The sequence below is a fragment of the Bidens hawaiensis genome, unplaced genomic scaffold (genome assembly GCF_021521415.1).
Source record: "Bidens hawaiensis isolate Kalapana, Puna unplaced genomic scaffold, B.hawaiensis_p1.1 tig00025659_1, whole genome shotgun sequence".
Classification (NCBI taxonomy): domain Eukaryota; kingdom Viridiplantae; phylum Streptophyta; class Magnoliopsida; order Asterales; family Asteraceae; genus Bidens; species Bidens hawaiensis.
In genome coordinates this window covers 233777-305865 of record NW_027494108.1, presented here as the reverse complement: position 1 = coordinate 305865, position 72089 = coordinate 233777, and the positions used below count along the sequence as shown (strand labels likewise).

General features: G+C 35.2%; 6 protein-coding genes and 2 pseudogenes across 7 annotated transcripts in view; 3 read left to right on the top strand and 5 right to left on the bottom strand.

Annotated features, from left to right (window-relative positions):
• LOC143572005 (homeobox-leucine zipper protein HDG1-like) overlaps nucleotides 1-251 on the top strand; it is a 1934-nt gene extending 1683 nt beyond the window's left edge. Inside the window, exon 5 of the mRNA XM_077057279.1 lies at nucleotides 1-251. This exon is cut by the window's left edge and continues 91 nt beyond it. Coding sequence (XP_076913394.1) covers nucleotides 1-251 — 251 coding nt within the window.
• A 20871-nt stretch (nucleotides 252-21122) lies between these two features.
• On the top strand, nucleotides 21123-23375 carry LOC143572004 (homeobox-leucine zipper protein ROC5-like). Its single transcript, XM_077057278.1, has 6 exons — nucleotides 21123-21420; nucleotides 21500-21858; nucleotides 21950-22051; nucleotides 22138-22332; nucleotides 22411-22938; nucleotides 23028-23375. The coding sequence occupies exons 1-6, from the start codon at nucleotides 21123-21125 to the stop codon at nucleotides 23373-23375; spliced, it is 1830 nt and encodes a 609-aa protein (XP_076913393.1).
• A 5811-nt stretch (nucleotides 23376-29186) lies between these two features.
• On the bottom strand, nucleotides 29187-30258 carry LOC143571986 (CEN-like protein 1). The gene is made up of 4 exons (XM_077057267.1): nucleotides 30068-30258; nucleotides 29926-29987; nucleotides 29791-29831; nucleotides 29187-29700 (listed from the first exon to the last, which is right to left on the bottom strand). The coding sequence occupies exons 1-4, from the start codon at nucleotides 30251-30253 to the stop codon at nucleotides 29483-29485; spliced, it is 507 nt and encodes a 168-aa protein (XP_076913382.1). The 5' UTR covers nucleotides 30254-30258; the 3' UTR covers nucleotides 29187-29482.
• A 5839-nt stretch (nucleotides 30259-36097) lies between these two features.
• Nucleotides 36098-39990, top strand: LOC143572003 (uncharacterized; annotated as a pseudogene).
• A 1045-nt stretch (nucleotides 39991-41035) lies between these two features.
• Nucleotides 41036-42613, bottom strand: LOC143571985 (heat stress transcription factor B-2a-like). Its single transcript, XM_077057266.1, has 2 exons — nucleotides 42388-42613; nucleotides 41036-41821 (listed from the first exon to the last, which is right to left on the bottom strand). Exons 1-2 carry the CDS (start codon nucleotides 42601-42603, stop codon nucleotides 41036-41038), a joined length of 1002 nt encoding a protein of 333 aa, XP_076913381.1. The 5' UTR covers nucleotides 42604-42613.
• Nucleotides 42614-50891: 8278 nt separating this feature from the next.
• LOC143571984 (uncharacterized) lies at nucleotides 50892-53228 on the bottom strand. The gene is made up of 2 exons (XM_077057265.1): nucleotides 52849-53228; nucleotides 50892-51137 (listed from the first exon to the last, which is right to left on the bottom strand). The coding sequence occupies exons 1-2, from the start codon at nucleotides 53219-53221 to the stop codon at nucleotides 50917-50919; spliced, it is 594 nt and encodes a 197-aa protein (XP_076913380.1). The 5' UTR covers nucleotides 53222-53228; the 3' UTR covers nucleotides 50892-50916.
• Nucleotides 53229-55103: 1875 nt separating this feature from the next.
• On the bottom strand, nucleotides 55104-57096 carry LOC143572002 (protein NETWORKED 3A-like). Its single transcript, XM_077057276.1, has 2 exons — nucleotides 57024-57096; nucleotides 55104-55648 (listed from the first exon to the last, which is right to left on the bottom strand). The coding sequence occupies exons 1-2, from the start codon at nucleotides 57094-57096 to the stop codon at nucleotides 55104-55106; spliced, it is 618 nt and encodes a 205-aa protein (XP_076913391.1).
• A 1818-nt stretch (nucleotides 57097-58914) lies between these two features.
• Nucleotides 58915-62897, bottom strand: LOC143571983 (sodium/hydrogen exchanger 3-like; annotated as a pseudogene). The gene is made up of 14 exons (XR_013142191.1): nucleotides 62736-62897; nucleotides 62529-62647; nucleotides 62342-62439; nucleotides 62172-62231; nucleotides 61188-61234; nucleotides 60919-61113; nucleotides 60780-60826; nucleotides 60649-60715; nucleotides 60466-60566; nucleotides 60275-60376; nucleotides 60045-60189; nucleotides 59900-59962; nucleotides 59747-59830; nucleotides 58915-59225 (listed from the first exon to the last, which is right to left on the bottom strand). The product of XR_013142191.1 is annotated as a sodium/hydrogen exchanger 3-like (transcript).
• Nucleotides 62898-72089: the final 9192 nt, after the last annotated feature.

Genomic DNA, 72089 nt, shown 5'->3' with positions numbered 1-72089 from the left:
CGGCGATGAACGAGGCGGCAAATACTTCTCATGTGACGCTCTTCCCGGCAGGGTTAGGTATTGTCCCCGTCTATAGTGAAAATGGTGGAGATGGTTGTGAAGATGGATCAATGGTAACTGTGGGGTTCAATATACCACACCCACGTCAAGATGTGTGGAGTATCAACATCCACACCGTCAATGTGATGAACCAATTGATGGACCGTATAGTTGGGGGGATTAATACACTAATTGCTCAACATGGTCAATAGAGAAGCGAGTAGATGAGTGGTTGAGTCGTTTTATAGCGTCTAGGGTTAGTGAACCCCCGTTGCTTAGTGTCGATTTTGGTTCGGGCATCGACTATTGTCCCATTTTCCCTTTGGTTATGTAGGTTTTTGTTTGCCAACTTTAACTTTGGCTTGTTGTTTTATGTTGTATGAGTTTGATTGTTTTTCATTTGAATAGATTGACTTTTACATTATGTGTATGAGTTTTGCTATTAATCGTAAATGAAGTTAGTTTTGAAAACAAGAATGATAATAAACTTATTAAAGTTTAAAGTCTATATTAGAATGAATGCACTAGTTAGCTTTTGTATGAAGATGGAAATCTATATCACAACCTTATTCTCTTTAAATTATAATCTTATTAAATGGCACATAAGTTACTTGTAAAGTTGTAAGTAGAGGTGCACAAACCGGTTTTTTTAAAAAATCCGGTTCGGTTATTAACCGGACCGGTTTTTTTTTGGCCCGGAAAAAAACCGGTTCGGTTAATAACCGGACCGGTTAATAACCGGTTTTTTGCTGTCAAAACCCTAACCGGTCTAACCGGTTAGGACCGGTTTAGAAACCGGTTAGAACCGGTTAATAAACCGGTTTTTTTATTAACCGTTTTTTTTTTTTTTTTTTTTAAATTTCGCGGTTTCAAATACGAATATTTGTTTTTTATATTTTGTACTTAATGAAGACCATTATTTTTTCACAGTATAAACAAACCGGTAACTACAAGGCAAAACGGTAACTACAAGGCAAAACGGACTGACCGAAGCCATTCTTTGCTTTCGTTGTTAGGGTTCTTTGCTTGGAAGATGAGTATGAGTGTGTGTTGGTGAATGTGTTTTCAACAAACCAAAGATTAAAAACACATAACTTTCATTTATAGTTTTTACATTAAAAATACAAACATTAAATCCTTATCGCATATTCGTAACTCAAAAATACAAACATTAAATCATTAACACTGAAGAAATCTCTGCCAAGAACTGTTGTTCATGATTTAACTCAAAAATACAAACATTAAATCGTGAACTAGCAGATGCTCCTGTTGTTCCCAATCGCAGTTTGTTCATGATTTGCCTCCATGTTTGCTGTTTCTTTAACTAAATTAGAAAAATCCAAATCAACAAGTAAATAAGAGCACATATTAGGAAAAAGAATGCTTAGACACGATTACATGAACAACTTGCTGTTTCTTACTCATGATTTGCCTCCATGTTTGCTGTTTCTTTAACTAATTTTCTTCGCTACCCGATCCCGAGCTATTTCTTAGGTAATCGTCGTACGCGGCTTCTTCATCGGTCATTGGTTGAGTGTGTCCTTCATTGACCTCGTCTTCATACAAGCCCGCTTCATACTCCATTTCCCCCTCGAGTGAGCGTTGATGTTGTGCCCTATCTAAAGAGTCCAAGTAATCCTTGTAGCAAATCGACATCTCTATAGCTGGTGCAGTGAGTCTAGTCCTCCTAATCGATATAACCCTGCCAGAAACAGAAAAAGCAGACTCCGAAGCTACCGTGGAAGCTTGGACCGTTAGTAAATCTTTGGCCATGGCGGCGAGGATCGGAAACTCATCCTCCTTACCTCTCCACCAAGCCAGCAAATCAAGACTTCTAAATTCATCCGGAGTCATGTGTTTCACAAAGTTGGTACCACCATACATTCCAAGTTCACTGCTTGGGGTGTTTACCTTTTGACGTTTACCGGCGTCTTCCCAAATCATGTAGTACATCCCCATTTCAAGGTCGGTTTGGGATTGGGATTGGGCAACAGCTCTTAACGAGTCATGATTGGGCAATTAATGATTCTTTTTGTTGGATGGCTTTCTCAAACATATTACAAGTCGAGTTCCATCTTGTTGGACAATCCCAATTTGGCCCCAACCATTGACAATTAGCTTCTACACAAAATTTTTTGTATCTTGAAAATGTTTTATTGTTGCTAAAAACATCTCGTAACATTCTTTTAAAATTGTTTCTTTGCGTTTCGATCACGTTTAACCCATCTTGCACGGCCAAGTTGATAATATGTGCAATGCATCGGCTATGAAAAAACGCTCCATCACAAATAGGTTTATACTTTAATTTTAAACGGCCAACCGCGGCCGTATTGTTGGACGCGTTATCAAACGAAATTGAAAAGATTTTATGTTCAATCTTGTATTGTCGAATGACTTTATCCAAGATTTGAAAAATATTTCTACCCGTGTGCGGGTAATCAAACAATTGAAACGCAACGGTTCGTTTCATCATTTGCCACGACTCGGGGTCAACCCAATGAGCCGTCACACAAATGTATGAGTCGGGCGAACCATGAGGTACCGACCACACATCCGTTGTTAAGTTTACACCAGTTTGTAAGTTTGAAAAGTATGAAATTAGTTCGGATTTAGCGTTTTTCCATGCTTTAAGACAATCTCTTCTAAGGGTCGAACGACTTACGTGTTGGTAGCGTGGTTGAACATAGTTTTGCATCATCTCCGTGAATTGAGGGTTGTCGAAGTGGTTGAAAGGAAGTGTTTGTTGAATCACAAAGTTTGAAAACTGTTGACGTACCGCTTCAACGTCGTACGTAAACACCGCTCCTTGATTCGTCATCTCCGGCTGCGAACTACTTCCCGATTCGTCCTTCAAGGCCTTGCAAAAGGGCCTTTGTACATGCGCTTTTAAAGTGGAGTTTGCATCTTTGCCATAAAACTTCAAACAATGTTTGCATCGAGCTTTTTGGCTACCGTTAGACATTTCGCATAGGTCGAAATGTTGCCAAACATCATGGTTTCGTTTCGTGGGGATGACCCGAACGACCGTTTCTCCCGTGTTCGAGGCACCCATGTTGACGGATGAAGCAGCACTTTGGGAGGCCATGATAATCGACTACGAAATAAGAGTGATATACTCGAGTATGAAATAAACGACTACGAAATAAGAGCGTATGGAGTGGTAATGTGGTATAATTGAGCGTGAGATAACAAAATAATCGCGTATGAAATAAACGTTTAGAGCGTTTGGAGTTGTATAATCGAGTGTGATCTAACCAATACCCAACCTAAACTATATATAGATGTTTGTGGGGGTAAAATGGTAAAAAAAAAAAACGGTCCAAAAACAAAAAAAACGGGCATATAGCCGTTAAAAACCGGTTTTTTTATAAACCGGTTAACCGGTTTTTCCATAACCGGTTAATAAAAAAAACCGGTTTTTCCATTAACCGGTTTTTCCATAACCGGTTAATAAAAAAACCGGTTTTTCCATTAACCGGTTCGTTAACCGGTTTTGGATCTAGAACTTGTAACCGAAAGACGAACCGGCGGTTTCTAAACCGGTCAAACCGGTTTTTAAAAAACCGGTTTTCGTAAAAACCGGTTTTCGTAAAAACCGGTTTTTAAAAAACCGGTTTTCGTAAAAACCGGTAAACCGGTTCCCCAACCGGTTTTTTTGGCCATCTCTAGTTGTAAGGTGATCAAATATAAAAAGTTATATACGAAGTTGTTTGTTGGGATTAAGACAAATGTCTAACTCCACCAACTTTAAATCATAACAGAATCATTCACAATTAAACGTAACTTTAATTATACGTTCCATACCCACTCCAAACTCATCGATCTATTTTATTTTTACTTTAATCCTTTTAATTAATTTATCACAACCTCCAACTTTGTTTCACATAATAGTAAATTATTTTTAATCACAAAAAGATCCGGATACCCGAAATCACCTTAACAAATAGATCGCTCTCCCACCTGAAGAACAAAACGTGGTGACCCGGCTCACCAAGAGAAAACCCACAGCGGAAAAACCCTTACTCAATCAAGAGAAAATTGCTTCAAACGAGACTCATATACTTAATACCCGCTTACTATGTTAGATAAAAGCTTTTAATTTTTTTTTCTAATTTTTTATTATCTTTTAATTTTGTGTTATAACTATCTGGAATAATATTATTATCTTTGATTATAGCTTGTATTTTTATTATTCATTACTTTCTTATACGTTTCAGCTTCACTATGACTTTCTTTGTAAATTTGAACCAATTCAAAAGCTAACTTTTTTAGACCTACTCAACTGTCTCCATCTTCGTTCAAAATCTAACTAATGCATTCATTCTAATATAGATTTTAAACTTTAATAAGTGTTTCATTCTTGTTTTCAAAACTAATTCATTTACGATTAATAGCAAAACTCATATATATGATGTAAAAGTCATCAATCCTTTAAAATGAAAAGCACTCAAACTTATACAACATAAAACAACAAGCCAAAGTTAAAGTTGGCAAACAAAAACCTATAGAGCCAAAGGGAAAATGAGACAATAGTCGATGCCCGAACCAAAACCGACACTAAGCAGCGGGTGTTCACTAACCCTAGACGCTAAAACACGACTCAACCACTCATCTACTCTCTTCTTTGTTGACCATGTTGAGCAACTAATATATTAATCCCCCGAACTACACAGTCCTTTAGTTGGTTCATCGCATTGACGGCGTGGATGTCGATACTCCATACATCTTGACCCGGGTGTGATACATTAAACCCAACAGTCACCAGTGATCCATCTTCACTACCATCTCCACCATTTTCACTATAGATGGGGACAATACTTAACCCTGCTGGGAAGAGTGTCATATGAGAAGTACTTGCTACCTCATTCATCACCAACGAGTACCAGTGGGCTATCATGTCCCACAAGTGCCTTAAGTCTTTATTCATCAACAGACTAAACAAGTGTCGATGTTTTGCTACAGTCCGGAATGAATAGGTGACACACAAGACTGCTCTGACTGGTTCGCGGACATCAATGCTGTTGTGAGCCATGATCTTTGTTCCTAGTGCAACCGCAACCAATCTCCAATGTTGACCGTCAGTCAAACAAATAGCATCACAAAATCTACGTGTCATGCGTTGTGCTAGCCCTTTTAAGCATCTTCTAGAAGATACAAACACATTGTTGTTTTCTAACGTGAGTCTCATATCTAAGCTCGAGCTCTTAAGCACTCACAATGACACAAAAGTGCATTGATCCATCTTTGTGCACCAAAGGCTACACCAGATCTGATTAACTGAACATATTTATCGTGGATCGACCGATCCGGGTATTCTGTATGTTTGATCCAGGTAACCTACATATTTGTTACAAATAAATTCATTATTAGAACTTAGACATTATGCGTTAGAAAAACATATGTACAAATGAATATACGTATATGTAATTATGTATACACATTGTATCTTTGTGAAACCATTTGGCATATCTTCTAGGATACAACTAGACAGGCACCTTCTTGTTAAGTGCACTTTTGTTCCATTATCAACAAGCAAATCAACGAGAACCCATGGCCCCCTTCCCGCTTTAGAGTGAACCGAGTAAACTTTATGGATCGTACCGGTACGATATTCGAAATCAACTAGATTTCGGCTTTCATCTGCATAAAATTAAGTTTTGAGCTTTTAGCATTTTCTTTTTTATTTCAAGAACACTAATTTAAATACAGGAGGGCTTACAATTTGAAGAGCACCGTCTCTTGAACCTCCTATACCACCTGAAAACACTTCCATGATAGTACACCTTCCGATCACGCTTGTAAAATACACGCATCATATAAGTTAATATAATCTTCAGTATTCTATCAAACTAACAAGAACAGAAAGATAAGTTACCGCATCTAGAAATATCCCACGAGTGTAGTTAATTAATGAAGGAGCTTCTTCTTGAATCCTTTTAACCAAGAAGATGAATTGTGTAAGTGATGCGAAGGGAGAAAGAGGTATATATACACACACCAAGAAAAACGAGGGGTGGGGTGGGGGGGGGGGGGGGGTTGGTGGGAAAGAAGAAAAAGAACTTGTATCCTTACGTGTGTACATAGAAATATGCTAAAATTATAATTATAATTGTATTCTTTTAACTTTGAATTTGAGATTCCTTCTCACTATGAAAATAAATCTCATTTCATAGATCATAGCATTTGACCCAACCTAATTTTTAAATGTAAAATAAATCTATTTATCTTAAATCTTCTAGAGAAATAAAATTAATTCCAACTTTACTGTTGTGTTATATTAATTTAATATTTCTTAAATGAGTTATATCTAATTATTCATCTACGAAATTATTTTTGTGTGTGTATATATATATATGACCGATTAGATTAAGTCGATTATTGTCATCACCACTTTGGTAGGGGTAATCAGAGAGGTTTTCTCAAAGTTTGAGTTCTCGAAAGGAAAAATGTGCCAAAAGTACATTCTATGACAAAGGTGTATTAGTTGTGAAAAAAAATTAAGTCAAATGCTGTAAGTTTCTGAAACGATATGCATTTAAGTGATTACATAGCTAAGATAAACAATGAAACAAAACAATTAGTTATTTAAAAAAATAAAGTATATCGTGTTGTATAATATTATAGTTATCGTACTAACGATTGAATTCATATATGTGGTCACATTTTCTTTACTTTGGTCACTTTTTTGTTTATTAAATTATTTTATATGTACAAAGCATTCAATTTTTTGTATTCCTATAAATAAATGAAAATCTGAAATAGTAAATGTTAAATGGTGATTAAAATTTATTATCCTGTAATTAGCTGTAATCCTTTGAATTAAAATTTTCTTTTGATTTTTTTTATATTTATTTTTTTAATTTTCTTTTGATTTATTTATTTTTTTAATCTTTATCATCTTATCGAAAATAAAATTTGTTACATGAAGTTATTACACCATAGTATTTTTATTTGCTACTTTTCTAATGAATATAAGATAAATATAATATATTTTGAAGAAAAATATAGTTTGTTTTATTATTTTTTTTTTGGAAAAGTTTTTTGTTTTACAAAAATGATGTTATGCAGGTGATTGAGTGTGTTCCTCAATTCTTCACTTTTTTAGAGTTGTATTTTGTAAAACAATTTTTTTATAAAACAAGTTAAGACACGTTAGGGCTGTCATAACATGTCGGACACGACACGATAAGACACGACACGGTAAGACACGATGACCTGTTGTGCTAAATACGAACACGACACGATAACTAATCGTGTCATTTTTTCCAAACACGAACCTGTTTAGTAGCAGGTTAACCTGTTAAGACCTGTTAAGGGACATGTTTAAAGACACAATGTATAATACATGTGTAACAAAATTTTTAAAAACGAGCATAAAAGTCTTAATTAGTAGATAATTCATAACATATATGAAACAAAAAAACCACAAATCCATTACATACTAGAAACAAAAGATGCACATACATAACATACTTGAAATAAAAAACCATAGATGCAAATCATATCCATAAAAAGTATATTATCGGGTTCTGATGGGCATTGGATAAATATCGTTTGTAAGTATTTTAGATTTAAGACTTTAAGAGTGTATATATATTTATTTTTTTAAAATAAAAATCTACGCAAGGCTGACAAAAATGAGAAGGGTGAGAAGGATTTGTAGGCATAAAAAAACCCCCTAAAAAAAGCGTAACTCAAATTTTAATACAAAAACAAAAAATGTGAAAACATAAAACTGTTTCCACCGTCTTCCTCATTCTAAAAAAACTCCAAAAGGACACAATGTTCAGACCCTTGGATTCGGGGCATTTCATGAAACTAACAATTTTTTTCTGCTGACGAATTTCCATTGGTAAATGTCTTCATTGATGAATCGCTGATGGAATTAACTGTCGGTGTTACTGATGTATATAAATTTATACATCTTTTCTGCACTAAATATCTTCAAATATGCATAATCAGGGCCGGCTCAACGTCTTTGGAGGCCTAAAACTAACTAACACTTTGAGGCCTTTTTCTCTTATTTTCTTTATGCGTATAAGGCTAGAGAGTATACAAGAATTATAGAATTTTGATGATATGCAGTGATAATGGATATGAAGCAATCCTCTTTAGCTTGTGGCACATCAATGAGTTATTAATTCTAAAAGAACTCTACTTCAAAATCTCATAATATATAGCTCCTATTTAAAATGGAGGCCCTATAAAAGTGGAGGCCTGAAGCCATGGCCTCATTTAGCTTACCAAAGAGACGGCCCTATGCATAATATCGTCAATAATTTTCGAATAAATAACCACTAATGTTTATTATTTCTATTTCTAGGTAATTATAGCCTTAAAGAATAAAACGAGCTAATATACGAAGAAAAATGAAGAAAACTGTGAAAACCGACTCAGCACACCCCATGTTGAAGGAAGGCATGGCCCATATTACAAGCATACAAGGAAAAGACAAAATTCAAAAGTCCCAACATAGCTCATGTTGATACCACCACACCCTATGATGAAAGTACAAGAGACAAAAACTGATGAAAACACGGGCCATGTTGATACCAACACGCCCCATGGTGATAGTACAAGAGAAAAGACAAATAGAAGCTTCTAAAGCTCACCACGGATCGTGCCCGGACCCAATACGGACCATGCTCCCTCACCTAATGTACTTTCTGACAACAGGCAATTAAAGCTATCTGACAAAACCCTCAACACAGGCCGTGTTGAGATGCTCTGACCAGCCTATAAATACCTTGTCTTGCTTCATCGAATGAAGGGCGCTTGATCACCATAAATACTCCATCAAACCACTTCACTCACCTCCTTCCACCACCATTAAAAATGGAATTATCTCATCCATCTTTTGAATATCAGGGAGATTAAGCTCTTGAAAGAAGTCATTAGCATCAAAGATTAGTCATCCAAATTGGTTAGATTGTTTCAATTTGATCATGTTCGTATCTATTACTTTGATGTATAACACTATGTATATTGTTGGCTAAACTTTCATGGTACCATCTTGGTTTATAATAATTCTTAACTAAGGTTTAATAATAAACATGTGATTGGTTTATTAAAGTAAAGATTATGCTATAATTATCACTTGATGAAGAATGTTATATCACCTTTAAAAGAGACACCAAATGCCGATCTTGATGATAAGCCGAGGAACTGCCATTCTTGTGAGACCTTGGTTGATAAAACATAAATCCTAATATGAACATGGACTAAACGAAGTATTGGTAGTAATTAATCATCTTTAAAATGGCAACGTTGACAATGATGTGAAAACGGGTTAAGGTTAATCCACTAAAATTGGTTGGTTACTTGTCAAGTGAGTGTACAACATAATCTATTCTAAACAACTCTTGGGTGGTTATTACAAAGTTCTATAACTGTCCAAGAGTTGTGCGAGTTAATACTTGGTAATTCAATGTTAATCATTTACAGCTTAACTAATCTAATTGTATTTTAAGCATAATACAAAGGTTATTTTTACTAAAATATCAAGAACAATTTACTTAGTAATTTAAGAGATTGTCTCATCTTTAAAGTAAGTTACCTCATGAATACTTAATATAAACCAACTTGCTTACATAAAATGATGTTTTTGTGGTGGTCATGAGGTTATGCATATCTCTTTCTTTAACTATCATGGAAAAGCATGATTTAGGAATAAGGTGTTACTCCCACATTTAATTACCAAAGCAAGTTTATATCATATGTTTACTAATTAATTGTTAAACCAAGATAAGAGGAGTTTTAACCAAGATGGTACACTTTTATCCTTGATCATCTCTATAAAAATATAAAAATCCAAAAATATTGTCTTTAGTTTTTGCTTTTAAATTCCTTTGAAATTTACTTGTTAAACTAAAACCACTATGATGTTTACTTCCGGTTAAACTAAATACAACTATTTAGTAGTAAAAATCAAACAAGTGTGTCCGTGTATTGATACTTGATTCTTATCCATACTATACTACATATACAATAGGTACACTTGCCTGTTTGTGTGTAGTCTAGTTAAGATAAAACCATTTTATAAATTTAAAACTCGACTTTACGTAAACAACACACTTTTGAAAAACTAACACTTTTTCTACCACTCAACTACACACGCATCAGCTAATCATTTATTTAATGGAGATGTAAATTATAATAATACAATAAAAGTAGACTCGTCAAATATGTAACTTCTTTATTTAATTACTTCTAACAACTAAACTAGTATTATTTTCCTAGCGTTTCAATACGCTACGGTATGCTGCGTACACAGCAAATTATAACCTCTATGAAAAAACGCTCTGTATATTTACGTTAGTACTCAAACGAAAAAAATATTCAATTGTGAGTCTCGTTACCCTAAAACAAAGTTTCTTTCTTCACTGGTTTTTCTATAACATTCCACCATTTGTAATACAATCAAGTTCTTGTTACTTCTTAAAACGCGATCAAAGCCCTTTATCAGTTTATCGTCTGATTAAATACTCCAACAAAGGCCTCTTTATATCGATATGGTTTTCCGCTATGAAATAATCGAATCCGTCTCTCATTCAGGTTATCACATGTCATTCATTTTATTCTATTTATATGCATACGAAAAATCTATTGCGTGTTTTTTTCTTTACATATATATATTGATCCAAAAGACAATTATATGGCAATCATAATCTAGGTTAACATTTTAGTTTTCATTTACTGTTAAAAACAAATCAGGGTTATGATTACTTTTCTAGATTAACGTGTTGATATCATATCAAAGTTATCTGGGAGTTGATCTTTAGAAAATGCAATAGTATTTCACTTGTTATACGTAGAGATGCATAAACCGATTCAAATCCCTTAACCGGTTCGGGTTGAACCTTGTTCACTAGGCCAAGAAATGCTAAAACCAGTTTATTATCGGTATCGATTCAGGTTAAACCAGTTTTTTGAACGGTTTGCAATCGGTTTTTGACCGATTCTCGGCCAATTTTGGACCGGTTGGAACCGGTTTGGATAGAGAGAATTACAAACCGGGTCCAAATTTACGATTCCAGTCAGTTTCAAACCGGTTTCTACATAATATGTCCCAAACCTACAGTCATGATGAACTTAAACCACATATAAAAATAATAATAAACAAACCAAAAATGTCTTTATTTATAATAATAACTAAATAAACAAATTCTAGGATTATTAATCATGTAACATGGTGTATATTTTATTGATAATTTAAATGTTATATATTTATTATTTTATATTAAATAGTGTAAAAGTATAATATGTGATATTCTCTTTATCCAAGCATTAATTAATATAATTGGGTTGACATTAATATATTGTTTTTATTGTTATTAATATATTGTATTAGTTGTCATTACCTCATATTTCAATGGAACATGCTCACATCTTATTCTTATTGAAATATTTTCAAGTTTCTAAAAATTTGGTAAGGTGATTAAAATTACAACCAAAACTAATATGCTATAAATTAGAAAATGTATTAATATATGCATGATAGATTTTAATTTATACTTCAATGTATAAAGAAGTTTAATGTTTCTTTTTTTTTTACTAATTAAACGTCAATAGTTTATGGTAATTAATTTAACCATAAGATTGCCATTTATTATTGTACATAGTTAATGGACAAATGATAATACAATGAAAATAATAATTAACTATAATTGTTTCAAAAATTTTATTATGGTCTCCGGTTTGTGAGATGGAAATTTATTTATATCGTTACAATTTTTTGTTTCATTTTATTTGTTGATTTTTTATTTTATCTTTAGTAATTTGCACCTTAAAAACTCTATTTTTCTTCAAAAGTATATTATATTTATCTTACATTTCCATAAAAAAAATTATCTTTAGTAGTTCGCACCTTAAAAACTCTATTTTTTTCAAAAATATATTATATTTATCTTACATTTTTTTATAAAAAAAAGTAGTAGATGCAAATGTTATGGTGTAATAACTTCAAAGAAAAAAATTATTTTTGATAAGATGATAAAGACAAAAAAATAAAAATAATAAAAAATCAACGATATTTTAATTCGAAGGATTACAGCTAATTACTGGATAAAAAATTTTAATCATCATTTAATATTTACTATTTCAGATTTTCATTTATTTATAGGAATACAAAAAATTGAGTGCTTTGTACATTTAAGATAATTTAACAAACAAAAAAGTGTCCAGTGTAAAGAAAATTTGACCATATATGAATTCAAGTATTTGTACGATAGCTATAATATGATACAACACGATAAACTTCAACTTTTTTTTAAATCGTTGTTTTGTTTCATTGTTTATATTAACCACGTAATCACTTAAATATTTATTGTTTCTGAAGACTTACAGCATTTAATTTAATCTTTTGTTTTAACAACTAATGCATCTTTGTCCTTGAAAGACAAATTTTCCCTGGCCATAACTCAAACCCCAGACCACCCGCAGGAAGTGAACCTTCGGGAAAACCTCTCTGATCACCCCACCAAAGTGATGTGGCAACATTTGACTTAACCTAATCGGTCAAATATACATTAATGTACTAATGAATTCATAAATAAATAATTACTCCCTAATTCGTTTAAGAGGTATTAAATTCTTCTCTATAATATTACATAATCAAGTTAGACTTTTGTTTCTCATAAAAGATTTAAGCAGCTAATTTATTAGATTTGTATTATATTCAAAAGTTAGGTTGGGTTAAATGCAATGATTATGTGAATGGGATATTGAAGAGGTAGGTCCCAGCAGAGCCCAGTTGGACCCGCAAGACTCACCTTGAAGAGGGACGTCTGCGCAGAAACCAACTGGATCCGCAGGACCAACCATGCTCAGAGACGTGACGTCCTTACGCGCAGTACGCAAGCTGTTCCCGCAGGAAATGCCTCCCAATGGTGAAGGACTCTGCCTGTTCCCGCAGCTGCGGATACAAGCCATCAGGGAAGGCCACCCGCGCAGCAAGGCTACACGCACAAGGCACTTAGCTCTCAATCACTCAGTGTCACCTGAAGGAATGAGCGAAGCCGGGAACAATCCCGCACAAGGGCGGGAGGGGGAATACTCCCGCCCAAATAAGCCAGTCCGTACGATACGGGAAGATCTTCTGTACTGTACCTGACGAGGTATGGGCAAAAGATCTGACTAAAGATACGACAGCTTATTGACAACAGTATGGCGAGCAGCATGCTCCTGTACTGTATGTCACTATTAGCCGCTGCCTACTCACCAACTACTGCCATACCACGTGCATAGCCGGCAGTTGGTGGAAAAGGAATAGTACACAGCAGGCCTGGTCACTATCAGCCGCTGCCTACCCACCAACTACCAGCAGGGCACGTGCGTAGGCCACTGTTGGTAGAACAGGAATACTATTCAGCAGGCCACACCTCCTTGGAAACCTACCTTCGGCTATAAATACCACAAATGGTATGACCATCTCATCTTATCATATCTTATCACATTATCATCATATTATACCTGATATCTGCTCTAGCAATCTCTTGATATACATTTATATTTAAAGAGCAATCTAGTCTGATTCTCACGTCGGAGGGTGGTCACAAGGAGGAACCCCCCCCCCCCTTCTCAGTGACAAGCTCACGGTGTCTGTTTTGCAGGTTATCAGAAGAACCATCTTTTCTGGGTCTAACCCCTCGTGGGAAACATCTATCTAACCCCCAGGTTACTCGTAATCTGCCCGGGGTCTGGTTAGTGTTTCTTCATTGGCGCCATCCGTGCATAAAGCTAGAACTTTATTTTTCTCCAGTTTTTTCAAACTTCTGGAAAGATGGTTAAAGAAACTCCGGTAACCACAACCCCAGCTACTGGGGGGAATACCGGCTACACAATTTTTACAAACACTACCCCGGTTACCCAAGCCGGGGCAAGTGAAGTAAATTTTACGAACACTACCCCAGTTACCCAAGCTGGGGCAAGTGCAGTAAATAATCGCTCACTGGGAATCACCGATACCCAGTTAGAGAAACGAACAAGACTCCCCCGCCAAACACTCGATGAAGTTAAGGCATGGGCGGAGGCACGTCAAAAGGAATTCCAAGCTGAGTTGGACGAACGCTTGCGTTCCGTCCAACAGGCTGACGAATTCGAAGAATACTCGGACGATGACTCGGAGGAATCCGACACCGACGCGAACCCTCGCCATAGGGCAAAAGGGAAGCGTAAGGAAATGGACTCCCAACCGAGAAGGCATTTTGGACAAGCCTTCAAACCAAAAAACACAGGTGGAAGTCCACGTGACTTCTCCAAAACATTCAGACCAAACGTTGCAAATGCGGGAACGTCCAAATTTGCAAAGGACATTGCGGAAGCAATCGCCCCAAAAAGTGCCAAACAAATGTCCAGCATAGGCACATATGATGGTATATCTGACCCAGATGATCATTTGAACAGATTCATAGCGGGGGCAACCGTCAGTAGTTGGACGGAACCTACGTGGTGTTACATGTTCCAAATGACGCTTGTCGGGGCTGCTAGAGCGTGGTTCGATCGTCTACCGGTCAACCACATCTACGACTGGGCAGACTTCCAACAGAAGTTTAGCCAACACTTCAGCCAGCAAAGAAAGTATACCGAGGAGCAATGGACAATCCTCAAATGCATTCGAGAGTAAGATGAATCTTTGCTAGACTTCATCACTCGCTTCAACTCGAAGAAGCTAAGTCTGGGTAACATTAGCGAAGATCTTGTTCGCGCTGCTTTTATTCAGGGCGCGAACGACCCAGAGCTCATCCGCACCTTAACGGGTAAAGATGGCATGCCATCCACATGGGATGCCATCATGACAGCAGCTAAACGCTTTTCGGAAACGGAGAAGCAACTGGGTAGAGATCTCCCACAGAGCACAAACCTCTACACCCAGAAAACAAGAGAAGACAACGTCCTTACCGCCCGATTAAACAAAAAGCGGAAGCTAGGCATTTGGCAGTCAAGGGTAAACTTTGACACCTCATCCGGCTTGCAACATCGGTTAGGCGGAAGGGGTAACGTACAGTCGAACCAGAACTCCAGATGGACGCCGCTCACCAAAAGCGTCACCGAGATATTCGCCACTGAGGAGCTCCCATGGCCAAAGCCTCCAATAATCCGACATCGTCCCAATGCCGATCGGAGCAAATACTGTGACTTTCACAGGACAAAAGGCCACAACACTGAAGAATGCACAGACGTAAAGGACATGGTCGAAGCATTTGTCAGAGATGGGACGCTCGCGCACCTCGTGGCGCAATGAACGCTGAGCAGGCTGGTGCGTGTAGAACCCCAGCTGGGGAAAACACGAATAAAATTTCCAACTTCAATGTGGAGACTACATGCTGCGTAAAGAACGAGATCCCGAACCAGGTGCGTATCGGCTCGATGGCACTCCCATCCCAACAACATGGAAGGGAGCTCAATTACACAGTTTGCATGTAGATCAATTCCAAATTTGTAAAGAAAAGGCCAAGAGCCACTTCTAATGGAAATGATTCTCCTTAAAACATCGACGCTGATGATTTTACATTAATACTTTATGAACTATCAACACTGATGCCGGTTTTCACCGCATACATAAGTGTGAGTCGTTTCATGGGGAAGGCGGCAAAACCCGCATAAACCCAAAAAACGGCAAACCTTCACGCAGGTCAGTTGAAGGGGAAAAGTTCAGTCATCCCACTAAATGAAAGTGCCGGTCTACCCGCATGAATCATGATAGAGGAAACTGAACACTAACCTATTAACAACCGCGCGTCGAACGGTTAATTTATTCAACACGGATATGCCGGTTTTCACCGCATAATTACGTGGAAAGTCGTTGCGTGGGGAAGGCGGCAAAACCCGCATAAACCCAAAAAACGGCAAACCTTCACGCAGGTCAGTTGAAGGGGAAAAGTTCAGTCATCCCACTAAATGAAAGTGCCGGTCTATCCGCATGAATCATGATAGAGGAAACTGAACACTTACCTATTGGCAACCGCGCGTCGAAAGGTAAACTTATTCAAAACAAAATTTCTAACAAAAGGATGAGGAAAACCTACACGCAGGTCAGATGTACGTAAAGTTGAGCCATCCTACTAAGTGCAAGTGACGGTCCTACCCGCACAATCACGAAAGAAGAAGCAAAACTTCAAGCTATTATCTACCACGTTCAAAGGTTAACTTATCCTAAACACTTAGAAATTTCAAAAAAGACGAGGAAAACCTACACGCAGGTCAGATGTACGTAAAGTTTAGCCATCCTACTAAGTGCAAGTGACGGTCCTACCCGCACAATCACGAAAGAGGAAGCAAAACTTCAACCTATTATCTACCACGTTCAAAGGTTAACTTATCCTAAACACTTAGAAATTTCAAAAAAGATGAGGAAAACCTACACGCAGGTCAGATGTACGTAAAGTTTAGCCATCCTACTAAGTGCAAGTGACGGTCCTACCCGCACAATCACGAAAGAGGAAGCAAAACTTCAACCTATTATCTACCACGTTCAAAGGTTAACTTACCCTAAATACTTAGAAATTTCAAAAAGATGAGGAAAACCTCCACGCAGGTCAGACGTAGGTAAAGTTTAGCCATCCTACTAAGTGCAAGTGACGGTCCTACCCGCACAATCACGAAAGAGGAAGCAAAACTTCAACTTATTATCTACCACGTTCAAAGGTTAACTTATTCTAAACACTTGGAAAATTGCTAATTTAAACTAAAGTATGCAAGTCATATAACGTTTATAAAGCAAGGAATACAAAGAAAGTAGCGGTCTTACCCGCACAAAGATTTATATTTCACAATGATTCATTACAAGAATGGCCGGGTAACTACCCGCCTACAAGAAAATAAATCTATACAAGCTAAATCTATCCTAGCAGTGGGAAGAGATCTTCAGGATCAGGCTTCAGGGCCACTTCCACTTGGACCAGCACCATCAGTAGAGCGTGGCAGTTCAATGAAAGCTTTAAGGATAGCTAGCCCATCATCAGCAGCAGCAACTTGGTTCACCTTCTCCACCACCGGATGCGGGAAGGCGGCATACTGACTCACTGCTTGGTCATAAACAGCTTCAGTATCAACATTATACAAAGGGAAGTTGGAAGGCGGGATGCCTTTCTCAACGAACCCTAGACCAAGCAGGAAGCCGACCTTTTCCCCATCCTCGTGAGAAGCGTTGAGGGCTGCGCTCATAGCATCGTCATAAGACGTCTCAGCAAAGACCCGATGCACAACCTACAAAAAAGAAAATACAAGTATCAGAACCTTTTCTATTTACAAAGAAAAGCGTAAAGACATGAAAAGCTTATAGCATACCGTAAGGAACAGAGTTCGAACCGTATTCAAAGACGATCGGGATCTTTCGCGCATCCGCATCCTTCCACACCCGGCTCATCCCCAGCATCACCATCCCGGACTCCGCAAACCGGTAAACCGGAGATTGGACTCGGGATATCTTCGAAAACCATTCCGCCTCCTGGTAGTTGGAGGCGTGAAGGCTGGGAAGTGCTTGCCCATTCTTGAATTTCATGGCAAGGGGGATGGCGCGAGCGGAGATGTAGAAGAACTCCCGCTTCCACGAGCGAAGACTGCGCTCGGTTGCGCAAATCTTCAAACCCTTAATCCGGGTTATCAGAGTATACCACCCCTGGATGCACCTCCAAGAGTAGAAGGTCATCAGGCGGTCAACATAGGGCTCAATGCCCAGAATCCGGCACACCCACTCGAAGTGGCGAACCTTGGCAATCGCCATCGAATGCACCTCGGTCAGGTGCACACCATGCCTCTAAAGGACACGGTAAACAAACTTTGTCAATGGGAACCTAAGATTCCCATAAACAAAGGATGCAGCATATACCCCGATCTTGCCTCTGGGGGCATCGTACACCGTCTGATGGGGTTCAGGAAACTCAGGCTCGAGAGACTCGAGCATGAACTTCCTGACGACGTATTAATACAGATCGACAGGCAGAGCACACTGGCACTCGCCAGCAGTACTCTTGTCATCGGCTGTAGATTCGAGATCACGAGACGACATCTTGCAAAAGAAAGAAGAAAACGATTTCAAGAGAATGCTCGACTGAAAGATGAGTATTCGCCGGAAATCGTTCTGAAGATGAAGAGAAGAGTGAAAGTGTGGATTACAAAGAACCCTCTCCCCCTTTATATACTAATCGCAATTAATGCGATGCATTTATTGCGGAAGAGAGAGAAATCGAAGGTGCAATGAAACTATGACACGTGGCAAAAAGCAAGCTGGCAACAGCTGTTGACAGGACGCGTACCATTAATTTCGCGCCCCACGCACCTGAAAAAGCGTCTGGAATGACCATGTACTGTCACGTCACCATAACTTCCTGCACGTCCTGACACAGTCAGAAGAAACCGTCGCACGACGTTTCAGAGGTTTGGACTGTTCTTATCCTTTCACCAACTCTTCGAATTTCAAAATTCAAAAAGATTCAAAAGTAAGCGGGAAAATACCCCTTACCTTGGCAACCAAGTAACCGTAAGACGGATGCGGGTACAGTGTTAACGCAAAACCCTTCACATACCTAGCACCCGCAGGGAATTGAAGCCAAGAATAACTTGGCAACCAAGTAACCGTAAGACGGATGCGGGTACAGTGTTAAGGCAAAACCCTTCACATACCTAGCACCCGCAGGGAATTGAAGCCAAGAATAACTTGGCAACCAAGTAACCGTAAGACGGATGCGGGTACAGTGTTAAGGCAAAACCCTTCACATACCTAGCACCCGCAGGGAATTGAAGCCAAGAATACCTCGGCAACCAAGTAACTATAAGACGAGTGCGGGTACAGTGTTAAGGCAAAACCCATTTCATATTTCTATTTACACATACTCATTTTCATAATGAAATAGGAATCTTAAATTTGAAGTTAATAGAAAAAAATTAAAATAAAAATTCCAAACATATTTCTATTTACACATACCCATTTCTTGGTGTGTGTGTATCTCTGCATTGTTACATCACTTGCATTATTACCTGGTTGGTTAAAAAAATTTAAGAAGAAAGCTGATCCTTTGTTCGATAAGTATTACTTGCATTATTACTTGGTTGGTTAAAAAAATTTAAGAAGAAAGCTGATCCTTTGTTCGATAAGTATTCGCAAGTGATATATCTTCTTCTATTTTTCTTTTGTACTTGTTACATATTATTTTTTCTTTTATCTTTTAGCCGTGCTCATGTTTTTGTGAGTCATTAGCAATGGGTCATATTTTTATCGGATTTTGTCTCGTCTTCTCTAGTTTCTTACCGGTGGAGATTTTCTAATATGATCCTCGCTGTTCAAAAAGAATATATTTAGGAAAAACACTACATTTTTTTTTGTTACGAAACACATACCTTAATTTATATGTATGTGTTTTTTTGGTTTATACCTTAATTTATACATTTTTTTTGGTTTCTCATTTTGGCAGATAGATAAATCAAAATTCACATTTGCTATACAAATTGAATTTTGAAATGTTGAGTTTTGAACTAAAGCCTGCTAGAACCGAATCTGAATTGCTATAAATATTAATATATATCTTATTTTTCATATATAATACACCGTTTTTCTTTTTTGTTTATATGACGCATGAAAAATCAAGTCTTAAATGAAATGTACATATTAGAAAACTCTAAACCTTTTGATTTAACACCCAACCTTGTTACATTTTTTTGTTGGCTAGATTTTTGGTGATGAAATTATACAAACAATGACTTATTGCTTATTGTTCTTTTTAATTGCATGAAAATAAAAGTTTTTGTTTTTTTGTCATTTCATAACAAAAAATAAAATATTATCACGACTGAGGTGTTTGTTACAAAAGCTTAAAAAAATCAAGATTAGTATATATGATTTGATTTATAGTAATATTTTTCACAAAAACTAGAAACACACATCTTATTATGGTCTTCTCATAGAGTGTTTTGTTTTAAGAATCCACTAGTCTTTATTAGTAGCGGATTTTAATTAAAGTGCATTTTGCGGTATGATTTTGTAGACGAAAGTCAAAAATGGAAGGATATAATTATGGGAAAGAAGTAGTGCTTACAACCGCATCGGGTGGAAACGAGAATTCAGAATTCGCATCTAGTAACGAACAGGAAATCCATCATTCTTCGAGTTCACAAAGGGTACAATACACTCGTCATTCGCCATATCAAATTGAAGAACTCGAAAAGTAATACTCATTTTTCCTTTCTAGTATTTACTAAATTAAATTTGAGTCTTATATAGTCATTTTATTTTGTTTGTTTTGTTTTATGTTACTAGGTTATTTAAAAAGAACGATCACCCTGGTGAGAAAGAAAGGATAGACATTGGAAGGAAACTCAACATCGAAGAAAAAAAGGTCAAATTTTAGTTTCAAAATAAAAGAACTCAAATAAAGGTAATGTTTTATAATATATTTACTTTTGGAACAGTGAGATATGTAAAATTTCTATGGCAAAAATTTCAAATTTAAGAAATATACAAATATATGACATTTTAATGCATAAACTTCAAATAATTTTCTTATATTAAAATATATGGATTTGGAAAAGAAATCCTACATTAATTTTTTTAACAAATATTACGTCTACTACTCACTCCTAGTGCAAACGAGCCGAGCCTGAGCTCGACTATGCTCGAGCTCGGCTTGTGAGTAGATTTTTAAGCTCGAGCTCGGCTTGTTTACTATTATTAATTATTTTTTTATATAGATCGAAGTATTTTTTTTATATTTTTTTCAATTATAATTTTATGTTTAAAATAATATATATTATTTAGTTATTTTTATTTATTTTTTCATAATATTATATATACTAATTAGTAATTAATAAATTTATATTTTATAAAAAATATATAAATGGCAGGCTCGTGAGCCGGCTCGAGCTCGATAAGTGAAGCTCGGGATCGGGATCGTTTTGTTAAACGAGCTTACTTTTAGGCTCGAGCTCGATTAAGCTCGGCTCGATCGAGCTTTTTCACGAGCCGATCTCAAGTAGCTTGCGAGCGGCTTGGCCCGTTTGCACCCCTATTCCTAGACCTAGACCCACTATCATTTGGATGACATATAACTAACTGGTATTAAAATTCATTAACTACATTTGTGTAGGCTCAAATGGAGCGTGATGACATTAGTTCTCTAAAGAAAGAGAATGAGAAACTTAAGCTTGAGATTTTAGCATTGCAAGAAGTAGTAAAGAACCCGATTTGCAGCAAATCTGGTGCACAAGCAACAATTTCGGACAGTTTCATTGAACAACAAAAGCTCAAGATCGAGAATGAGCGATTAAAAGAGAGGTTGAGTAGAGTGACGAGTGTCTTGAATAAAACTCTTGGCATGCCTTGGACACTTTCTAGTCCATTGCCTAACAAAATGACAATTTCTAATGACACAAACATGGAAGAGTCAACAGGTATACATAAATGTTTACAAATTGAATACATCTCATAAACTATAAATGTTTCACTTTATAAACTTTCTACTGTTTCTAGCTTTGTTACTAACAAATAATAATGTCGAATTCGCAGAAGGAAGCTCCAACAATAATAGTACAAACCCCCCAATGGAGTCACAATCACAAATGCGCAACGAAATAGATATTCAAAGGAATGGGTATCTTGAGCAAGCATCAAGGGCCATAGAAGAGATCTTGAGGCTTGGTCTGGTTAATGCTCCGCTATGGAAACAAAACAAGGAAGGTGGAGGAGAAACCCTTGAGTTCGCCGAATATGTAAAGGCTTTTACTCCTTGCCTTGGCGCAAAACCATTTGGATTCGTATCTGAGGCTACTAGGGCTAGCAGCATGGTACCAATAAGTGGTTCAGCCCTTGTAGAAGCATTACTCAACGCAGTAATTTTTCTTTTTTGTCTTTGTTAGTTTAATAGAAAACCAAGGGTTTTATTAAGTTATACGAAAATTTGATTAATTTTGTATGTCACAGGATCAATGGAGAGATATGTTTACGGGTTTGATCGGAAGTTGTACTACAACGGAAGTGATTTCTCAAGGCATAGGAGGTTCAAGAAGCGGTGCTCTCCAACTTGTAAGCCTTCTTGGATTTATTTGCTTTTAATCTCCTCTATTAAAGTTATTGTTTAGTTAATGCTAAAAGATCAAAACTATATGAAGATGAAAGCCAAAATCCAAGGCATCTCACCTATAGTACCGGTTCGAGTCCTGAAGTTTATAAGATTCGCCAAACAACAAGCAGAGGGGCTATGGATTGTGGCTGATTTATCCATTAATTATGGAATGGAAGGCCACGTAACCAGAAGGTGTCCATCTGGTTGTATCATACATGATATGCCAAATGGTTTATCAAAGGTACATATATATATAATCATTTGTGTGTGTTTGTGTATTCTTGCATAATCTCTAACTAAGATATAATTATATTTGTAGATAACATGGATCGAACACGTTGAATACAACGAGCAATCGGTCCCCCATCAGTGTCGCAAGTTAATTAGCTTTGGTCTTGCCTTTGGGGCAAAAAGATGGATTAGCGCACTTTTGCGGCATTGTGAAGGCTTAAGAGCCACCACGTCACCCACTCTTAACACCCATTTGCTTAAAGATACAAAGAGAAGCTTGAAATGCCTGGCACAACGCATGACGAGCATCTTTTGCGCTAGGATCTGTTTGACTGATGGTCAAGGATGGGATTTGATTTCGGAAGCACCGAGAAGACCAAGGATCATGGCACGCAAGTGCATAGTTGGTTCTAGTGAACCATTACTAATCACTAGTGCAACCTATTCGGTGTGGATACCAACAAACCATCAACACTTGTTTGGTTTGTTGCTAAAACAAGACTGGAGGTGTATGTGGGATTTGATATGCCATAGGATTGCTACAAATGGTATGATCTATTTCCCATTAGGCCAAGACAAAACTGACTCCAACTGCATCTTGATTTTGAATTCCACTGTAAGTTTAAAAAGCTACTTTCTACTTATACTTACTAGTCTTAATAATCAAATGCTTATTTTCTAACGTTATATTTTTTTCTCATGTAGACACTCGCGCAAGATGATCCAATTATGGTTTTCCAAGAGAATTCGAGTGACATGACAGGATCACTCATTGTCTATGTAACCGTGGATTTCCCGACAGTGTCCTTGCTGCTGTACGGCAAAGACACTTCTTCGGTGGCTCTCTTGCCATCAGGGTTATCTATTGTCCCCGGTTATGGTGAAGATGGCACGGGTGCAACGGATGGTGAACGTGGATCCATGGTGACTGTGGGATACCAAATATTACAAGCTACCCCAAACCTCACGACAGAAACCATCAGCACCATAAACGATATGCTGTCACAAACAGTTCTAGGAATTAAAGAAATTGTTCGATCTAGTCGACAATAAGAGTAGACTAGTGGTTGAACCATGTATTCGAGTCTAGTGTTGGTTTCAAGGGTTGTACCTTATTCAGTTATTTGTTATTTTTAGTGGATCTATTTAATATCATTATACATTCTTTTAGTTTTATAAATTTTTTTTGACATCATGCAAATGTGTATATGAGTTGTCTTTTCCTTAATTTTTTTAAACAATAAATACTTTTTCGATAAAATTTAATTTGGCCTTAGACATGACCGTGCATCTGAGTAATATATTATATTTCTTTTTATTCTTAAAGTGTTTGTTTTGTATTCTATCTATTTATCAAGCTACCAATAAAGTGGTGGTCCATTGGCAAAGACAAAACATTTAAACACCTAGATTTCAGTGAAGATGTTTTGGGTTCAAGTCCACAAACGAAAATGATTAAAAGAAATCCGTCATTCAAAAAAAATCAATTCATAGCTATTCTTAAAAAATTTGTATTGAGATTGGTAATGTAAATATAGAAATAAATTTAATTCTCATTAATACTTTGGCATCAATATAGGAGAGTGAATGAAGGTGCTTTTTTTAAAAAAAGTTAATGGTTAAATGTTCAATAAAAACATTTTTAGACATAAAATGAAGATGATATATCTTTAAGGATTTTAGTTATTGCTATAGTTTATGATATCTCGATGAATGTTTACATCCCATATATATATATATATGAAGAGGATCAAGAGAAAACTCACCTTTAGAGAGAAAACTAAAAAAACTTCTAAAAACTTCTAAAGAATTATTTGTAATTAAAAATAAAAAAATATTTTCAAAATTCTGCTTTAGCCATTATTCTTATATTTTCTTATATTTCACTTGAAAAATATAAAAAAAATAAAAAAAACCCGCTGTAATGCACATACGTATTACTGTGCGATACCGTTGTATTACACATGTGTATTACTATGTATTTTTGAGTTTAATAGTGTTTTATTGCATATAGTCAATATTTGTGTATTTTGTATGGAAAAAAAATAATAATAAAATAAAAGTCGATGTGGTGCACATGTGCGTTAATGTTGTATTACACATACGTACTAATGTGTATTCGATGTGTGTATTAGTCTTATATTGCATATATACAATAGTGTGTATCAAATATGTGCAATAGTGTTGTATTCTATGCAATACAAACACTTTTGCATATATGCAATACGTATTACACATGCGCACTATACCGACGAGGTTAACGACAAGTTTTTTTTTTTGAACCAATAACAACATATAAGAATAATGGAAAAAAAAAAAGAAACTTCAAAAAAAAAGTTAAAAATAGTTTTTTAGAAGTTTTTAGGAGTTTTTAAGTTTTCTCTTTAAAAGGAGTTTTCACTAGAACACACCCCTATATATATATATAGGGGAGTGATATTTTGAGAACCATGGTGAGTTTTAAGAACTCCATTCTATGCCACACATTTAATTAAATTGATTGGAATATGTGGTTGAGATTAAATCTGACAAAAAAATCAAAGTAGGAGAGAGAATAAAGATGTAAGTGGTTACACTAACTTTTACGTCCGTTACACATGTGTAAAAAGTCGACTCGGTGCGTAAAAAATTCTGTAATTTTTTTACGTGTATGTAACCTACATATATTACGCATGTGTAAAAAAAATTCAAAAAAAAAATCGTTACACTGAGTTCTTTCGAGTTCTTAAAACTCAAAGGGGTTCTCATTTGAAATCTTTCCTATATATATATATATATGAAAATATATTGCAAGTAGATTAGTTAACATAAAAGTTATATTACAATAAAGAAAGGAAAAGTATCACTTTTGGAAAAATGATGATGAAAAATCAAAACCATAATGTAATTAATTAATTAATAGTATTAACTGATAGTGATATTCCTGACTATTAATGCAGCAATATATGTAATAATAAGATTTCCATAAATTAAACTGATCAACAAATCAATTGTTTAAATTGAAGCAATTATAAAGACAAGCATGCATGCATGTATTTAATTTAGTAATTTGGATGTAACTACTGTTAGAATTTTTATGAAAGTGACCACTGACCGGATATCGTAACGGTTTATTAAAAGTTATTTTACACGCATTTGGTATCTAACTATATGTTTGTAAGAAACTTCGACTAGGATTAAATTCATTATAGTAGTTGATCGGTGAATCAAGTTTTAACTTGTAGTCGGATTGTGGGACTCAAAACACAAGTTATTTGATCGTATATTGAACGGAGAAATGTGACGATGGCATTTTAGCCAAAGGTGACTCTAGAGGGGTTATGAAAAACTCACTAGAGTACTGTTAGTAGATTTTGCTGACATGGAAGAGGTGTTAGAGGGTCGGCATTAGGTGAAGTCATTGATTTGACTGTAACATCCGTGTCTATTAAGGGTTGTCAATCGTGACGGGTTGGTAAGATGATAACTTAAACTCAAATATACATGTTCGTGTTTGTTTGTGTTGTTTCGTGCCGAACCCACTGTCAAAAAGAATATTTTGTCGGACTAACTACTCGGATGAATCCAATTGAATACAAACCTAAATATAAGAACAAGTTGATATTAGAATCTTATATATATATAAAAACAAAACATTTAAAATCTCTTTGGTTGTTTTCTTCATTCTCTCAAGCCACCATATTGTTTTGTTTGTAAATGGAGACTTTTCATGCATTTGACCCGAATTCACGGGTATGTGTCTCACCTAACCTAGTTAACCATTAAATGAATCATAACATCTCATTGTATTAAAAATTAATCTCACCAAATATTCGATATGAAAATCTTATAAAATAGGGATATACTAAAAATAAATATCAATTTTTTTAGTAATATATATACATATATATATTATTTATAATTAAGAAACAATTTTATAGTAAAAAAAATAAGCAGGTCATGGGTCTCAACTCTCATCAAACTCAGATAGCTTTTAAACGGGTTATAACATATCATTTATTTATGAAACTCTTTTATCATCAAACCCTAAGTATATTATTAACTCTCTTACAATAAAATAAATTAAAATAAAAATATATATAAATATTATAAACAAAAAATGGAAACAACCCGTAATATGGGAGGGTAAACCTAGTTATGTATATTTTGGTGTTGTCACAATCAATCATGAGCGGTATATCATTAAATATTGGCCGATGGAGGCTTGGGCTGCTGACGAGGAGTAGAAGAAGGCAACTTCAAGATTGGTGGTGTAAGGACGGAGCCCACATTTAATTAGATCAATAAGAGAAACCCACTTGCCAAGCCCAATGTAGGAAGCCCATATGCAAAATAAAAATACGAGTAGAGGTGTACAAAAAATCCGGTTTGGGACCGGTTTTAGGCAAACCGAACCGAACCGGTTTGGGTTTAAAACCGGTTTCATCCAAACCGGTTCCTAAACCGTTCCCCTTAAAATCTATCAAACCGGTTTGAAAAAAACCGGTTTAAAACCGGTTTATAAACCGAACCGAACCAACGTGACCAGGTCGGCCTATCTTGTGTCTAGACCGGTTTATAAACCGAACCGATTTGAGTCAAACCGGTTTTGACCAGCTATTGACCAAACCGGTTCGGTTTGGGTTTAAAACCAGTTTTGTACACCTCTAAATACGAGATGTAGAACAAAATATGTAAATACATGATGAACTATAAATGAACTATAAGATTTTGAGGTTTTTTTTTTTACCTATTTAAAATAGTGTCGCGTCACGTCTAAAGGTGCAAAAAAAAAACTCGAATATTAGCGAGCCCTAAAAAACCTGGAACCGGATTTTTTATACCTAGGTTTTTACTACCCAACCCTACCCGTAGGGTAGAGATATGGTATGCATTTCAGTACCAAAATCCATACATAGACCAGGACCCGATTTGTACCCGGTAATACCCAAAAACCAGAACCGGTTCCATACCTGAAACCGGATTTTTCCAATACCCAAAACCGGTTTTTCAAATACTCAATCTATACTCTAAATTACCAAAAAAAAATTTGAAAAATACCCCAAAAAAGCGCAGCCCATTAGAAAAGCCAATCTATACCCGAAAAATACTTGGAAAAAAAGCCCGAAAATAGGGATTTTTCAATTCCCGGAAATAGGGTATTCAAATATTCGTTCTTAGAATACCGGTTCTATACCCAACCAGGGCATTGCCAATACCCGATTTTCTAACACCCGGTCATACCTGAACCCAGTTCCATACCCGAAGCCGGGTAAAAGAAAAACTCGATTTGTGCACCTCAATTCACGTCATCATGTTTTTAAGCTCAAACATGAATATAACAGTGTTAAACTTAGTGGTGCATACGAGCCAAGCAGCTCACAAGCTAGTAAACTCGGATAGATAAAATGCTTGGAACGAGCCGAGCTTTTCGTGCTAAATAAAGCTCGTTTAGCTATCATGCTCAAACTCAACCCTTGTATAGAAAGGTCATTTAGGTTCGTCGAGCCTTAACGAGCCTTGTATAACTTTAAGTTTTACTTCTTTTAAACTTCTAAGTATTAGTTTTACATTACTCGGTCAAGCTCAAGCCCTCGTAAGTCAAAATAAGCCCAACTCGAACCTAATCGAACTCAAGCTTAAGCTCTGCTCGTTTACACTCTGCATCCTCGTCTCTATAAGGGACCAAATTTGTAACTGAGAGAGAAGTCTCAATCACTGGAGACAAAAGAAGCCGATGTTGCAGTACGAATTAGTGTTATCAGGTAATTTAATTAACGTGTTTTTATCTCAATTTCAGCTCGTATTACTCAATTTGCTCTTATTACATTGCAATTGAAGTAATTAGGGTTATTAATTGGACAATATGTCATTTAAACTGATTATCTTCATATATATATATATATATATAGTTTGATTATTAACTGAATTGCAGTAATTAGGTGAGCCTAAAGCCCCTTTTCAGAAACCCTATCTGTGTGCTTAGTTGTAATTCTGTAATAGTTGAGGGACTGAATGTGTAGCTTTTGTAATTGGTTAGTTAGTTAGTTAGTTAGTTTGGTTGTTAGTGATAACTGTACTTATCGTCTTGAGCCGTTAGCCCGTTAATGAGACTATCGATCAGTTGAGCCAAGGGTGTAGCTTATGATAGGGCGGGGGTGTCCCCGGTCACCCCTGTTTTTTCGCTCCTTTGTAAATTTTCGCTATTTTGTCCGGAAACTTTTGTAAGTATTGAGCCAGTTGCCTGTTTAGGGAGGAGCGTTTTCGGTATTGGTACCAAACCGGTCACCCCTGTTTTTTTTTGCTCCGTTGTGTAAATTTCACGATTTTGTCCTAAAATTTTTGTAAGTATTGAGCCGGTCACCCTAGGGATGAGCATTTTTGGTACCGGTACCGTCGGTACCGAATCGGTACCAAGTTTTGAGTTTTCGGTACCGATGCGGTACCGGTCTTTCCCGAATTTTGCACGAAATACCAGTACCGTACCGGTAGAAGTACCAAATATTTCTGAATTTCGGGGTCAACACCATTACCATCCCGAGCTCATCCCTGGGTCACCCCTCAGTGACTTCGGTCACCTCTATGACTTAGCCCAAGCTTCGCTGCTGGTGTTGAGCTAATTCTTCTTTTACGTTTCTCTCTTGATTTTTATTTTCTTAATTCTGCTCGTATCGTATCAGTGTTGTTGTAGAACTCGCTAGGGGCTAGTTGGGCGATGAGGTACCAACTAGTGATTAATAGGGATCAATTGGTTTGGAATAATATATATAACTTTCAAATTAAGTATAATTTTTCAAAGACTTCAATGATTTTGACTGATTTTAATTTTAACCAATTCTGACCGAAATTTGACCAATTTTGAACAAAATTTGAGCAGTTTTAGAGGCACCGATTAGGTGAAATCGAACTGTTGCCCTCCGATTTCCGTTTAATTGCCAATTAATTGGCGCTTAGTCGCGATTTTGACAACACCGAACCCTATCTAGAACAAATCAACAACATCACTGCATTACATACCAAACTTATATAAATACAATACAAATCAACTTAAAACATGGAAGCAAATTACATATCATAAACACATCAAAATAAGAAAAATGCATAATAAAAAACTATTGGTTATAAGGTTTTATTGTTTTATTTGCTCAAAATGCATAGTATACTTATGTTATGAAATTGAGTTATCTTCTACGTGCGGCATTTTCACGTTGAGCGTTAAAGTAGACAGCAGCAACTGGTAACCCTAAGTCATTTTCTTGACAGAAGACCCGTGTATTGAAATGGTCTCGGGAAACAGGTGGTCTAACTGATTTCCTTGCTCTCTGTTTGAACAATAAGAACACGTATCGGTGGATTCCGATAACTGGATTAGGTTTTTCATAGCTCACAATCTCCCTTCCTGTTACATTTCATAATTTAAAATTTTTCAGCTCATGTTAACTTTTAACGAACGGCTTATTAAAAAAAGTATAGCCCATGCACGACGTACCAAAAGTTGTATCGGTTGTACCAGGAATGTCTGTGACAATCCTGTAACATATAGTTAGTTAAACCCTGATATTAGAATAATGTTACAATAATCAATCATATAATGACATGAAAAAATAAGATAAGAGAGACTTACCAATGGAGGTGTTCTCTCAAGTAAGGATCACTTGGACTAGGTGCATCAGGGTCGGTCAAAATCTGCGGATACATAAGTTAGTACAATTAATAAGTCTAGATATATTTTGGTGGAAAGTAAAGAGATAGAGGTAATGAATTACAATGGTAAAAGAAGAACGCATATCAACACCGCCAATATGAACATGAGGTTTAGAGGTAATGATGTTAGGCATCAGCTCGTGACCACTAGAGACCGTGTAATGCGAGTTATAAGCGACTTCCATCGCCACACTCGGTGTGAATTGGTCAACAACATCTCCTATCACCCTCCCTACTACAAGTGACATGCTTATACACTGATATATCACTTCTTATTTAGTAAATGATATAATGTGTTAAGGTTGTAAGTCCTTTTTATAGACACAAAAACCATGAGTGCAGATGCATGGAAATATCAGTATTGGGTGGCTTAATCATATAAGCTAAAAAGATTCATTCCCATATTCAAGTTTTCATCAATCATACCTTTTTTTACCAAATCTGGAAGTTATCATGTCAAATGCCTTTTTTTACCAAATCTGGAAGTTATCATGTCAAATGCTTATTGGTTGCAAAAGAATACATTGTAAATCAAGAATAAAGGTAGCACCTTTTGTTTCCCCATTCCATTTTCCCACCATCAAATTATACTCGTTTTGTTCTAGGCGAATTAGAATTCGTTCTTGCGTTATTGCTGGAATGACACGAACAGGGTCGTCTCACTACCTCAAGGTGTGCAGACGCACAGGGCCCACTTACCCGGGGCCCTTAAGTTTTTTTTTAATATATATATTTTATAAATACGCTTGATTACGTTACATTATTAGCTTAACTAGTTTTGTATTTTGTATCTTTATACTTAATTACTTATCGTTCTATTATATATATATATATATATATATATATATATATATATATATATATATATATATATATATGAGAGAGAGATAATATGAGAACCTTGTTGATTTTTAAGAACCTCATTTATAACTATACATTTAATTAAATAGGTTAGATTATATGGTTGAGATTAAATACGATTAAAAAATTAAGTAGGAGAGAGAATAAAAATATACAGTGATTACACTAATTTAAACGTCCGCGACACCTATGTAAAAAGTCGATTCGGTGCGTAAAAATGTTGTAATTTTTCTACATACATGTAACCTGCGTATATTACATATATGTAAAAAAATTCAAAAAAAAAATAAAAATTGCTACGTTAAGTTCTTTTGAGTTCTTAAAACTCAAAGTGGTTTTCAAATGAAATCAACTATATGTTTATATTAGGGCCCTATTTTTCTTAGTCACACGGGGCTATGCATTCTCGAAGACGGCCCTAGACACAAACTACAATGTAACACATTGTAGTTTTTTTTTTTTTTTTTAATAAACATGAGAACCCTTTATTTTCTTAATTTGTAAATAGGATTGAGAGTTACATGTTTGTTTGTTGTGTAGCATAATATAGATGGATTGATAAATGAAAAATGGTATAATGGAATAAAAGAATATAATATGATTGAAATAGATAGACGTGGAAAGAGGAAGAAAACATGAGAAAATAAGGGATTCTTTAATCCAGGTGGAGGGCATTTAGTCAATTACAGAGGTTAATAAGATGCATCAACTAAGTACAGTAATCAACATAATGCTTGGTGCCTGGTCCATCATATGTTTTTGTCTCTTATTCTTTTCACTTGTTTTCTTAACCGACACAAATAAGTGTGACAGGTGTCCGATTATTGAGCTCCAACCTCATACATCAAACTTTATCTTTACCAAATTATTATTATTATTTTTTTTCAGATTGATCCAAAAGTACTATACTAAAGTTTTGTGACTTTTGTGTTCATTAAAAAAATCTTTATTTTGAGAAGGACCAGCCCAATAGCCCATAGTTAAAACTTAAAACCCAATTTGTGGATATTTGGTCCAGGTCCAAGAAGGATTGTGTAATGTGTTAACACTTATTGGGCCCAAAGGCCTGTTGACTGAGTTTGAAATGGCACTATGCAGTATGCACTATACAAGTATATAAATTGCTTGCAAGTTGCAACAAGTAGCATATAGTACAGATTTGATACAACCTTTTGTGGAAATCAGATAAAAACATAATTTACTTTATGTGAATAGTTTAGGTACTGTAACTTGTAAGTTGTAACACCCTAAGTTATAAATGACTTAAAACATTTTTTTGAATGTGGAGAATTTGATTCCATTTTTTTTACTTTTAATTTGAAGATATAAAAGTTTGGTTTCATCATCGTGTCATTATTACATATTTACATGCATACTAACATATGCTAAATTAATGGGCCAAAATCAATCAAATAGATCATATGCTAAATGATATGCTAAATGGTTAGTTTGTAATGCGTTGGAACAATTGAGTCCCTAAAAAAATAAATATTTTTATATGGAAAGCTGAGATGGACCGGATATCGACTCGAGAAGCTTTTGCTTTTCGAAGCATTCCGGTCAATACGACCGTATGCTCATTTTGTGAGGAAGGCCCGGAAAATGCAAATCACTTGCTTATCTCTTGTCAAATTCCCCCCCCCCCCCCAAAAAAAAAATTTCGCATTTGTGGTTCGTGATCTTATAATTCATAAAGCTGCTCAACTTTGCAACAAAAAGAAAAATGTTCTATTGAGTATTATTATGACTACATGTTGGTGCATATGGAAAGCAAGGAACCAAACGGTCTTTGAAAGTAGGGAGAGCTCGGTTGCTAAGGTGATTGAGTATGTTAAATCCTTGGCGTTTTTTTGGAGAAAAGAACATGTGCATTCCAGCCTATTTTGAGTCGTTTTAAAAAGTGAAACGAATCCTAACGACGCAAACACAGTTTAGCACGTGACTAGTCTAGGCGCATTCATTTACACAAGTTTGTATCGGTTAACATAAACGTTTAAGCTATTTTGTATATCTCTAATATACAATATATTGCAAGTGAAGTTAGTGGTGGAGTAGAAGAAACAAGAACAGTAATTGAATCCAACTACCATTCATTTAGTATATTTACTATGCCAGTAAAAAGGGAATATTGGCAAAAGATTTGTGATTTTACTTTGCATATTTAAAGAAAAAAACTGAACAACTCAGAAACCACTGACCTTCATCAGTCTACCATTGCTGTAATGCTGTTACTACACGTTATTACACTGTCATCCTTTTAAATTTTTCAGGGCTGGTGAAAGGACAATTATTCCATGGATTTCTAAATTAAATTAAATTATAGCAAAATGTATAAAGTTTTTTTTGTTTTTTTTTTTTGATCATTCGCTTAGAAAAAGCTTAAAGGATGATTCTGATGGTAAACAAGTCAAGCTTGAGTCAACGTTGGCTCACTCGTTTGACTCTCGCGTTTGACTTGTTTAGCATAACCACGACTTTTAACGTTTTAAATTAAAGGTAGCAGGCATTCTATGCTTCAAACTCAACTCTATATTATTATTAATTTTTTGAATGACCAACGAATAAAGTTTGGTTACCCGGGGTAACCCAGTGACAAAAGACGATGTCATACGCCCATGATCGCATAGAGTGTTGGCAGCCAAAGCCTGCCATCTCCTGTTTTAGGGAAAACTGCCGCTCGAAGGCCCATTGCGATAACGGCTTATTCGGATCAGATTCAAACTTCATACCTTGCGACCTCTCGCCTCTATCCCAAATCTTCACTTCACTTCCAATGCTAGCTGAGTTAAAGCTCACTGGCAACTCTTTATTATTCGGTTCAGTTCACATTAAAAGATTTTTTTTCATAGTTCTAGCAACTTAACCGACCTTAAATCAAACTAAACCAATATTTTTAAACCAGAGTTAAAGTGAGTCGAGTTTGTTCGAGCTCAAGTTTTCAGCTTAGTTTGAAATTCGAGCCGAGCTTAAGCTCGTCCTAACTCGGCTCATTAACAGCACTAGTTAAAGTTGATAGCCACTTGTGTAAGAAGCCTTGACTCATGTTTATGTTGTGCAGACAAAATTTATGCTACTAGTTAAAGTGATATAAAAATTAAAGAAGACAAAGAAAGTACAGATTCTGATTCTCCTCATGTTTTACGGGTGGTGTTGATAACTCATCGTGCTTTGTGATTGATATAGCATGACATAATGCCTCGATTTTATGAAACATATTATTTTGTTTCTTAACTCGTTTGTTACGTATGTATGACTATTTAATTTATCATTATCTCCTCATCTTTTCATGTTGCTTTATAAAGATACAAATCAAACTTGATAATTTGTTAATGGTTAGATAGTGTGTATTCAAAACTATTCACATAGAAGTGTTCTATGACACGTGATGTACTAGTCTATAATGAAGCTTTGTAAAAAGAGAAGTGGTGTAATGTTAATAAGTCTAAAACTCTCCTCAATCATTACGTAATTATTATTTTTTTAATTATTTTCTAATTTTTAATATAAATAAAAGAAATAAATATAGAACAAGAATTTTATTGGCTGGAAGAGATAAAGGGAGACGTTTTGTAGAAAACTCTCCGTGTCAAAACTTAGCTCAAACTTGGAGGGAGGCGGTGTCTGTAGCATTTTGGGGAAAGTTTTGAGGTAGGAAGCGTCCCCTACAAATGGTTTTAGTATTGTTAAAGAAAACTACTATAATGATTAATTTTAATAGGTGTCTTACTTGACTTTTATATAAAAAGTTGTATAATACATTTACTTGTGAAAAATTAATTATAAATATATATGACTTGTTATAATATTCTTTTAAAACGGTTAAAATTTGATGAAGTAGCATCACAAATATGTGTGTCTCTCCCAAAAAATGATTTCTTATTTTATGTCCGGTGTCACACTTATTTGAGCAATTTATTATTTTAACACCAAGCTTTTTAGAAAAGTTGTTTTTCCGAGTTCATTTACCGAAAGAATGGAAATGAAAGAAAATGAAAGTTTTTCTTTTCCATTCTACTCTTTTTTTTAGGGTATGTTTGGTTGGAGGTAATGGAATGAAGGGGCAATGGAATGGGAAAAGGAATGGAATGAACAAGGGAATGAAATTGATCATTACCATTCCTTTGTCTTGTTTGGTTAACTTATATGAATGAAATCAATTATTAATTTTTATTGTTTGGTATCCAAAAGAATTATAGAAACAATAAAAACACTCATATCTCAAAATACTTTTTAACAAAAAAAAACACCCTAAAAGAATTATATACATAAATGTCGCAGGTACTGTTTCAATCATCTCAAACTATAATATTTTGAATATTGAAATTGAAATACATTATTAACTTTGCTTTATGAAATTGAACTACTACAAATTAATTAAATACCTGCCTTAGATCGAGATGAGTTTAGTCGATTCGAAGATAGGGATGGCGAAAATCCTTCAATCAATTCGAAGAGAGAAACAGAGCTAGATCGTCGAGGCGGATTGAACCAAAACGGGATTCAATTGGAAGAACAAGGTAACTGGCGATTGGTTTCTAAACAACCCAAACGTCGGGGGAGAAGTTTAACCATAAGTAATTTTTTTTAATTAGTAAATAATATAAAAGAAAAAATAAAATAAATTAAAACACTATTTTAGTAAATAGTTTTTAGAGAACACCATATTGGTAAATAGTTTTTCCACTGACATTAGTTTGGTAAAAAATAAGGCTGGTAATTGGGTACCTGTTAAATACATGATAAGACCTGTTAAGCAAAAAAGTGTGGTATGTGATTTTTTAATTTTCTTAAATAATTGAAATTAATATGCTAGACTCCATCGTATTCCATTATTGGTACATGAAACTTAAAACTGTCTTATAGTCATGACATATAAAGTAGTTAAACGAGTCGTATTCATATTTGATACCTGTATTCAGCGCATCGCTTCATACCTGTTAAACCTGTTAAGACACGAATTGCTAGCCCTGGTAAAAAATTCCTCCTTCATCTCCATCTTTCAAGGGCATTATCGTCAAATCCACCCAAACTTGTTTGACCGTCAACTTTTTGACCCCGCTTCATCTCAAAAGACTTCCCTTCACTCTAAACGACACCGTTTACTTCACATTACACAAAACCTTTTTTTTTTGTGGTGAAATAAATACTTCCATTGTTTCATCTTCCCCAAACCCTTCTCTCTGAATAAAACCATGATAAAACCCCTCAAATTTTTATAAAAAAACTTACAAATGGAGTTCAACTTCAAGATTCTTCATCTTTCATGCATAATATTATTATTCTTACTATCCTTCACCATTATTATCAATGCATCCATAGATGAACAAACCCTTGAAGCAAACACCTTGACATCTCTAAAAAATTCACTCTTACTCACAAAATGGGACCTCACAACCCCACATTGTCAATGGGAAGGTGTCACTTGCCAACTCAACCGAGTCACCTCACTCGTTCTCCCAACTCACTCACTCAAAGGCCAACTTCCCCCTTCACTCTTCAACCTCACCAATCTCATAACCTTAGACCTCTCATCCAACAAACTCTCCGGCAACATTCCTCCCACCATATCCCAACTCCATCAACTCCGAGTCCTCAAACTCGGTAACAACCAGTTTTCAAACGAGTTACCGAGTCAACTCACCGAGTTGACTCAGTTACAAACCCTTGAACTTGGACCCAATTTTCTCACCGGTGTCATACCCCCAAACATTAAAAAACTAACCAATTTAGAGTCACTTGACTTATCCTCCAACTCCTTGACCGGAGTCATCCCACCGGAACTCGGCCGGCTCACAAAACTCCGGTCTATCAGTCTCGGTAACAACTTACTATCCGGTTTTTTACCACCATCACTTTTTACTAATCTTACCAACTTAATATTCCTAGACATTGCAAACAACTCGTTATCCGGCCCACTCCCAAACCAACTCGGTAACTTATTAAACCTCACCGATCTTTTCATCGGAATGAACCGGTTCACCGGTCCAATCCCAAACCAACTCGGTAACTTAAAAAAGCTACAAAATTTTTACTCCCCATCTTGTTTCCTCCAAGGCCCATTACCCAAAACCTTTGGTAACTTAAAATCCTTAACAAAACTTGATCTTTCTTATAACCCATTAAAATGTCCAATCCCATCATCCTTTGGTCAACTCCAAAGTTTGACCATTTTAAACCTCGTATACTCCGAGCTCAACGGCTCTATACCTCGTGAGCTTGGAAACTGTCGGAACCTTAAAACATTGGTGTTGTCTTTCAATATGTTGTCCGGTGGTTTACCAGAAGAGCTTTCGGAGCTTCCGATGTTGTCGTTTTCGGTCGAAAGTAACCGGCTTTCGGGTTCTTTACCGGGTTGGATCGGGAAGTGGGATCGGGTTAATTCGGTTTTGTTGTCGGGTAATCAGTTTTCGGGTCGGGTGCCTTGGGAATTTGGGAATTGTTCAATGCTTAGTGTTTTGGGGTTAAGTCATAATTTGTTAACTGGGTTTGTTCCTAAGGAGATTTGTAATGCGGGTTTGTTAACGAGCTTGATGTCGAAAATAATATGTTTTCGGGTGAAATCGGGGACGTGTTTGCGGGTTGTGGGAATTTAACTCAGTTGATGTTGTCTGATAATAGTTTAGTTGGGGGTATACCTGATTATTTTGCTAGGCTGCCATTAATAGCTCTTGATCTTGATTCGAATATGTTAAACGGGTCGATTCCATTGAGTTTATGGAACTCGACGACGTTAATGGAGTTTTCGGCTGGTAATAATCGTTTAACCGGTACTCTAGGTGAAGAAGTTGGGAATGCTGTTGTGTTAGAAAGATTGGTTCTTGATAATAATCGGTTGACGGGTGGAATCCCGAAGGAAATTGGTGATTTGGGTTCGCTTTCGGTTTTGAATTTGAATTCGAATAATTTTACGGGTTTTATTCCGGTTGAGATTGGGAAATGTGGTTTTCTCACTACATTGGATCTTGGTAATAATAGTTTAAACGGGTCGATCCCGGTTGAGATCACGGGTTTGGATCAGTTACAGTGTTTGGTGCTTTCGAATAATGAGCTTTCGGGTCCAATCCCCTCGTCGGGTGGGTCGAAGTATTTTCGAGAAGTTGGCATACCGGACTCGAGCTTTGTTCAGCATCACGGGTTGTTTGATCTTTCGCATAATCGGTTGACGGGTTTGGTTCCGGATGAGTTGGGAGACTGTTTGGTTGTGGTGGATCTTTTGCTAAATGATAACATGCTTTCCGGTGAGTTACCGAAGTCTTTAGCGAAGTTAAGCAATCTCACGACGTTGGATTTATCGAACAATGTGTTATCCGGTGGCTTACCGATGGAGTTTAGTCGATCTGTTAAGCTTCAAGGGTTGTATTTGGGGAATAATAATCTTACCTGGAGTATACCGCCTGAATTAGGCGGACTCCATGATTTGGTTAAGCTTAACTTGACTGGTAATCGTTTTTCGGGTTCGATTCCATTTACATTCGGGAAGTTAACCGGGCTGACTCATTTGGATTTAAGCAATAATCAGCTTAAAGGTGAACTTCCTTCAACTGTTTCAAACATGCTGAATCTTGTCGGGTTGTTTCTACAACAAAACCAGTTATCGGGTTACATTGACGGGTTGTTTATCGGGTCAACTGAGTGGCGGATTGAAGTTTTAAATTTGAGTAATAATCTGTTTTCGGGTGTATTACCCGAAGGATTAGGAAATGTGTCGTATTTGACTTCCTTGGATCTTCATGGGAACTCGTTTACCGGTGAGATTCCGTGGGGGATCGGGAATCTGATGCAGCTCGAGTATTTAGATTTCTCGGATAATAAGTTTTCGGGCCGAATTCCCGACAGTCTTTGTGGTGTTTCCAATATTAACCACATGAATCTGGCCCGAAACAGATTAGAAGGCCCGGTTCCAAAAACCGGAATATGCATAAACACGTCGAGAATTTCGTTATCCGGGAACAAAGAGTTATGTGGTGGGATTCTTGGTTTGCAATGCCCGGGTTTGGCTTTTCGCCGTGGGTCTAAGTTTTTCAACATTTGGTCGCTGGTTTTGATTGTTACTGTGACGTTGTTGGTTGCAGTGTTTATAATGATCGTGGCAATAAAAGGAATTCGCAGAATAAAGAAAAAGCCCGACTGTGAAACTCTCGGTGTTAATAATAGCAGCTCTGTCGATTATTATTTGAGTAGCAGCCGGTCGAAAGAATCGTTAAGTATTAACGTAGCCATGTTTGAACAGTCCCTTGTGAAGCTAACTCTTGCAGACATTCTAACTGCCACCAATAACTTTTGTAAATCAAAGATTGTCGGTGACGGTGGATTTGGTACGGTTTACAAAGCTCGGTTACCAAATGGGAAGATCGTTGCGGTCAAGAAACTTAATCAGTCAAAGTCACAAGGTCAACGCGAGTTTTTGGCGGAAATGGAGACGTTGGGTAAAGTTAAGCATAGAAATCTTGTGTCGTTGCTCGGTTATTGTTCGTTTGGTGAAGAGAAGCTGCTTGTGTATGATTATATGTCTAATGGGAGTTTGGACCATTGGCTAAGAACCCGAACTGGGGACATGGAGATCTTGACATGGGCTAAACGGTTCAAGATTGCAGTCGGTGCAGCTCGGGGATTAGCCTTTCTGCACCACGGGTTTATTCCACATATTATTCATCGAGACATTAAAGCGAGTAACATTTTATTAAACGAAGATTTTGTTCCAAAAGTTGCTGATTTTGGGCTTGCAAGGTTGATAAGTGCGTGTGAGACGCACGTGAGTACGGATCTGGCGGGAACGTTTGGTTACATACCGCCCGAGTATGGTCAAAGTTGGCGGGCAACAACCAAGGGTGATGTTTATAGCTTTGGAGTGATACTTCTTGAACTGGTGACCGGGAAGGAGCCAACCGGGCTCGAGTTTAAGGATGTGGAAGGTGGAAATTTGGTGGGGTGGGTTTGCTATAAGATCAAGAAAGGACAGGCCGTTGACGTGCTTGATCCAACAGTTATTGATGGTGGTTCGAAGCCCGTGATGCTTCAGACGCTTCAGGTCGCAGCCAGTTGTGTGTCGGAAAATCCGGTTAATCGGCCTACCATGCTTCATGTGCTTAAGTTCTTGAAAGGAATCAAGCATGAGGGTTTGTAGACTAGTGTTGGATAGTAACATCAAGCAATGGTTGTAACTTGTAAGCACTATGTTTTTATTTAACAAGAAAAAAAGTTAAAACTTATTTGAATTTGTATCATAGATTAAAGTACAAACTAATATTGGCATTTTTTTCAGTGGGCTTTGGCCTTTTTGAAAGTAAATTAAACGAAAACAAATGCTTGGGCTTAGCCCATTTAAGTATTCACATAAATGGCCCAATACTCCAATAGTAAGCTTTTGTTCTTTTGCTTGTTGCTTGTTGAGTTCTAGTTTTGTGTTGCAGTTTGCTAGTAGTTATAACTTATCAGTGCATTATTACAAGTTAGTTAGTGAAGTGGGTTATTGAAAAGTTAGTTATAGCTTACAGGCACTCGGGTAGTTCGTGGCGTGTCTTTGCTACCTCCGTCATATGCATCTCTTGATCTTGTGTTTAACTTATGTTTAACATAAGGAGAAAATGTAATAGCGTAACAAAGTAGGGGTCAAATCGTTAGTTTGTTAATATATACCGCTTCAAGCTAATGAAATGATACCGAGAATCATGTCCTCTTCTAGTATTCTCCGTGAACAACTATAGAGACCGGCGATGGAGGTGCTTGCTTGTATAGAACATACTAATTTCATCTTTATTAACTACAAATGCCATGTTGATAAATGATAAATTGATAATAGAAAGCATTAGCTATTTACACCAAATGTTGACCTATAGTTACAGATATAAAGTAGTTGACAATTGTGATAAATTAACAAACACAAAGCAATTAAATTAAATCCATTAAGAAACTATTTTAACTTTAAAAGTTTAAAATCATGACATACAAGTTTCTTCACACTTTATTGTAAAATTTTGACCTTTTGAACATGCAAGATGATTGAATTTTTCATACCAATCTTGAGTTTTAACAAAAGTAAATCTAATTCAACTAAAAGGCAAAAACTCAAAAGCAAATGATAAGTGAACTTTAGTACCACATTTACACTTTTCCACATTTGATTTCCAAAATCAAAACTTGAAAGCCTTCAAAGTTCAATCTACCTAAAGCTACTCAGACATACGATCCGACCGCTCACATTCCATCATCGTCGACGAAGATTCATGATTATTGACACTACCCCCACTCTCCTTACGATCCAACGACTCTGACTTAATGTCTACTCCAGGCTGTTGAAGCTGCAGATCGTTATACTGACCTCCCGCTTCATCCCTCAGTCGTTTCATGCCTATCGATACACTAAATAATCTAGGGCGGATCGAATCACCTGCCAATGATTCTAGATGATTATTTCCATTACCAATACACTCCTCGGCTAATCGTTTCAGTGGTAGCAAATCTAGCGCTTCAATGTTCGTCCTCGCCGCCTGCTGCGATGGTTGGTGCGAACTACTACCTTCAGACGGTTTATCCGTTGAGTAACAAGACATCATCTCATATATATTAGAGCATAAATTCTTCATATGACTCAACTCTTTATTCAGTTGAACATTCTCTTTCTTTAACCTCTCATTCTCACCAACAAGCTCCGCGTTACTTCCTCCGTTAACTGTAGTTTCATAATTCAAATTAGCCGTAGCAACTCGAGACGAGTTAGACGACAGGACTTGTTCTTCGCCTGAATCGCTAGCGGAAGCCGTTCTAATAGGCGGTGATGGCAACGCTGCAACTGTAACCACAGGCGCAGCTACAATGGGTACCTCCGGAGCAGGAGGTTGTGCCGGTGAAGCGGTTGCGACCTTCCTACGTTGTACATCGCTTAACAACTGCTTCTCGCCTCTACGGAAATAATCATTAGAGAACTCCCATCGATCAGGCACAGCCTTCCTAAATCCCTATCAAATATCAATATAATTTTAATCGCCTCGCGAGCATGTCATTAATATTACTTTTATAATATATATTTATATATATCTAATAATTATTAATGAATCTATAAAATGCTATGAAAAAACAACTAAACAATATATATTACGCTAAGTATAGAAATATAATTGAACAAAATATATTTATAAATTAATTAAGAAATAGTAAGCGAATCGAGCCCGAGCTCCAGCTTTAGAAATTGAGAGCCGAACTCGAGCTCGCCCCAAGTTTTGAACTAGAGCAGTTATGTTATAAAAATTAAATAAAGTAATAATAATTACTCTAATATTAACACAATTACTTCACTTATTTGCTATGCAGTCGATATCACCGATATATCGGTTATCGGTCTCTTACGAAATATCAATCAAAAATACCGGTACCGTTAATATAATATTGACCAGTATTTGACCGATATTGGACTAATATATGAATTTTACATGATGTTGATATAGTTATGACGCAAAAAGAGTCATTTGTATTTAATTGAAGCTTATAAAAGATAAACCGAAGCAATCATGAAAGCTGAGCTTACATAAGTATTGAGCTGGCGGACAAAGCTAGAGAAATTATTATGCTTGAAGTATTTCGGGAGCAGATCTTTAGCAAATTCAGTCGGATTCCACACGATAAACGTGGATCCGTCATCGTTCCACGAGATGACGTCATCGATGGTCTTGTCTTCCACAAGCTGATACGTTTTGGTCAAAAACGGCGTGGGAACGGATCTACTGGCGTCATCCGGAGCCATGGCCGTAAAACCTATAACTATAATATAATAATACAAGTAATGAATAGGAAGTGAAGTAATGAATTAATCAAGAGGTTGGTTGGTTGGAAGTGGAATTAGAATATTCCGGTGGAGGATAGGATAGGAAGAGAGAGAACGAGAATAAGAAAGAGGAAGTGACTAGAAGGTACGCAAAAGAAGAAAGTAAAAGGTTAGTTTGGTTATGTGGCAAGTTGTTGATGGATGGATGGATCGATGGATGGATGAATTCTATAATGTGGGTAATGTCATTTTTGGTCAGCAGATCATTTCTTCAATCTTAAGTTGCTATTTTTTCGGGAGTTAAAATGTTTATATGCTGCTAATCATATCTACCTATTCTAATTAACTAAAATAAACATGTACATTTGTCTTGTTTAATTAATTCTTATAATTTTTTCCCTTCAAAACTAATATACCATAATAATTATTTACTTTCCTTTTACACTATATTTATATAATATCTATATATTTTTATAAATATAAATATTAACATATTATTTTACTATATATTTCAAAATACTTAGTGAATTCCAAAAATCAACAACAAATCATGTTTCTCAAATAAAAATTGTTCTGGGTTTTTTATGAAAGTTAAATTTGATTTTATTGGTCAAAAGTTGGTAAATAGATTGTTTGGTACAAGTTAACTACATTTAGGTCAAAATTTGTTACAGGTCAAAAATGAAAATTTTGAGTATTTTTAAAAGTTTGAGAATGCAAAATAGATTTATCGTCAAATTTGTTATGGGTTCAAAGTGTTGACTTTAAAATGTCAAAAGTATGAAAGTTATAATTTTTAACATGATTCAGGTTTCAAGTTTATTTTGAAGGGAATTTTTTGAAATAATCAAAAGGTTCGGGATTTGGCAAATTGACTGTTTTTCCCTCAACTATTAAAATTTAATAAAAGATTGCGAACATTTTCGATATGCCACACCCATGCCTATCAATGCTTCAAACTTTTATCAAATTTGAAATATTTATGGCAACATTAATTTTTCCTTCAATGGTGATCAGAACGTTGTATGGGAAGCATGTCATCCAAAACTATGCTCAAATGAAATAAAATATTCACGGAATTGAATGAGTTAGCATGCTATTTTTTATGTTGTTATTATGACAAAGTAAAGAAACCCTCAGAAATTTATCAAAATCTTTTATGGTGTAAATCATAAAAACATAGTTCTTGAAGAACATCCATTGCTACAATTTAATATCCTACTTTCCTTTGATGGGTGATAAATTGATAAATATATCAATAAAGGTAGCGCCTCTTTTGTATTTAGGCTGAGTGGTTAGAGCTACTATCGTATGAGAAGTTTTTTATTTTTGAAATTGGTTCATAACCAAAATTCTTTCAATTATACATATATGACACCGAGAATGAATTTTTCAATAGAAAGAAGCATTCTCGGGTACGATTTTGCACCCGCATGTTTTTTATTAAGTTCATTAAAAAATCATTTTGTGATATAAATAAAATCAATTTATATACACATTGTATAGATACAAGCATAGATGTAATACATTTATTTTCATATACGCTATATAATTATTTGTTTTACTTATAATTTTATAATTTGAATTATCCCGTGTGTGACATGAGCTCTAAAACTAGTATGTAGATATTTGTAGAAAAAGAGGTGGATCAAGTAGGGGAAGTATAAAATGAAAACACACTTGAGTTATGAAAACCCTATGTAACATCATTTTTTTTTGTATTTTTTTTGTTACACACGTAATATATGTGGTTACATTTAATACAAAACATCGAAAAATCAAAAAACATTTTTTTGCTATTTTTTAACATTTTTTTACTAATTTTTATATATGTTTTCAGGAGAGAGAAAATGTTATATATATGTTTACATTTTTTATTAACTTTAATTGTGGAACACGAGATTTTATGTTTGTATTCGTTCATTAAGGAAATTAATGTGTTCACGAACGGTTCACAAACACAAACGAACACAAATAAAATCGACAAAGCCTATAAATTAAGAACGATGTATTCATCAACGTGAATAATAAAAGCATGTAAACAATTCGAACGAATATGAACAAGGGTATGTTAGTGTTCGTTCATTTAACTTTAAACGGAAACGAGTGCTTAATCGAACGAATATTTAAGTTTTTGTTCGTTTATTTAAAATTGAACACTTGTGTTCGTTTAACATAATTCAATAAAGATAAACGAACATGAATGAACACAAATAAACATAAATGAACACAAATTAACAAATACAAAACTTTTTAAGTAGATAACTTTTCCAAAAAAATATTTAATTATTTTCTATTAACACATAAACGAACATAAACGAACGTTCATGAACATAAATGAACGAACGGAGCATGTGTTCAGTTTGTTCGTTTAATTAAACGAACACAAATTTTTGTTCGTGTTCGTTCGTTTATTAAATAAACGAATATAAACAAACTTCCAGCTGAACGGTTCACGAAAAGTTCACCGAACGTTCGGTTCGTTTACAGGCCTAGATTTAGTAAGTTTAAATAAACTATTAAAGCAAGTAAATAATATATCCCGATTGTTAAGAGATTTAAGTCAATAAGTGAGTGTTGAGTATGTCGATATGGTGATTATTTGTGACATTCGTCAATTTCGAGTATTGTTTGTATTCGTTTTTGTATTTGTTTATTATGTAAACCGAAGCTTATGTTATAATCAAAATGATGGATTTATGTTACAATATTGTTTCACACTTGTTGGGTCTTGAAAACATCCTATTTTTATTTTTATTTTTATTTATTTATTTCTAATTTATTTATTTATTTATTTTTTTGCTGTTTTGTGTTTTTGTCTTGATCCATTTTGCATGAAATCTCTTGTGTCTCACACCCATATTTGACCACCAACATTACCCTATATATACACCACCTTTCCTCTTCATTTTCCCTTGCTACAACTCCAAAAAAAAACTCTCTCAAACATCAAAGATTCAAGGTTATCTTCTTAAGTGTTCTTGAAGGATTTTGGTCTTTCATCTTAATTAGTTTATGTAGCTTTATTAATACTTGTTTATGGTTGTGCAACATATATATAATATACACCCCTTGTTTACCTTTGGTAGTTACTTCTCCGATTCCGGTCGGTGAGGTTTCGGACCCCATAAGGCAAGGCTTCATGGAGGACTTCGTGTCCTTGATATATATACATCTATATAACTTGTTCATACATATTAATCTTGCTTATTTTAGTTTGTTGGTCATGTTTACAAGTTCCATGGTTATGGGTTTTTAAAAGTCTATGCTTCGGTTTAACCGTAAATAGCTCTAAACCGTAAACCGAACTTTGTTACTAGTTTTGTTTGTTTAAACATACTTAGTGTTAGATCTAAGTTTCTAAAATCATTTTTACAAATTCTATGGTTATGGGTTTGTAGAATCTTACCTCGGTCTTAACCCGAAACACGATCCGAACCGAAAACCGAACTTCTGTTTAAAGACTTTATTGTTAACTTTTGGTATTTTTTTTATTTGTACATTATTATACAAGTTCTTTAGTGTTTGGACATGTGGAAACCATCTATGAACTTGTTGTGAGATGGAAACCGAACCAAACCGATTCTTGCTTGCTTAAGACACACAAGTGTGTTTTTTTTTAGCCATCAAGACTTGTATATTTCTTTAAAAATAGTTACAAATTGATTTTTAAATATTTTCTTAAGTACTTGGAAATGTTGGATCCAACTTGATCTCATAACAAAGTTTGGACCGACAAAACCGAACACTCGCTTAACGTGCGTTGTTAGTTCTAAAACAATGGAATTACATACTTGGTTAAGTCTTATTAAATTTTATTGAGTTATCTCATAACATTCAATATTTTGGAAAGTTGACTTTGGGTTTGACCAATTATCAAGACCCGAACCGACAACCCGAACACTCGATAAAAAAACCCCGTTTTAGTATCTTTATTCCAAAGGGATTTGCATTCTTGCATTTTACCCACCTTATTACTTAACATAGGTTGAGTAAATATTAAGGTTAGATACTTTAACCCGGTTTCGAGCAAACTTACATTTTTAAAGGGTTGTTATTATAAATTCTTAAATAGTCACATTTTAAACCTTGAACTTTAATTATTTACATTTCTCAACATTTATTTTGTTTAAAGACCTTCAAGACAACCTTTCTAAATTCAAGACTTCTTTTCTTTTTAGGCATTGTGCGTTAAACTCGTCGTTCCGACAAATCTCCAAATTATCATCTTTCAAGTTTACCACTTGAAGGTGAGTACTTCATACCCCATTTTCCATCTTTTATTTTGGGGGTGACATTTCATACTTACTCAACAAAATGCTTTATATTTGAATCTTAAACCACAGACGTAGTTGTATACTTTACCTAAATAATTGCTCGATTTGGTGTTCTATGCTTATATGCCTATGTGTTTATCGCTTTTGGTTGGTGGAACTATAAAATCCTAGACTATTTGGCATCCCCTTATAGCAAGGTGTCGTTAACGTAATGCAATTAACGATAACTATAAAATCCTAGACTATTTGGCATCCCCTTATAGCTAGGTGTCGCTAATGTGTTTAGCGATATCTATTTATCCAAACTACCACTTTTATTTATCGTTTCGTATGCAAGTTTTGTGGCTATCTTTATTATATATTAATATGATTAAACTTATGAATTGCTCACCGACCTTTGTGTTGACAAACTTTATTTTTTGAAATGTTGCAGGTTTGCATCTTGGTTGATTTATGATTGTGAAGAAAACGACATCAAAGACCTTAGGATATTAGTAAAAATGAACAATATCAATTTGCCATATTTTGTGATATCTTGTTTATGGTTATTTTATGGATAATTGTTATGTGACATTTTCGATGTTGTGAAATGAAATGAGTTTATTAAATACTGTCACTTTAATTAGTGTCATGTGCTTACAGACAATCGTTATACCTCGGCATGTTCCGCCGCCTTTGGTCGGGGTGTGACATGATTAGTGGTGGAGAAGGTGGTTTGTGTGGCATATTATTAAGAGCTATGATTTATGAATACATGTAAAGAGATAAACAGGTAAAACTTTTATTTAACATCATCGTTGAAACTTAATGAGTAAGAGGTTTGCTAGACCAATTTAGATGTGTATAAACTAAATACATTTAATACTGAGTAATTCAGTTGTAGTCTTTTAATTAAATCAATAATATCCTATCAACAATTGAAAACTTCCATCTAATAATTATTCGTAAGCATAAAAAAAAGTTATTCCTTTTAGCTTATCACACTTTTAATAGTATGCATTAAACAATTTCAATAAATTATCATTTAAGGTGTTAGCTACTTATAGAAGATTCTTAATTAACGTCTCAGATGAAATACTCCTCTTTTAACATTTTTTTAGTCTTAAAACTCGTAAGATTCTACAAATGGTGCTTGTCTTGAAAACTGGTTAACATATAAAAAACTAACATTTTATATGAAAAATCCTCTAAAACAAGATTTTTTATATAAATTTTCTGAACTTACATAAAATAAGGAAACTTTTATAGCAACACAGCATTAAAGTTGAGTTGTTAGTCAAAGCCTTAAAAGGTATGGTACCTCGCAAATGCCCTAGCTAGGTCGTCTTGACTCGATGCCAATGGTTTTAGTTTGATTCTTGTTTATATATATTTTCTTTTTTTAACGATTAATGTTACCCTACCTGTCCTACTCCACCCAATGTCCCAATCTACACCAAAATGAATTGCACCTGCCCGCCATAAGAGGGCTCGAACCCTTAATAAGAAATTAAGAGTTATGCAACTATTAATACACAACATATGGTCCATGATTTGACCTAAGAATATTTGTAGATTTTAACCTATGGAGCATGATTACCAACACCATTTACAAAGTAAATATAACATTTTGTTTAATGTAGTAGATGATTTAGATCAAGCCTAATGTGAGGCATTTGAGACCTATTTGTGACATGGATAATGAGTTACAGTAAATAGAGAGTTCAGAAAATCCCTGGCCAATAAATAATGTTTTCATAACGCTCTAGACACTTCAAACATCATAACAATCACACGACATGAACTCTAGAGAGATCGTGACAATATGTATGCCCGCACGCAAATATATTCATGATTCTTGTTTATGAAACGTGAGCTTATTTAACAAACTTTAGTTAAATAACTTTAACTTGTTGAGTTGTTACCCAGAATACAAGTACAAAAGTTATTTAATTACGGGGATATTGGATTTCAACAATCCAAACTTTCGCCTATTAATCATAACTTAAGAAATTCCCTAGTTTAATTCTAACTTTCACTTTATTGGCTTTTATCGAGCCTTTTCCTAACGAGACTAACCCGGATAGTTTTAGGGCAAAAAATATCATTTCTCAAAGTTCGGGGGACAAACGAAAAGGCAATTAAAACTTCAAAACCCGCCACTACCATTGTCGATGCTGCACCGTTGATGTCGCCGCCGTCGCTGCCCACCATTGTCCCGCCACTGTCGCGGCCGATGGCGGCGGGCAATGGCAGCGGCAGCGGTGGCGGGACGATTGTGGCAGTGATGACAATGGTGGCGATGGGTTTTGAAGTTTAATTACCCTTTCATTTGTCTCCCAAACCTGGAAAAATGATTTTTTTTTTGCCATAAAACTAACCGGATTAGTCTCCTTTAAAAAAAGACTCGATGGAGACCAATAAGGTAAAACTTGAGATTTAATATAAGATATTTCTTAAGTTAAAATTAATATCAGCAAATAGCATAAAGTTAAGATTATTAAAATCCAATATCCCTTACTTAAGTAGACAACAATTGTTCATTGTTAAATGCCCAACTCATTTTTTATGAATTACTTTTATAAGGCCCAAAAGTTTAAAAGCCCAACTTCATTAGTAAAATATTTGGTTAATCGAACCGAAACAAAAACAAAAACCGATCAGTTAAGAGACTACAACAAAAAAAATATTTCGGTCTTAGTTTTGACAAGGGCTTAAAACTAAACCAAACCAAACCGGCCTATACACATCCCTAATTTAGGATCAAGGCAGTGTTTGGTATGCAGCAATGATAGTAGGAATGGAATGATTCATTACGTGGGAATGAAAAAAGTGGTGTTTGATTGCTCAATGGAATAGAATCATCCATTACACATGGAATCTCATTCCATCAAAACCATTCCTTCCCTTTTTTTTCATTCAATTCCTTCTTCACCATACTTTCTCAACAATATCACCACCTAACCACCACCACCACCACCCATTGGCACCACCACCAACTCCGCCGACACCACCCACCGGCGCCACCACTATCGCCATCGCCACCACCATTTTCGTCGTTGGAGCTACCACCGTCGCCATTGTAGGGGTTTTTTTTTGGGGGGGGGGGGGGGGGGGCCGGGGGCGGGGGGTTAAAAAGTATTTTGAGATAGGAATGTTTTTATTATTTCTATTTCATTTCTATAATTTTTTTGGATAACAAAATAAAAATTAATAATTGATTTCATTCCTATAGGTTAACCAAACAAGACAAAGGAATGGTAATAATCCATTTCATTTCCTTGTCCATTCCATTCCTTCTCCCATTCCATTCCTCATTCATTCCATTACCTCCAACCAAAAACATACCCCAGATAGCGTTTGGTATGCAGGAATGACAGTAGAAATGGAATGATTCATTACGTGGGAATGAAAAAATTGGTGTTTGGTTGCTCAATGAAATGGAATCATCCATTACACATGGAATCTCATTCCATCAAAATCATTCCTTCCCACCCCCCTTCTTTTTTTTCATTCCATTCCTTCTTCATCCTACTTTCTCAACAACACTACCACCTAACAACCACCACCACCAACTCCGCCACCATCGCCACCGCAACCACCATTTTCGTCGCCGGAGCTACCACCGTCGCCATTGTAGGGTTTTTTTTTTTTTTGGTTAAAAGTATTTTGAGATACGAGTGTTTTTATTATTTCTATTTCATTTCTATAATTTTTTTGGATACCAAAAAATAAAAATTAATAATTGATTTCATTCCTATAGGTTAACCAAACAAGACAAAGGAATGGTAATGATCCATTTCATTCCTTTGTCCATTCCATTCATTCTCCCATTCCATTCCACCTTCGTTCCATTACCTCCAACCAAGTGTTATACTATTATCTATTTGTATGAGAGCTGCATTATTCCATTTTCCATATCATCCAAGAGTTACATAAACATTCAAGTTTTATCCCATTATGTCACATAACACAAAATTTATTCCATTATGATGCAAAGTTTTTTCCTTTTGCGACAAATAAACTTGTACTGATGCTACTCCAAATTGGTGTGCCGAGATCGGATTTCATCAGGATTTTGGCCCAAAACCGAAACTAATTTGAAAACCACCATCTCAAACAACACAAACAATGCTCCTTCGTATACGCTCCCCATCGGAAGCAGCGATGGTCCTCTTTGTTCCCCATCCACGCTGTCATCCGCCATTGTCTGCGCTGCTACATGTGCAACCACGCTTGCATACTTCACCGTAGATCCTGATATTAAAGGATATACATATATTAGAATTGATTTGTAATTGGGGTTTGCATTGGTGGTTTGGTTCGGTTTTTGGGTTTGTGTTTTTCAGTTTTGCCTAGGGGTGCAAACGAGCCGAGTCACTCACGGGCTACTCTAGCTCGGATCGAGAAAAAAGCTCAAAATGAGCCGAGCTTTATGAGCTCGAACCCGAACCTCAAATAAAGCTTGTTTAGTTATCGAGCCCGAGCTCAATCCTTGTATAGGAAGCTCGTTTAGGCTCATCGAGTGTTAACGAGCCTTGTGTATTTTTAAGGTTTGCCTCTTTTGGACTTCTATATATTAATTTGACACCGCACAGTCGAGCTTGAACCGAGCTCTGACTTGTTTAAGGTATACACGAGCTTGAGCCGAGCCTAGACTTGTTTAAGGTTTTTCTGATAATATATAAAAATAATTAAAAACGTATATAATTACTAATAAACAACCCGGTCAAGCTGGAAAAAACAACTCACGAGCTGAACGCAAGTTCTCATACGTCAAAAGCAATAAACGAATCAAAAGTTTGGTTTCTTTATCCACCACTTGTAACCTAGTGGCAGGAATGCTTGGGTTCTTAAGTGAAAACCCAAGTTCAATTCCCATTTATGTCACTTTTGTGGATATGGCAAGAATGAAAGATTTGAGTTAGGCCTTGAGAGGTTTTCAGTTTGAATCTTGAGCCTACCCGGGTTTTCATCCCACCGTGTGTTATGCCAGAGAGTTATGATCTGGCAACGGCACAACGACTAGCGGTATGGTTTCCCGGGAGAACTCCCAAGCCAAAATTTGAATCCATGGTAGGCCCGGTTAATAGAACATAGTCTGGCCAAAGTGGGCAGCAAGCTCTCCAATTTGAAGAGTGTGGTTAGGGGTGCAAACAAGCTGAGCCGAGCCCGAGCTCGACTAGGCTCGACCTCGGCTCGTTTAACTTACACAGAGCTTGAGCTCGGCTCGTTTTGAGCTGTATTTTCAAAGCTCGAGCTCGGCTCGTGAATAGATTTTCAAGCTCGAGCTCTATTTTCAAAGCTCGAGCTTGATTCGTGAGTAGATTTTCAAGCTCGAGCTCGACTCGTTTACTACTTATTACTTATTTTTTATATAATTATAACTTTTTTATATTTTTCTATTATAATTTTATGTATAAAATAATACATATTATTTAGTTATTTTTATTTATTTTTCTATAACAGTATATATATTAATTAATATTATATATATATATTAAAAAATTATATAAATGGCAGCCTCGTTTAAGCTCGCAAGCCAGCTCGAGCTCGATAAGTGAAACTCAGACTCATTTATTAAACGAGCTTACTTTTAGGCTTGAGCTCGATTAAGCTCGACTCGATCACGCTTTTTAACGAACCGATCAAGTAGCTCGCGAGCAGCCAATGGCGAAGCTTACTTAAGGCCAAGGGAGGCCCCCCCCCCCCGTTTTTTCGCGTAGTAGTGTAAATTTACCCGTTTTCGCTCGAAATTTTTTATGCGTAGTGTAAATTTAGGCGTTTTTGGCCGAAAATTTGAGTCCGCCCCCCATCGTTTGTGAATTTTTGTATACATTTTGAGTCCGGCCCCCCGATGTCTTAGTCCAAGCTTCGCCACTACGAGCAGCCAAGCTCATTTGCACCCCTAAGTGCGGTAACCCAAACACAACTTCGGGTAGGCAAGTCTAGTATATATCCTCTGTACCTGAATCCGGCTGGGCTGTGAGAACAAGAACCCGAGCGCCATTCGCTTTCGCAACACCACAAATGGCATCAACGGTGGAGAAGCCTCCAGGGCCAGCGGACACAATAAGGAGGTCATTAGAGGATATGGGAGGTGTAGTCATATCACCAACGCAATGAGCAGACAGGCCTAGGTGAGCTAGCCTCATACATAAGGCTTTCATCATCAGACCTTCTCGGCCTACGCCGTACACGAAGAGTTTGCCGCCACGGGCGGCGGTGGAAGATATTTCGTCGACGGTGGTTTGTAGAGGAGATGGAGTGGATGTGGTGGTGAAGACGGAGTTTATTTGGTTGCAGATTTTGGTGGCGAGAATGGATATTGACTCCTCCATTGATGAGTGTTGAGTGTTGACTGTTGTCCTGATGTTCATGTGCCTTATCTTTTGTGGGCAAATAAGCCGGTTAACTTGACTGACCCGAAACCGAAATGTTTTGAACTAATTGAGTAGAAACCTGTTTTGAACCAATTGAAACCGTAGGTTCGGAACCAGTTTGTAATATTATCCACCAAAACAGATTAAAACCCGAACCGGAACCGGAACCGAAACCGATTGCGACCTGGTTAAGAAACCGGTTTCCACCAAAACCGATCATAAACTGGTTTTGACTTTTGTTGAGGAAAAACCGGTTAACCAAATCGACCCGAAACGTGGGCCTTTGTAGAGGTGGGGAAAAACCGGTTAACCAAATTGACCAGGAACCGAGCCGGTTTGACACCAATACTACAGAAACTGGTTTGAGACTAGCTATTAGTCAGAGATTAATCGGGATTGATAGAAGAATAATTGGCGCCTAGTAGGAATTTTTACAACCATGCCTATACGTACTACTATTTAGCTTTACAATTTCAGTATGACGCTAGGATTTGAAGCGGAACCAAGTTCTGTTTGAGAGTTTCTACTTCAGTCATTTTGAAGTTTGAACTATATTTCAAAAGTTCGAGTTTAGCTTGTTGGTGGTTTTTAAGACTTAAGTTTGATTCTTGCTCAACTTGTTTATTGTTTTTATATATATTTCTGATTATATTTATATGCCTACACATTAATTTTTATTTATGTTAGACATAATCGTTTTGTTCACGGGTTGTGAAACAGGTCAACTACAACCTTTGGTATTTATTGTATTTTAGTGCTGTTAAAGCTTTTAACCTTGGATAATTCTGTAATAGATAAGATAAAACCGGTTTGTCAGGTTGTTTTATTAGATAAGAGAAAAATAATGAGTTAGCATATCTAGTAAAATGAGGTTGCAACTTGTGGAAGTTGCATGAGCAGGTTTGTCGAGGTTACAAGCGGGCTAGCTTTTAGTATAAATAGTTGGTTCAAGTGTCTTTGTAAGATATGATGATTTGATCTTTTCTTATCCAAAGCCAGTTTACCATCGTTTTCATTAGAAATTTTATTTTTTACAAGTAATATGCTTATTTGGACTCTTTAAGGCTAGTAAAGCTAAATAAGTGAAGGCGGGCTCATTTCGTAAACAAGCTAGTTTTAGGCTCAAGATCAGCCTGGAGCTTGTATAAGCTAATTCGAGCTTTTAACAAGTCTATCTCAAGTAGCTTATGTGTGTCTTGACTCGTTTACACCTTTAGCAACCACATCACATGAAGTCATTCATTTATATCAAAAGTTAGTAGTATTCTTTTATAAGTTTTCACACCCAATCTGATTTTGGTCCAATGTTTTTAGGTTTATATCTAGTTGTATTTCCACAATGGCTGGCAATATTGGCGGGTTGGGTCGGTTAAGGCCAAAGTCAGGATGAGTTCGGGTCAGAACATGCCAATATTTAAAAAACGGGTTATTCTGGTTTAGGTCAGAACACACGACTTTTTTATCACTCATTTGGTAACACCATGTTTTACTCTCCTAGAAGAAGGCATTAAACAGCAAAAAGGATGCAATGCATAACTCAAAAGATAAATTAAAGATGTCATATGAAAATATATTTTTATTATTTCTATATAGTAATCAGTGTGTTTTCATCTTAGATGCAGTAGTAATCTTATAACCATTAGCATTAGTTGCTGATTTTCAACAGTAAGGTGTAACATATGCAAATTCAGTAATTGCATGATGTATGTGGCAAACATCCGGACGGGTCAAAACTATATTTGACCCGAACCCGTTACTCAAACAACTCAACTAGCCCATATGTCTCATAAAATTGTATAATGTGGTATATGATCTATCTATCTACAAAATGAACATTACTCTAGTCACAAAACATCTTTTCCCAAAATACCCTTGAGAAAATACTGCCACTATTAATCTGAACCTTGGTAACACATCTTTTTTTAAGATTCAAATTCTCTTGCTTGATTAAATCCACACAAAAACTCAACTGTCTTATTACTTGTCTTTTTTCTTCATCTTTTTCAACCAACATCTTCTTTTGAATCTTGTTTTCTTCTTTCAATCTATCAATTTCTTCCCTCAAATTCATTACTTCTTCATCGCGTGTTTGATGATCATCGGTCTCTGATTCATTAGACTCATGATCATGACACAAGTCAACTGAGTCAGAATAACTGTCATACGATTTTTCCTCATCAGTGATCGGTCGAAAAGTAGTGGAGTTGAATCCAAACTTTTTGGCTTGGTCATAGTGTAGAGCTAGTGCCCGTTGGGTTAGGTATGAATCCTCGATTAGTTTGATAAGCTCGGGTCGTTTGGTGTAATACATTTCTGCGTGTTTTGCAAAAGAATCTGCTTCTTGGTCTATCAAGTTCAGCATGGATCCTGTCTTTTCATCCAGCTCTGTGCATTCATATGAAAGTCATTTAATGTTTCATAAAAAAAAATAATTTCGTTTCGTTTTCGGTTTTGGGTGTAATGTGTAAATATAAGTCTGTAACCGAAATAACCAAGCTGGGAAAAAACGACAGTTTGGTTTTAATGTTTAGTAAAAACCAAAATTTTGGTTCGGTTTTGCTTGGAACTAAAACCAAATCTGAACCAAACTTTTAGATTTATATTTTTTTATTTTAAATTTTAAGTAATTTGTAGTAGTTTAATATATAGTTTAACCCAAATATGTTAGCAAAATGTCTAATACTTAATTTCTTATTAACTAACGAAGAAATTTATGCCCAAATTCGTTATTTTTGGCCAACCTTTTATTTTCTTCCCAAAACTTTCATATGACAAACCAGAAACCGAAAAAACCGAAACCTAATGTCTTTCAAATACTCAAATTTTAGCCCAAATCTTTCAAGCCCAAATGTCAAAAGCGAAAAATCCAAGAACCGAAAATACCCAAACCAAACTGTTTTCAAAAAACACAAAAACCGACATTTTGTTTTTGGTTCGGTTTTATCCCAAAACCGAACTGAACGGACCCATAAGAAGAAACAATGAATCTAAACACAAAACTTATATCAACTTACTTTAATATATAATTTAATCCAAATAGTTTAGCCCAAATGTCTATTGATTATCCCATACGTCTAATAATCAATTTATTATCAACCAACAAAAAAATTTAGACCCAATTCATTTTTGCCAACTATTTTATCAGTCCAAAACTTTCAAGCCCAAATGTCAAACCCGAAAAATGAAACCGTCAGTTTTCAAGAACTCAAAAACCGACATTTCGGTTTTTGCCTCAGTTTTAGCATAAAGCCGACCCGACCCGACCTGTCTATTAATGATCCCAAATGTTTAATAATCAATTTTATTACCAACAAACAAAAAAAATTTAGGCCCAAATTCATTTTCGCCAACTATTTTATCAGTCCAAAACTTTCAAGCCCAAATGTCAAATCCGGAACCCGAAAATGAAACCGTCAGTTTTCAAGAACTCAAAAACTGACATTTCGATTTTTTTCCTCGGTTTTAGCATAAAACCGACCCGACCAGACCCATCTATTAATTATCCCAAATGTTTAATAATCAATATATTATCAACTAACAAAACAATTCAGGCCCAAATTCATTTTCGCCAACTATTTTATCGGCCCAAAACTTTCAAGCCCAAATGTCAAATCCGAAACCCGAAAAACAAAACCGTACAGTTTTCAAAAACTCAAAAACCGACATTTCGGTTTTTGCATAAAACCCACCCGACCCGACCCATGCACATTATTTGTAACAGAAGTTTTCATGCTTCATATTAAACCATAATTGTGTGTACCTTCAAGAGTTGACTTAAGCCATGGAGAGTGTCTTGTGATCATGTTATTCTGACTCTCAACCCACCACACCATTTTCTATATATTCACCTTCCCTTATTAATATCCCACAATATTAAAGGTTCATTACCAGAAACAAGAACACAAGCAGAAAAATGAACAAGTTGGTTGAGGGATATAACGATATTTATAGAGTTTGAAGTTGTTTGTTGTAAAGTTAACGGACTAACCGTTGTTTGGAGCGTCTAATCCAAAAGAGGAAATAATAAATAATTTGTAAAATTTACCATTTTTTTATGATTTAATATAATTGGTAATTAGTTAGTTACCATCAATATTTTCAATTGCCTAAGACATGGATATTTATGGAGTAAATTCTTTGTTAATTGTTGTACATTCTAAATGATAAATCAATCAATTAATCATAAAACAGTAAAAATGCAAAGTTGTTGATAGAGTTTTTGAGGTATTTAAGTGATAAATAATAAAAATATTATGTAACCTTTGCTTCTAATACAATAATAAGAAATATATGTATTATAATACAGAGTTTGAATCAAATACAAATTACTTTTATAATGAGAAGTGTACAAATAACTAGAATAATTATGTTAATACTAGGTAATTATTATTTCGCTATAACTTTTGAATTATAGTAATTATTATTACGCTATATTATTTTTTATTACAGCATAATTACTCTAGTTCAAAACTATAATTATTCTAGTTATTTGCATATTTAGTATGTTAATTTTATTTGTACTGGATCACGTCACTTATAATACATGTATAGTAATAAGAAGTTGTGCATTGAGTCGTGTTTTGTCCTCTTTAGTTCCTCAATCCTTACTACAGTTACTAGTCCAGGTTATTTTAATAGCATATTTGTACAATTTACCATTTTATGTAATCTAATATAATTATTGATTAGTGAAACTGGATCAAATGCATTTTACTCTTAACATGAAAACAGTGAGAACCAATTTGTTGTTATTATTAGGTTTATTTTTATAGGTGTTTGCTGTTATTTTTTGTTCGTGTTTGCTAATTTTCGATTATGAGACGTTATAAGTATTTGCTGATTTATATTTTGTTGTTATTATTAGATTTTTTTCTTTTGCGTTATAAGTATTTGTTGGTATTTGTTGTTATTATGTTGTTCTTGATTTTGATTCTTTTGTTGTAATTTTTAGGTTTTTTTCTAATCATTGTTTATGTAAATTGGTATTCTAGTTGGTATTACCTCTTATGTTCTCATTTTTTTATAAATGGTACTATTTCCTATGTTCTCATGTTAAGATTAAAATACACATGAACCTTCCCCATTGATTAGTTAGCATAAACATTTTCAATGGCGCAAGACACAAATATTTATGGATTTAAGTTCTATGTAAATCATTTTAAGTGATAAATTGTATTTAATTATTATTTTAAAAATACAATAATATGAAAGAATTCAAATTCCATGATGATGCTATTCATATTTCAACTTCTGAAAGTGACTAACATTCAGAAAATCAATCTACCATAGCAGTCATTCCCATCCACATTTGTGTGGCAAGTTCGAGACTGATTTGGTAAGCTACAAGCCAGCCAACTGAGAATTGCCTGAGTCCTAACCGACTCACTCGCACCAACGTTTTACAGCCTCAATTCTTATACTAGTTCTTCACATAATCTAACAGAAAGTATTGAGTTATTGTTAACTATGCATCAAATAAAAGAAAATCGCACAACTAAAGAAATGGTCATGCAAAACATTAATATATGCAACCCAAAGTCAAAAACAATCCAAAGATAGTTAGAAAGCTAGAAATTAGTACATAAGTTTGTAAAAGTAACCTAGTGCCCATGCATTGCTAGCTACTATGTACAAAAATCAAAACCAACAAGTCAATGAATCACATTCATGTCGCGGGTCCAGTCGCATTCGACACAAACCCGCTACCACAAAAAATCGGGCGCATCCAGCCATCATCAAACTTCCTCCAAAAGTAATGAACCGTGGTTGTAGGACTGTTAAGTAACATCTTTAGACTCGATTTGGTTGTTAGAGTTCTTCCATGGTTTCCATTTTCAGGATTATCATCATTATGCCCATTTCCTAAAAGTGGCATTGATGATGTTGTTGGGCTCGACGGTTCGGTTTGGCTCGACTGAGGTAACAGCTTCCTTATTAGCGGCTTAGTCAGCAATCCAAATACCTGTAGACGAGCATTTTCAAACCTTTCATTAATATCTTTTGTAGGGGTGGCAAATGGGGTCGAAACGGGTCAATTAAAAAAAGGTTGTTTTGGTTTGGTTCGAACGGGTCCGGGTCGAAACGGGTCAGAACGGGGGTTGAGATCAAGAACCCCTCAAAAAAATATTAGTAAAAAAAATATAAATAAAAAAAGTAAAAAAAACTAAACTGATTCTTTCACAGTCCTCGTTCAAAAAAAACCCAGAAAAATCGAACCGAAACCAAAAATCGACGAAAACAAACAAAAAACCAAAATCGAACCGAACCGATCGAAACCAAAAAAAATCGATCAGAACGAAACCAATAAACTGAAACCGAGCAGAAACAAAACTGAAAAGCCTGAAATCCACCAAAATAAAAGAAACCGAAACCCAACCGACCCATTTGAAATGCTTTGGGTCAAGACTGCCACCGCTAATCTTTTGTTAAATTTTGATACAAATATTATATTATAACAGGTAATGAAGGGATTGAGATGCTTACAACAGTGCTGAAAAGAACAACAGTAATGGTGCTGGTGATTAAAAGTGCATTTGCAGGCTGAATTGTTTGTCCAGAACCAGTAAACTGCAAACACATTAGAAAAAAAAATAAGTAAATATATTTAAAGTTTATTGATTTTTCTACCGAGTTTACCTTCTTATACGCAAGCGCAATCGATACAGCTCCTCGCATTAGACCAGCCCACCAAACTGTAATCTGTAAAAAAGTTATGATAAAAGCATTATTGTTACAATGAGTCATCCAATAATCAAGTAACTTAAATATACTTTTTACTTGCCTGCTGTTTCATCCCGATTTCCTCATTACCGTCCCTTCCCCTCCGGATGAAGTTAGAGATGCATGAAAGTGGTAAAATGAAAGCCACTCTTCCAAACATAATCAGCACGAGCAGTATAACACTTGCCCAGATTGATTTTCCAGGGCTGAAATATTTTAAAAATAATAATTAAAAAAAAAGAGTTTCGGTTAATAAAGTTGGTTACAACTGACAAAACTTACAACGGTTACCTGTCATTAATAAACCTCCATTTTTCGACGTCCAAGGAGTCCATACCGACATACAGGAAAATAAACACCTCTGCAATGTATGACATTGTTGCAAAAGTATGCCTACAAAGTGCAAACCACACAACATAAAGTAAATATTTTGATATAATTATTCAAACTATTTGAAAGGGAATTTCGAGATGATTACACACTTTGTGGTCACTTGTGATTTATGAGTGACGTTATGCCACGCGTAATGTGACATTACAATCCCACAAAAGAATACAGTAAGGATCCCACTTAATCCAAACACCTGAAGAGAATAAGAATAAAAGTTAGTTTTGTGACAGATTACCCAAACTGCCCTTAGAGCCGTTTGTAGAGCAAGCACTTACTTCAGCTGTAATGTACGAAAGATAAGCCATTAGCATCATGAGAGCTACTTCACGGTCAGTTGAATGCCTGAAAATTGACAAATTATTCATTTAGCATACAACCGACATATAAGTATATAATAGCTGTGGACCTTCCAAAATATAGCATTCTAATGATGAACGCGCATAGCAACCCAACCTGCAAGTAAAAGATGAAGAACGATCACATCAACGGTTATAATAATTTTAGCAAACAAATACTAGCAAATATATAGATAAATGAAGACTTACAAAAACTCCCAACACGGTGCTTAGCGCGAACAATTTAAGAAAATTAGCAGTAAAATTAAGAGCGATGCTGACGTTCATGTCAGATAAGTCGAATTTTGTGATGGCGTTAAAAAGTACAACTGAAGTTGCATCATTCACAACGCCCTCCCCGAACACCAGACTGTATAATAACGGTGTTTCTTCTTGATTAAGCACCTAATCACAAGATAACATTTTGGTTAAGAAATTATTATTAACTTTTAAAGATCACAATTTAAAAGTACATGTACCTGCAAGGTGCAAACAGAATCTGTTGCAGAAAATATGACTCCAAGTGCTTCTCACAGTCAAAATAAAACAAAATAAATAAATAGAATTTTAAATGAGAAGGTTAGCAAATAATGTTCATTAAATCATATGAAAATTAATACCTATGACAGAAAATAACAAGACATAACACTTATGTCAAAATATATATCACTAGAAAGTTAAGAAATATCACATATACCCCTATAAAATAATGAAAATACCATATTTGCTCATGAAACAATTCATAATAGGACAATTCTACCCTTATTTTTCTCTGAACACTTAGAAATTTCATATTTACTCATTTGTAAGCTTAAAAGTTCATAATAATACCTTACTCAAAATACTGGTTTCAAATCCTTAACTGTTTTAACTATGTTTTTTATTTATTATGTGTTTTTTCCAAAATTCTTGTGTTGGTAAAAGATGGATTTAAAGGTTTTAACTATATTTTGATATTATTTGTTTTAAAACTGATTAACAAAAAGTTTAATTCTTTTAATTTGGTTTAGATACATATTTTAGAGTTTGATTAACAAAAAGTTTAATTCTTTTAATTTGGTTTAGATACATATTTTAGAGTTTTGTGGCTGACCTAAAAATAGATATCATTACTATTACTGTACTTTATAAAACACTACCAGAATCAAAAAGAATTTCAATGTTTGCACGTGAAATTGGATTGAAATTTTCGTTTTAATTAAAACGAGTTCTCAAACTAACCTATGATCGAAGCAAAAAATATATTCACAAAAATTACAATAGGATTTAAAAAGGTAATATGTTTGAGAAGGGTAAAATGGTCATAAATTAAGCGTTCATATAAAAGGGGTGTATATGATATTTTAAGTTTAGACTGGCGATACATGATATCTCACAAGTTTTAAGGGCATATATATTGCATTCAAGTCTTAAAATGAAAAACTCATCTAAACTTTGGAGACACGAGGAAAAAGAATAAATACCGAGATAGTCCTTGATCTCGAGGTAACCAATATCCAATATAGGAAACAGACGCGTTGCACCTGAACCCAAAAAAAAAATCAAGTTAAAGTCTAATAAACCTAAATCAACTAAACACTTCCTAAAAAAATATAAAACCACAGAGATGTTTAGCTGTAAGCATTTAACATACCGAACGATATGAAGGCGAACGAAATCAGAGTACCAATAACTCCAAATGACGTAATGGTCATGAAATTGCGGAAAAATTGCTTCTTTTTCACTTGAAACCTGTTGAAATAATATAACAGTAATCATAAACTATTAAAATATGTGAAGACACTATCACATATATGTTATTTCGAATCATTAATACATACCCTGCGTTGAATATTATAGGCGGAAGGAGATAAATAAAGAAAAACTCTTGCTTGAATTCCAATATGCGGGAGCTTTTACCACCAGAAGTTAGTAAAATAACACATCCGGTGGCTAAACCCTGTCAAAAACAGATAATCATGCAACACATTAAACCAGTTTTCATTGTAAATTTGTTTATCTAATTATATACCGAATAAGTAACTTACGATCAGAAGGGCGGTGATTGATTGATTCAACCATCGACTATTTTCAAGTAGATGACCGAGAACAATGCAGCCGCATAGAAGGGCTGCAAATAATGCTATCTGGTCTATGAACTCAGTTTCTGGGTCTGCGGTTGATAGTAATGAGCGGATGTGTGAATCCATACTGCACGTTTGCAAAAAAACAAAAAAATTATATTCTATGATTTTAAAACTCAAAATACGTTAACTTTGTTTACGATATTCAATTTTATGCATGTAAACGAACGGAACTAACAAAAACAAGAGCGCGCTCGTGTTCGTTCATTAAAAACATGAACAGGTTCGTGCTCAGTTAATGTTTGTTCATTAAAAAAATAATAAATTTGTTTGTGTTCGATCTTAAAGAGTTCATGAACATAAACGAACAAATATAAATGAATATAAACAAAAATAAATAAACAATGAACACCAATTGAAGTCTAATACATGTTTAATTATTTTTTAAAATAACAAAACTTACATAGTTAAATGGACACCATGTGTTCATGTTCATTCGCTTAAGTAAATGAACCAAAAATTTTGTTCTTTTTGCTTAATCGAACACGAACGTGAACAATTAAACAAACCAATTTCTTATTCGTGTTTGTTTGAATGAACATGTTCGTGTTTGTTTATGTTCGTTCGCTAGAAAAATAAACCTAACAGTCCATGAACTTAAATGAACATAAACGAAAATTAATAAACAATCCTAAGCGAACACCGACTGAAGTCTAATCCATGTTTAATTATTTTAAAAAACAATAAATTTACACAGTTACATGGATTAAACAAACATAAACACACCGACTTAAACAAACGAACATAAACAAACGTTCACTAACATCAATTAACAAACGAAACATGAGTTCATGTTCGTTTGCTCAATTAATCAAACAAAAAAAAAGTTCAAAAATACATTATCATAGCCGCAAACTTTGTTTACAATATTCAATTGTAGTAGTACTAGCCTACTAGGCCTATAAACAGGCCAAACAGCACACGACCAACATATTCATTCATTTAACTTAAACCAAACACGAACAATTATACAAACCAATTTCCTTGTTTATGTTTGTTCGTTAAAAAGTTTTATATTAAAAAAACGAGCATAATTGCATAAACACGCCTAAACAAACTTACAGCCTGACGGTTCACGAACAGTTCACTTAATTTGTTTACACGCCTAATATTATTATATATTGTAGTAAGCAAAAACATGTCGGTCGGTCCTCAAAGCACAGAAATCGTAAATAATAAAGCAGACGCCATACCTGAATATCCGGCCAGCAGATGAATTTGAATGACAATAATAATAATTAGGGTTTGGTAAAAAGCAAAGCAAGATGAGTTGTGAGTAGATGGAATAAGGCAAGTAATGCTACGAAAGTACGTTAATGAGTTTGCGTGATGAAGGACATGAAGGTGATCGGTGGGTATAATAAGTAAACCGTCTATTCAAGATTTACGGTCAATGTTTACTGCTTTTTCTCCTCTGAGTATTATTTAACATTTATCCATTTGGGATAAAATGTGTTTAAATCTATACTTGGATCATTAAATACACAAATATCATTATTAATTAAAATCTTATTTTTTTAAAGCTTTCGTTTCGTAATTGTAAATTTCATCTCAATTATACAGACTTTTCTAACCATTTTTTTTTCCTATCTTAAAATCTATCAAATCTTATATTTGTGATGTGAACCGATCGTCTGGCTTTTAAAATGTGAACTCATCATCTAACTTAAAAGTCAGATGATGGGTTCACATCGCAAATGCAAGATTTGATAGATTTTAAGATGGGAAAGAAAATGGTCTTCTCTAGCTAGAAAAGCCTTTATAGTTTAGATGAAATTTACAATTACAAAACGGAAATCATAAATAAGACATCGAAACAATCGAATCAAAGAAAGTATTTTATGTTAAAAGTTTATAACAACCTCGTTCTGATCTCTTCGAATGGTCCGCCAAGTATTGTATTGAATAAGAGATTTTGGTTTTGATAATTTTCAATCTCTGGAACGAATTTATGCTTATTTTACTTTTCTATGCTTTCTTTTTAATTAATTTATGTTAAAATGTTGCTTTTTTAACTGAGTCAGTCTTGAGAAAACTTATAATTTTGTTAAGAGACTTGAGATGGTTCCTCTTGCTATTTGTCTCTCCCTTTTTAAAACTAATATTATATTAAGATCTATGAAATGTTGAGAAGTATATAAAATATGTGTTATCTTACTAAGAAAAACAACTTAAAATTACATATATTCATTATGTATCTTTCTTTACTTTCTTGATCTAATTAGTCGCGTATAATTATTTGCAATATTTTCCGTAACTAACAAATGCGGTATTAAATGAACGCTATAATGTAGATACGTGATATATGCATACTCAAATACTTTACTAATATTAAATAGATACCTTTCTTTAATAGCACGTGCTACAATTTCTTAGAAGCCCACAAACAAAAGTAACGCATTTAAATTAAAATAAATAAATAAAACCTAGTTAAATCTTTTGTCCCATCCCACCTACTTCATTGTGGGTAGGTGGTTGGTAGCTTTCTCGTGTGCAACTGAAAATAACTATAATGTTTTAAAAAACTGATTTTTTACTCATACTGGTTTTGGCTAAAAATTGGTATAACTGATTGAACTGATTTGTACCGAAAGGTTCAACTGAGTTGAATATTTTACTTTGTAATTTAATATAAATGTAACTTTCACTCAAAAAATAACCCAAAAATATATGATTCCGTTAAAAAATATATTCTAAAAGTTAATCCATAATAAAAAATAAAACAAAAACACTTGATGTTCATAAAAATAAGCAAAAAGTTTACTCATGTCAATGTTATAATCACTAGGTTAAAAGTAATAGAAAATATGGCAGCAAAATATCAAAAATCTTTTGGACTTAAAACCGGTTTACCGGTTTAAACAGGTATTTTAGAAAAAACCGTCGGTTTGATGTTCTAGCAAACCGTCCAAATATACCGGGCACAAAACACCGATCTGGTATGCGAAACCCGGTATTATCGGTTCAACCGGCCCATACAAACCGGTTTTTAAAACACTGGTACTATACTTGCAAGAGAAAAAATGTTTAGCGAGTAAAGGATCAACAAACAAAGATTTGTCTAGGTATCATATGGGTGACCAAATGACAAAAGTCACTGTCAGCTGAATAACCTAGCCTTACGGAACGCTTAAGCGCCTCCAAGTTATCTTCAGTTTTGGGGACATTGGTTGTAAAACTTGGATGCCCTCAGGGTCGAACCGAAAATCATAAAAACCTTGGTCTTCCTTCACTGGGTCACCCATGCCCTTCCCAAGGTGTTGTCTGTGGATATCAAACTCGAGTCTTCATTGAAGAAGCCAGACTTTCTACAACCACACCACATTTAAAAGGACGAGGTTTACTTCATTAAAAAAACAAAATAGATAATATACCTAAAGATTTATAACGTCCTACTTTTGGAATTATCAGGTTTGTAAAAACATTATAGCGTAAATGAGTCTTAACTTTTATTTTCGTATAAACCTTGTGTTTGGTTTAATTACTCAATTATTATATAATATAAATAAGAACAACGCATTGTTGTGATTGGTTTATTTGGTGGCCTGTGATTGGTCCAAAAAAATTATATATTTTTTGTTTTAAATTTGATAATTAAAAGGTTATTCGCATCGACTTGTTGCTGTAATGCTTGGGACCAACAAAGCTCGAGTTTTACTAACTACCGGGTTTTACTAACCCTTTTGTTTTAGTTCAGGTACCGTAACGAACGTAACCGAAAACAATCGAATTTGAGTAGACTCAATGCCGAAACGCCCGGGATCGACAACGATCAGGTCTTACCGACCGAATAAAGGTCGTTTTAAATATATTTATTTTTTTACATGTTAATTTGATGAATTTATTTTTTAGTTTTAATGCTCAGGATTTACCAACGTTTTTTATACGGTACCATAACTGAAACCGACGAAAATCACGTCGACTCAGCGCCGCAACGCCTGGGACCGACAACACTCGGATTTTATCAACCAAATAAACGTCATTTAAAAAGATTAAATGTTAAATTGACATATTTATTTTTTTTGGGGTTTAATTATGGTACCGTTACGAACATAACCAACACCGACCGAATACATGTCGAATTGCCACTGCCACACTCGGGTTTTACCGACTCAATAAACATTGTTTTAAACATGTTAATTTATTTTAATAATACGTTACACAAGTGTAGCTGCTTTTTTGGGGTTTTTTATTTTGATTATTTTAATTTGACGAATTTGTTTTCGGGTTTAGCTACAGTATCGTAACGTATGTGGCTAATACCGACTAAATTCCTGTTGACTCCCGGGTTTATCGACCAAATGCTTCGCGCAACGCATGCGGGGATATCAGTGTTATTACCGTTACGCCATTTGTAATATGTTAACTTTTTTTTGTTATAACTTATACGAGCGGCGCTACTGTTTCTTGAGTTGACAGGTTGATTTTTTTAATTTAGTGTTGGTATCTTTATGAACATAACTCATACCAACCGAACCCACATCAAGCCACTGTCGCAACACGACGGATACATAAATAGATCCAAAACAGCTCGGCACAACGCGCCGGGTAAAAACTAGTTGTGTACATAAACATATGATTGTTTCGTATGTATGTTAAGTTACGACGTGTTAAGTGCATTAAGATATTAAAACTTGATTCTCTTGAAAGGTTATTTCATTCATCAAATTTCCCGTACGTACAATCCATCCTTAATACTCGATGATTTCTCGACTAAAAACTAAAGATATATCCGTTATAGAAATTAGATATGCCAAGTAGATAATTATAACCTAACAATACATGAATATATCATATTAAAGTACGACAAAACTCGTCAAAAAAGAGACATGATGGTATCGTATGCCACTCTCGACGTATGGTATGCCCAACGGTATACAAAAGGGGTAGATCATGGGGTTTTTGGGTGTGTGGTCAAGTAGGGTGGCATATTGTACGCCCATGCCAGTACAAACCGATATATATGTGTTTTGGATGATTATAACATATATAAAACCGTGTCAACCTGTCGAAGACTCGACAAATGCCTATATATATATGGCATGTTTAAAACAAATGCTAATAACTTGCTACTTGAAAGCATCTCTACCCTATCAAGTGATTTCTTTATCTTTTCTCTCTTATGGAAACTTATCAACATGTCCATACTTCAATTTTCAACAGACACGTGATTGCCCATTTAAGACTTCAACTTTCGTTTCTCGTATAGCAGTTAGGTTTTCAACATTCGAACATGGTTTATGTTAATATGATGGCGTGTATTATACATTCTACTCCATCGTATGGTTTACCGTATTACAACTAAAGTAAGTGTATAAGGACCCATTTTATTCTGCATGCCACATAAGCGCCACATAAGATACGTTTGGTTCAAGTTACGATCTCTTGATCTTCTCTCTTGCACAAAATAGTTGCAACCCCGTTGCGAAAAACCCAACAATCCTTGGCCCACCGGATCCTGGTCTTTGGAAATATGGACTCGAGCCTTTGCCAACGGCATTCTTCTTCGTAGTTATATGTTAGTGGCATTCTCCTGATTCTCGGTTCGGGAACGGGATTTGGTTACTCCATAGAGTGATGTTTTTGGAGAAATACAAAAAACATAGTTTTTTTTTAATAGAAGAGTAGAGAGCTGAGAGAGTATAACTATGTGAAAATATTGAGTGAATGAGTGACATATATAGGGTTGTTTAATTATTTTTTTAAGCTAACTGTTATTTGACCATTGTGGGCCATCACCAACATCAACGGTCAACCCGTGGAAAAGCGATGTTCCATCACTGATTCTCGGTGAAAAATAACCCCCCAAAAAAGAGGGGTGTCACGGAACCCGGATGGCTTTTCACCTAATTTTTCTTGGGGTAAAATATACCCCCCTTGCTAAGTATAGACTTAAATTGTAGTTTGAAATGATTAAGTTTTGCAACTTAAAATGAGGTACATTTGACTCTTGTTCAATGTAATTACTAGATTTTAAGTAAATATGGTTGAATAAATTCATATCATAAATTTTTAACAAACATATCACATACAAATCCGTATGTTATGCATATTATTTATTAAACTAATTTGTTCTTTTTTTTTCTTTTTCTTTTTATTTTTTACACGTGTATTTACACATATGTCAGTTATGCGTAGGTAATATAAACATATAGTTTACATGTATGCAGGTTTTATAAATAAAATAATCTTGCTCATATTTTTTTAATATCACAAGAGATGATTAAATATGGCATTTCCATCATTTTCTTATATTTTAAAATTTTTCAAAATTGAATATGAATGATTTAATTTATTCTTTATTTTCTCGTAAATACCCGTGTCATGTATAGAACTCTCCCATCTTTACGGATCGGGCGATTATGAGGACCGGTTGCCTTTGGTTTTTATTAAAAGCACCTCTCGACTACTTCTTTTTTTTTTCAATTATAAAAAAATTATAACATGTAAACGCTATTAAATCCTTTAGTTTTCTTAAATTAAAATTTATAACATGCACTTATTTTTTTTGAAGTTTAAAAATGGGCAATTCAATTCATGATTCAACTATTCAAGCATTACCCATTCAACAATTTGGGCCGGCCCATTTCTTCAATTCTGTAATACAACTTTTGCTTTTGATAGAGTATACGGGCCTTGATAGACCCAACCTCTTTGGACCCATCGAGCCAATAAAATATCGTTACAATCAATCATGTAACCAAAATTAATTGTTTTTGGAAGATCCAACTCTATAATTGGCGACATGAAATTGACCATAAAGTCATAAACAAACAAAACTCTTATCTTTCAAGCATTAAATGTTGTATTAAAATATAAAAATGAAAATTGATAAATATATGGATGTAATGAAGTGAGATATCTATGTCAAAAACTTTTTTTTTTTTTTGCAATGACTAAATGAACACAAAATATCACAATCTTGGTCCCATGGTTATGTCGTTGAATCATTGTTCGGCCTCTATGGAGTATGGACCTCTTGGTGGGTTAGGTTCGGGCCCGAATAACATTGGACTTGGGTCGTGAGTCATGTACCAGTTGGTCCACATATACGTCTATAACAGTAGTTTTTCTTACGTTCAGTTATGAAACTTTAAAATAATTATTCAGCTTTCACTAAATATGTAAAAGTAATTGTTTTTACCTTATATTTACACCAAAATATTACCTAATCTTGCTTTTGTACCGCACAGCTAGACTATAAACTACTAGGTTATGAATGCATTTTTACCTATGACCGATAAAAATAGTGACATCACAAAGGCTTTTTAAATGGTTGTAATTGGTTAACTACCATAGTCACTATTATATATATATATAAAAAAGTAATTTTCATTCCTCACTAGATTCACTGTTCAGGAAACCTTTGAGTTCTGCCACACAATATTTGTTAATCCTGCTATCTTCTCTCTTTTCAATCTAACTCACTCCTCGGCCACATAATTCATTTCTCTCAATTATTATATATTATAAAAGTATACTTTTATTTTCTTCAAATCTTGACATACAAATTTGGCAAATATACTTTTAGCCCCCCCCCCCCCCACATACTTTATTTATTCAACTTTTGGCACACAACTTTAGCAGACATGCTTTAGGCCCTTATACTTTCAGCACATATACTTTTAGTTCCTAAACTTTATTTACAAACTTTGATTTATTATAAATTTGGAACAAAAGTTTCACACATACGCTTTTTTGCTCCTCGATTTTAGTTTTGCGTATGTACTAGCCCCTCGACTTTCGTAATGAAACTTTTGCCACAAAACTTTTACCATAACGAATAGAATCAATACCGACCGACTTCCCGCCACATACCCGCTGCAAAGCGCGGGTAGAAACACTTGTTTAGATAAAAGTTTGTTATATCAAATATTCAAACCGCAACAAAACAGTTCATTACGCACAACATCAAAGCATAACACACCTCATGCTCATACTGTATCACGCAAAATTTTCTCGTACTGGAGTAGGTTTAGTGTATGCAAACTTTTAATTTGTTTCTTATGATGAATAAAATTTTTAATCATGCTAGTGTAAAGTCGCTATTTTATAAACTATGCACTCATTTTCTCTTCATGATTGTTGCTAAAATACACAAGTGTGTCGTTGTTGTGGAGAAAAGAGCCGGGTGGGGGTGGGGTAGCTTAGTGATTGACCAAGACATGAAGGATGACATGCAAGACTACTCACAGCTAGTTGTGTCATAGTAACCAGGATCGCTTCTTATAATCATAATAACCAGCTAGTTGTGTGGATTTAACAGGGGTTTCCCCTTTGGTAGGCTTGGGGACTAGTGGTTTCGCAGTCGGTCAAGCCGCATTAAAAGCTGCTTCGGGCAAGGTGGCAAAACATGAGAAGACGTGTCTTGACAACCAACATGTATTTATTTGTAGGTTCCCAGCCGGATCTACACGGAATATCTCGTTCTACGTAGGTGCGGAATCCCTACGTAAGACGTTACAAGCGTAGAAGACGATACACGATCAAACACACGTTACAATAAACAAAAACACGTTGTATTGCAACTGGAAACACGTGATTAACTAATCACTGATTACACAAACTCGTAAACTCGTTAACTCTCTGACTCGATCGATTATGATCTCAGCCGTAACCTAGCTGCTTATAAAGACGACAACTTCGCCTAGCATGTTTAGGCGAAGTTGTCCCTAACTTCGCTTGTTCCACAAGTTCGCCTATATCAAGCGAACTTGTGAGAACTTCGCTTACATCCAAAACACAAATCCAACTAACTCGATTACAGACACTAGACACTGAACTACTGACATCATGCACCAACAGACTCCCCCTTGGCAGTAGCTTCATATCTCTATCTTCAAGCACGTGTCTTGTAATCTTCAACAATCTTGTATCTTTCTTCTTCAAGCATGAACTCCTTCTCGTACACAAACCGAAATAACTCTTTGATATTTCCTCGCTTCGTCTTTCCAAGCAGGAATATAAAATATCTTTTTCTCATTCAGCACCTGCAGATCAGCTTGAGACAAGTTCACTAGATGCATTGGATCATACACTCTCAGCAGCTCTTGTTCATCTTCGTCCTCCATTACTGCTTCAGCTGTTTCACAATCAACATACCACCACTTCAGATCTTTGAGCACATCCTTGGGCATTTGTTTCATCGGCACTTCTTTTAAACACCGGATCGGCTTATACTTCATAATCATCCAAGGCTTGCCATCTGCTCTCAACCCTTTATCTTTGTCTTCAATAAGTTTTCCCTTTTGTGGTTTC

What these genes read in the sequence shown, in the direction of transcription:
- LOC143571985 (XM_077057266.1), bottom strand. Translation starts at nt 42,603, where the DNA reads ATGGCTCCGGATGACGCCAGTAGATCCGTTCCCACGCCGTTTTTGACC. An exon ending in TCCGCCAGCTCAATACTTAT is followed by an intron (nt 41,822 to 42,387) that starts GTAAGCTCAGCT and finishes GATATTTGATAG; the next exon opens with GGATTTAGGAAGGCTGTGCC.
- LOC143572002 (XM_077057276.1), bottom strand. Translation starts at nt 57,096, where the DNA reads ATGGTGTGGTGGGTTGAGAGTCAGAATAACATGATCACAAGACACTCT. An exon ending in GCTTAAGTCAACTCTTGAAG is followed by an intron (nt 55,649 to 57,023) that starts GTACACACAATT and finishes ATGAATGCACAG; the next exon opens with AGCTGGATGAAAAGACAGGA.
- LOC143572004 (XM_077057278.1), top strand. Translation starts at nt 21,123, where the DNA reads ATGGAGCGTGATGACATTAGTTCTCTAAAGAAAGAGAATGAGAAACTT. An exon ending in TGCCAAATGGTTTATCAAAG is followed by an intron (nt 22,333 to 22,410) that starts GTACATATATAT and finishes TTATATTTGTAG; the next exon opens with ATAACATGGATCGAACACGT. An exon ending in TCTTGATTTTGAATTCCACT is followed by an intron (nt 22,939 to 23,027) that starts GTAAGTTTAAAA and finishes TTTCTCATGTAG; the next exon opens with ACACTCGCGCAAGATGATCC.
- LOC143571984 (XM_077057265.1), bottom strand. Translation starts at nt 53,221, where the DNA reads ATGGAGGAGTCAATATCCATTCTCGCCACCAAAATCTGCAACCAAATA. An exon ending in CACAGCCCAGCCGGATTCAG is followed by an intron (nt 51,138 to 52,848) that starts GTACAGAGGATA and finishes CTTTAATATCAG; the next exon opens with GATCTACGGTGAAGTATGCA.
- LOC143571986 (XM_077057267.1), bottom strand. Translation starts at nt 30,253, where the DNA reads ATGTCACTTGTAGTAGGGAGGGTGATAGGAGATGTTGTTGACCAATTC. An exon ending in TTGAGAGAACACCTCCATTG is followed by an intron (nt 29,832 to 29,925) that starts GTAAGTCTCTCT and finishes TATATGTTACAG; the next exon opens with GATTGTCACAGACATTCCTG. An exon ending in TACAACCGATACAACTTTTG is followed by an intron (nt 29,701 to 29,790) that starts GTACGTCGTGCA and finishes GAAATGTAACAG; the next exon opens with GAAGGGAGATTGTGAGCTAT.